Here is a 72,089-nt window from a genome sequence, read left to right as displayed (position 1 = left end):
AAGGAAGATAATAAAACCTAAACCCAATGAACAGTATAAAAAAAAATGCCTCCACCCAACACCCAAACGGCAAACGAACTACAGATCTGACAAGGGGGTTGCAAGGTAACTTCGACGTCCTCCCTAGGTGGACGATGAGTGACAAATATTACCCTAGATGGGTAACACAAAAGAATAAGAGCCCTAAGTCTCCAAAAATTTAAATAGGAGTCCTAAGTCTCCAAAAAATTTAAAACTTTAGGAGAGAAAAAAAATTAAATCTCTATGAGAATGACTCTGATACCATGTAGAAAGATAATATTTTGTTATATTTCACAATAGAAATTACAACCTATTTATACATGAGAGACCGTATCTAAACAGGAAGGAAAATCAAATTTATAATTATACAATCCCTAAGATTAAGTAACTAACTCATCTATCAATATTTATTTCTTATATTAATATATATACTTCCTATAACCTGTAACAAAACTAAACAAACAGAAACAACTAAACACAATGACCGAAAAAGCATTGTTCCACCACATCATCTAGAAAATTAAGAATCTGAGTAAAACAATACCAATTGACTATCAGTAACTCGTCGGTCGGACAGAAGCAAGTTAAAGCAAATCATCAATCCACCACCTTCAATACTGCCAAACTCACATGCAACAAAAAATAAAGAGAAAAAAAACTCATGGTAAAACTAAAGAAAATTAGCTCTAAATAACCCAAACATTCAGAAAGGAGATGACAGCAGAGCTCACAGCCATATCATTGTTTTCGGAAGCGGTAATCGCCAGACGTAGTGATGCAGTCCTAAAATGTAAACATCACACGGTAAGAACTTTCTAGAAAAAGAGAAACAGAGCCATCAATCCTTCAAAACAGCATGTGCAAAAAAAGAACTCTTATTATTGATTCATAGAGAACTAAAAAAATAAATAAAGAAAATAAAATCAAAATCCTGCTCATCACGGATGTTAATGAGAGAAAACAAAATTAAAACAAAACTCAAAGAATAAAAAAGAAAAATAAAACTAAAATTAAAAAAAATAGCTAACAAAAAAAAAATGAAAAAACTCTATTGGCAAAAGCATCGGTCCCTCTTCCTTTATCTCTTCTCCCCGTTCTCTCTTCTCTTTCTTCTCTTTCTTCTCTTTCTTCTCCTTTCCTTATTTACTTGAAACAGTTAAAGTATTACACATATTGAGAACGAGGAGGATTATATAATTTGTTTATTATAAACAGTTTTATTTTGTGTGGACTAATTGAATATTATTGGGGCAAATATATATAACTTTTTCCTTTGTACTTTATGGGAGATATTGAAAGACGGCAGCTTTGTAGATATAGCCATTAAAAAATGAATTTAAGTATATATATATTTTTTAAATCAAAATTAAAAATTGAAAGAGGCAAATATGAAATTTTTTCATATTTATTGAGATGTATTTACTACAATTTAGATATATTTATTATCAAATTAAATTAATAAGTTTATGAATTTAAATATATTAAAATATTTAATTTTTTATTTATTTTCTATAATTTAATAATGATAAATAAATAATATTAATTTTAATTTTGAAACAATTAATTGATCCAATTTAAATGCAGAAAAATGAGAAAAAATTTCAAAATTTTATAAAAATTAAAAAAATAAAATGCTAAATAAAATGAAGTCACATTCCTCCTAAATTATTTTTAATATAAATATATGGATATAGGTATAGATTTTTTTTAAAAAAAAAAATTGGTAATATGTTTATTTTAATATTTCAATAAATGCCTCGAAGGTTTCCTAGCAGAAAAGGAATTACACATACGAAGGACACGTATCAAACATCAAACAGTACCGACTTTCTTTGCTATACATGACCATTTCACCGGCATTTACGTCAAGCCGAAGGAGCATATAGCCGCCGAAAGAGATAACTAGCCAAAGAACAAGGCCGAGATTCACAAGTCTCCCTGCATAGCTGATCCCTTCGCCCGATAATTTCTATTGAAAGCAGGCCTACCATGGCTCAAAACCACCTAGCTATCATCGACTATCCCTACAAATCCAAGCCTTCCACTCTCTTGAACTCTCTTTTCATGTCGACGGTGAACACGGCCGGGAAAACTCTCGTCTCTGTTGCGTCAAACTTGAAGATGGAGCAATCGGAGAAGTGGAGACCCAGTGATCATTTGAGGTTTATGATGATGTTAATGACTTGGGTCACCGTCTGGTTTTTTAGGGTTTTGATGGATTACTTCCCTAGCGTTATGAGCTTCTCCCCAAACTATCGTCTTCTTCTTGGACGCCTCTCGTCCGTTGGATCATCCACTTTAGCACTTCCAGCTCCATCTTCATCGTCAACAGCATTATCAACTTCTGCTGCTTCCTTGGATTTGGTTCTGAAAGATGATTTTGATGGACCTTCTGTTCAGGGCCTTAGTAGGGCGCTCACTCATGTAAGCTCTCTCAGTTTGCTTTTAATTGATTTTTTTTTTTTTTCAATTGACATCAAGTATTGCATGGGAAAAAAAAATTATCATGAATTAGATATGAAAATATAATACTGTGTAAAAGATTTATTGAAATTCAATTGATTGAGAAATTAAAGTTAAAAATAATAGAAAAATGTATAAATTTTATTTTTTATATGGGAATTTTATTTACAGTGTTTATTAGAAAATAAATTATAAATAAAATTAACCAATAGTTTAGCTAGTTTTTCATGTTTTACTTCATTAAGTATTTAAAAATATAAAAGACGAAAGGTGGTTTTTTTAACATATTGTAATTTTTTTTATAATAAAGTTGTTTATTTTGTTAATATATCAAAAGCTTTCTGAAAGCTTTTGTATTAAAGGAGCTGAGCCATTGGTGGAGTTTCTCTATTTATAGTGTCCAGTGGAGTTGCTTTTATTTGGCTTAGTGATAAGGCTAATATGGGCACCGCCTCCGTACTTTGGGAGGAGTTGGAGATAAGAAGATAACAATGAATGAGGCACCTGTTGGCACGGAGCTGTGTAATAATAATTTTTTTAAAAAATATTAATTGAAGTCAATTGTCTATTTTAGTTGGGGAAATTTTTTTTCTATTTTATTATTTTAAAATTAAAAATAAAATTTATTTTTAAGTAATTTTTATAAATGTTCTTAAAAAAATGTAATTTTAAAAATTGTAATATTTGGAAAAAAAAAAAAAAGGCAGCTGGACTAGCAGCCTTAACACGCTGTTAACATGCAAATAAGTTCAGAATATTTGGTGAGCTTTTAGTGGGTTGGTTTTAAAATTAAATTGAATGGAGTAAATTAAAAATTAAAATTTTAGTATTTATTAAAATTGAATCGAATTAATTTTAATTAGAAATTAAATTGAATTAAATCAGTTTGATTCAATTCGATTCGATTTGATTTTATTAGTTTAAATTTTTAATAATTTTTTTATTTTTTACATTTTATTTTATTTTAAAATTTAATTAAAATATTTTAATTTTAATATAATTTAATTTATCTGTATTATAAAAAATAATATATCATTATTACTAATAAGTTCGATTCGATTTTTTTAATTTTTTTAAATTAAAATTAAATCGAATCGAAATAATAAAAAATTTTAAAATTAAAAATTAAATTAAAATAAATAAAAAATTAAATTAAATTTTAAATTAATTTAATTTGATGGATACCATTCCGACTTAACAAACATGTAAATGCATCTAAAATTTCTTTGACTAAATTAATTATTTAGCTTTTATTTTGTAACAGAATATAATTTAATTATAAAATAAATAAACAAGTAAATATTTTATTAAAAACTGATAAAAATAATTTTAAAATTCAATAAAATTAGTGTAATAATTAGATTAAATTCATAAAAAAATACTTGGTGAAACTTTAAAATTAAATGGAAGTAGCTTTGGAATTGTAAAAATCTTGATTTGGAAAAAAAAAAAAAAAAAATCCTTATGTTTCATTTTGTTTTTATGCCACAGATCCTTGGATTGCTGAACCAGATACCAGCCACTTCAAGAAAATACCAATTTGCAATGGCAATGGCTGACCAGATCATGGAAGGGAACGCCAGAGATGGCCGCGTGGAACTCCTGGAAGTCAATCAGCAGGCTCTGTCTTCAGCATTCGCGTGTACGTTAAGCCTTCTGCACCGATCCCTCAAACACCCTCATGGGTCAGCTGATTCAGGCGATTGGTTATCACGCGTCCTAAGGGCAATGCCAATGGGGTCCTACGTATCACCGTACGTGAAGGGGTTGAATTCCTGCATAACAAGTGTCACACAGACGCTGCGTAGAGGTGCGTTGTCGGTGCTATTAGACAAGTGGCGAGAATTCATCGGAGAAGGCAGCGGCCGCGTCGTCGTTTATGAGGGAGCTGACGATGTAGTAGCGGAGAAATTGGCACAGGAACTGTTTTGGATAACCAATAAAATAAGGGCATATGGGGCAGTGGACGAAGCTATGGTGCAATGGAGTTATGCGTCTGCTCTCGCTTCACTTGCTTTCTCCGCTAATCCCAGGGTCCAAGGCTACATTGTTAAGATCTCAGGTCTGTACTCTCTCAGCAAAATTTCAATTATTATAGGGATATTTTCAATGCTCTTAGATTTTGAGTTCGAGTCTTAATTATAACTAAAATTGAAAACGAAACATATTGTTGAGAAGAATGATATTAGGTCTTGGGTTTTGCGAAATGCAGCTATATTAATCGGAGATCTCTCATGCAACAATGTAGAAGTATCAGAGCAAGTGAAGTTCAGATTGTTAGTGCTGTGGATTCCACTGTTTTGCTATGCAAACAATGGATTATCCTATCCTTTCTTGAGCAGCTTTGAAAAGGTAGAAGTAGAGAGAGCATTAAATGAAGTCATTTCTACCTTACCTGCAATGGATCAAGAAGTAATCCTCGTAAATTGGCTGCAAGACTTCACTTTGTGTGCCTCTGATTGGCCAAATCTCCAAGTTTCTTATGATCGGTGGTGCAGATGTACTCGTGAGCTTGCCCAATGAATCTTTACGAGTTTGTTCTTTGATGGATAACAAGCATCTATTTATGGTTTTGGTTTTTAGGACAGTATCCACATGTTATGTATGCACAATTACATTTTCTGTATCCATAATTACATTTTCCATTCTGCGAGTTTCCAAAGAGATGGAAAAAGCTTGTGTTGCAACTCAATCACCGTAAAAGTTGATCTCGTGATTTACATGTAAAAATAGGGACGGATTTAAGGGGCTAGTTAAATTTTAATTTCTTAGTATTAATAAATATTTTAGCTTTTAAGGCTAAATTTTGTGTTAGCTCTTCCTAAGTGTAAGTGATATGTCTGTCACTATGTGTAAGTCAGTCCAGATTGATCTCCCACTGCATGGAAATGAGACACTTAGCTGAAGAAGTTTAATTGGCAAAGAGGAATAGTTGTAGATCATCTCCTGTGTGCAACTCGTTATCATTGGAGTACCAATTATTCAAGGATAGGGTTTTACCAGCACTTGACTTCATCTTCATTTTGTACAAACTTCTTGATTACTTCCTCCAAAAGGTACTCGGTACTTTCTGCATATGCCATTAATCGTCGCCTCTTCTCTGTGACTCTTTTATAATTGGCATAACCATCAACTCGTAAAGCACAATGGCATAAGTCCTTAAGAGTTCATTTCTCTCTCTCTTCATGGAATTCCTTCAAATTCTTTTATGGACATTCTTTGAGTGTTGTTTCCCATCAACATGATCCAAATTTCAAAGTCTAGATGGAGCCAAAGTTACTTCTTAGTATCTTGCTTTGACATTGCTATTGTAAACATCAATTGGCTTGTTGTTTGCCCACGCAATCCTCATGATACTTCCATTCCACAACAACATCAATTGGTGTAAATTAGATGAAGGAAAGTAGAGATTAGAGATAGAGTGAATCCAATCCCTAACCATGGAGTAAGGCAAAAAAGCATGATTTTGTTGCCGACTGTTTCCAATTTCTTTGGATTTTTGGTTTATGAAATTAAACATTTTTTCATCTAATTGTATCAATTAATTATTCCTTAAACTTCAAAAGGCATCACACCGAGTGTCAAACCATTGTTTATGCACTCCATACTAATCTTCTATTTACATGTGCCTTAATATATTAGTAGCTTGATGTATGAAGTTAATTGTACGTTACGCTTTTTTATTATCACTCTTTTGATGTTACTGTTATCGGTTATCATGCAATGATTATACTTACATAATTTTTTTATAAAAAGAAAAGTTTATTAAAGATTTAGGAAAAAATTAGTATGACATACACCGATTTAGACTCAAAACCAAAAATAAGATTAAACCTCCATTTTACACTAAAAAAATTAAAGAATAGCTACCAATTCGTTTGGTCACTATTTGCAACTATTCTTCTGCAATGCGAATAAAATGATATTTGTATTTAAAAAAATGCATAGCGACCAAATATTGATCGCTGGATAGTCGCTAATCAATAACTAAAGTTTAGATGGTCGTTAATGATAGTGAGATAAAGTGGCGACTAATAACAATGATGAATTTAACGACCAATTTGTTATGCTTTTATGGTGAAAATATAGCATAATAAGTTGCGACAATTTAACGACTATTTTGTAATAATATTAGCGACAAAACAACAACTAATATATGGTCGCTAAAAAATTTTTTCTTTCCCTCCATATGCTTGAGTAAAACTATGTCGTTGTTGTGGATAATGATGAAATAACGACCAAATGTTAGCAACCAATTGTGGGATCGCTAAATTACAACTTAAGTTTTTTAATTTTAATTTCAATTTTTAATTAAATATTAATTTAATTTTAAATAAATTATTTTTATTTTCTTGAAATAAACGACGTGATTTTCAAATTTTAGGAAAAAATCAACCCTAAGTCGACATTATTTTCTTCCTTTCCATTTTTTTTGTTGAGAAGAAGCTGTTCTCACTGCTGTCACATCTAGTCACTGTCTCAGTCTTACTAAGACACATGAAGTCTTTCATTTTTTCTAGCTGCTTAGGGATGTGGAACTCGCCAAAAAGTTAAGGTTCTAATTGCAGGTATGGACCAGATATTGTTCTTAAATCTTTAAATTTCTTAAAAATGTCTAGATATTTTTCTTGTATATGCCTCTTAGGGGAAGAAGCACCGGCAACAACAGTAGCAATAGCTCACCACATTGGAAGCCATACATCATCATTTTAACTACTTTGTAAGCCAATGTTATTATATTTTGCTTATATTAATTATGTTTATCTTTTAAATTTTTCTAGATTGGGTTAGATTACAAATGATTTTGTTTCTCTCTTTTCTATTTTCTTTTTGATTGTGTTGTATTGATTTCCTGCATTTTTTATAGATTTCCCTTTTGGGCTATGTTTGATTGAAAATTTAGCTGGTTACCTTTCCGATCTTAAGGACCTCATGGATCTCATGGAAGCGATTAATATTCTAAGTCTTATTGAGAAAAAAAATGAAATATATTAATAGTTTGATACTGCTCATAATGTTATACAGTAATGATTTAGATACAGTTTGGTCAATTTGTGTTGAATTTCATGTAGGATACTTGTTTAATGTTTTCAATGTTTGACTTTGTTGTAAGTTGTACCAATATTTTTGTTAGCTATTTTAAGATTTTGATTTTTTTTTGTTTTCATTAAATACTTCTAAAATTATATTAGCTCGGTTTTGGATATCATATGTGTATATCCTTCCATGATTAAACTATTATACTCCAAATCTATCATTGTCTTCTTTCTTTTCTCCATTTCCTCTGTTGATCTCCTGTAGCTTAAGTAAAAAATCTTCCATAAATGCTGCCACTTTCTACTATTCACAGCATCCAACCTTATAATGCTTCATGTATTTCCTTTCATTCCCTATATCTTTTTATTGTTTCAATTTCACGTTTTTGGTTTCATTTGGTCTTATCAAGAAAAAGGAAACTGTGAAATTAATATATCAAACTTGTGCATCTTGTCAATGGCTAAGACACGAAAATTTAAAAGATGTTTGCAACTAATATTTTCTTCAAAAGAAGCATAATCCTACTTAAATTCAACTAATAGCAACAAAAGTTCATAAGATTTAATAGAAATGGGATGTAGTTGATTTTTATAGATGTTGAAAGTTTCTACCACTGCACTTGACAAATTGAGGTTAGTTATGCCTTATGCATCATTATGTTCAATTACTCCAAGTTGGCAGTTCATTGATCTCACTTTACATTTCAAGTATATTTTAGCTTTCTATGATTTGTAATTTTTTTTATTTAAGAACTTATTCATAATTTACTTGAATTTCATAGAGGTTTAATTTTATTTTTATACTGATTATTTTTTTTTTTTGCATAAATTTGATTAATTGAGTTTTAAGTGATTCTAAAAAAAGTTACAATATAATTTAGGCTTGTAACTTAATTTGGCTGTAAGTAGACATTAGCCAAGTTTAGGATGCAAATTAATTTAATAAATAATTTAGAGGTATATAAAATATAATAATTTAAATTAATCTGTTGGTTAATGGGTGCAAGTGATGCTTATATGTGCTTACCTCTATTCTATTATCTAAGTCCAAATGTTAAATTGGAGCATTATTATTTTTCTATAAATTTTATTTTCTTCCCTATTCAAAACCTATATCCCCTTATATTTCTTTGTCCTTATCTTGCCACTAATCTTTCTATGTAATATATCTTTCTCTGACCTTCTACTGTATCATTCATCTCTTACCTCTTCAACTTCTCTTCTACTTGTTCCATTCTCTTCTTTCTCTTTTTACATTTTTGTTCTTTATTAGATATCTTGTGATGGAAATATTCTTAAGTTCTTGAACTGTATTATGAATGAACAAGCTACATGTACATATTTCTACAATCAAGCATATATCTATACAATTGATGACTTTAGATATATCAACTTATGATCACTAAAATATTCTTTTGTATTATTAAAGTTAATTAAAATTAATTACAATATGATACTAAGATAAGGTAGAGCTACATAATCTACGGCTAATGCACGTGTTTTAACATAAGCTAAACTGTCTATGGAATTTAATTTGTTTAAATAATATTACTCTCTCCGTCCCATAATTTTTGTCCACTTTGCTTTTTCACACATGTTAAGAAATGCAATTTCTTTTATTAACTTTTTAATTATATTCATCTTAAATATATTAAGTTTAATAAATATTAAGAGATGTTTTGGGAGATTTCTTGAAAATAAGATAAAATTAAATATGGTTATAATAGTCAATTTATATGTTATTATATTTTAAAAAAGAAAAATGGATAATAATTTTGCGACAACCACAAAAGAAAAGATAGAAAAAAAACTATAGGACGGAGGGAGTATTATTAACATTGAATGTTTTATTGCTACATTTTTTAAGTTTCTTCTCTCATTTTTCTCACTTTAATTTATATATCTTTACTATAAATATCTTGTATAGGAAAGTGAATGTTGATTGACAATGGATGTATAATAGGCTCAAGGATGGGTTGTTGAATATTGAATTTTTAACGGTTTGGAGGAGTTCATACAATTTGCTTTAACATATCATGAATGTATGGATGGTATGAATATAAGATGTCATTGTAGTATGAAAAAGTGTTCGAATTGCAAATTTCTGCCTGTGGACGATATACGATATTATGTGATGAAAAATGGTTTTGTTCCTGATTACTATAGGGAATAATGGAGGAACCACCAAAGTCCAATTGTTTGAAACCATCATGGAATATGATTTCCAAATTGAGGCTAATGGTCGATAGCATGAAATGGTACTTGACAGGTTTGGTTTGCCGCTTCAAATTGAATACATGAAGGAGGCACCAAATAATGACGCATAAAAGTTGTATGAAACGTTAAAAGTAGCAAATGAAGAGTTATGGCCATGCTCCAATAAGCACACAAAATTGTCTGTTGTGGCACGTTTGATAAACATGAAAGCGAAACATCATTTTTATGTAAAATATTTCGATCAAATTTTAGAATTTGTGAAAGAAGTTCTACATGAAGATAATGTGCTTTTAGATAATTTCTACAGAAAAAAAAAATTTGATTGAGAGCTTGGGTCTTCCAATGCAAAAGATTGATTGTTAAAGATTTAATTATATGATATATTGGTCTAGTGAGAGTGAATTACGAGAATTCAAGTTTCACCAGCTTTCTAAATTTATACGCACGGTAAACAGCTTGACAAAGCAAGTTGTTAAGAAACCATATAAAAATATGTATTACTTTCCTCTCACTCCAAGTTTACAACGGCTTTATGCAACCTATATGAGATGACATGCCAAGCATGAATATAAGGAGGGCATTATGCATCATCCCTCTGATTCTCCTGCATGAAAACACTTTAATGCATGTTATCCATCATTTAGTTCAAAGATAAAGAATGTGATGTTTGGATTTAATACTGATAAATTCCAGCCATTTGGACAATTGGGCTAATAATACTCATCCTGGCCTATCATTCTAACACCTTATAATCTTTCACCATGGTTGTGCATGAAATCATAATATATGTTCTTCACTATTATAGTTTCGAGTTTGAATAATCCAAAGTTTAAAATTAATATATTCTTGCAATCCTTAATCAAAGAATTAAAACAATTATGAAATGTTTCAAGTCCGAATAATCCAAAGTTTAAAATTAATATATTCTTGCAATCCTTAATCAAAGAATTAAAACAATTATGAAATGTAAAGACTGAGACATATAATGTGGAGAATAAGTAAAATTTTCTCATGCGCCCAGCTTTGCTATGGACCATTAGTGACTTTTCTGCTTTTGCCATGCTTTTTATTGGACTACTGTAGGCAGACTTGTATGTCCATATTATATGGAGAACATAGATACATTTACTTTGCCAAGAGGTGGCAAACAATTTTGGTTTGATAATTGTCGCAAATTTTAGACCACAACCATTCATGGCGAAAGAATAAAATCATAGTTTAGAAAAAAATATAGTAGTAACTAAACATGCACCTCCGATAAAGATTGAAAAGGAAATTTTGTATGAGATAGAGAGTCTTAGATTAATGAGAGTGACAGAGCTAGGTGAAGATGTTGTCAATATTATTATCAATAAGACATGTGGATGGAGAAAAAGCAACATATTTTGGAATTTACCTTACTGGAATACATTACTTATTAGACACCACTTTGATGTAATGCATATTAAAATTAATCTTTTTAATAACTTGTTCAATACCATTATGAATATTAAGAGTAAAACAAAAGATAATACAAAAGCAAGAGATGATATGAGTGAAATATATCGTCGGCCTGAGTTAGAGATTAATGCAGAAACTGATAAGTATTCGAAAGCAATATATGCATTGGAAAAATAGGCAAAATAAATTATTTTGCGAATGGATGAAGAGACTAAAATTTCCTGATAGTTTTGTGTCTAATATGGCTCAGTGTGTTGACATTAATAAGTACAAATTATTTGGGATAAAGAGTCACAATTATCATATTTTCATGCAAATATCGTTGCCTATCACTTCTTGTGAATTATTACCAATTAGAGTATGGGAAGCGATTACCGAGCTTAGTATTTTCTTTAAAAAACTAACGAGTACAGTCTTAAGGGAAGAAGATATGCAAAGACTGCAAAGACTTCCTAACAAATGAAAAGAAGAAAAAAAAAAAGAGTACTTATATATCAGTTGAAGTTTGGGATAAATAGAAATTAGATTGGAGCACTCCAAAGTATGTAGCAAAGTAAATGGAGTACTCAAAGTGCCGCCTAATAGAGAATTGAGGAAAAGGAGCTGGTCCTTCTACACATGCAGGTAGGTCCATCACACATAAGGAGCATGCTAGGCACATACAAAATATTAACACATACAAAGTTCATCTAACAACAGCTGAATTTTTTCTCCATACCATACAAAGAAGAGTGATCGCAATAAATTTATTAATAAACGAGCTAAAATTATTTATGTAAGTTTCTATATAAACATGTTATCTTTCTAAGCAATAAAACCTATTTATTTAATATTATTTTGTGATTTTCAGTTATGTGATCAATTTTCGATTATATGCGTTTAATTAGTACTTAAAGTTGTTTTGCCCTTTAAGGTTATATACTACTGCACTTTATGATTTTATTTTCATAATTAGACTTGAATTGTTACTCTTAGGATTTAGATAATGAATGTTTAGTCTAAATGTTATATATTGATATTTTTAGAAAATTATTAAGTGTTCATTTAATGTTTGTTAAGAGGTAACCCTGCTACTGTAAAAATTTACACTGCACCTTGGGATTTTGCTATTACGGTATCATGTAAGTATTGTAATTATTATATCTTGCAAGTATTGTAATTATTGTGTCTTGTAGGTATTAGCATTTTTTCTCATATTAATATTCAAATTGAACTATTATTATGTAATTTTCTAAGAAAATTATATAAAGCTAAAAGAACAATATACAAGCTAGTATGTGGGATCAGATGTGGAATGAGATGGAAGAACTATTAATGAGAATCAGTTGTTATGCAGTGGGAGGGTGGCAAGAAAGTCGAGTTTATGGATTAGGCAGTGCGGCCTCTTCTGCCTTCTCCCAGTCAAGATTAAACGGGATATCAAAAAATATATTATCATTCCAATCACCAAAATGGAAGAAGAAAATTAACAAAAAATTTGATGAAAAGTATAATAGTTTGTAGAAACTATTGGAGTATCCAAATCGGATAATAGCTGAAATGTGTAAAGAACTAAATGTAACAAAGATGGGGACAATAGACTTTCTCATTAATGCCATCATCATCTAATTTCTATCCAGCTCATGGATTCACTGGTGATTTACATATCGATTAGGAGGAGACCCGCTTCTCACTGATTTGATATATTTTATTATATGAATTTATTATTTAACTATTTTAGTTTTTAGTACTTCTTAAATGTTTAAACTTCTTGACACTATTTAGATCTATTATTATGTTATTATTTATTATTAATGGAGGTATGGATTGATACATTGTACAAGTTAATGGAGGTATGAATCGATATATTTTATCCTTTATTATTACATATTTATAATATGCTTTACAGGTTAATGGAGGTATTGATTGATATATGACAAATAATAAAGCATATTATAAATATATAAAGCTGAATTAATAATTAATCTGTAATACTATATTAATAATTATTCTATAATACTATATAATTATTAGCATGCTATAAACAGGCTAAAGTGATTTTGATATGAACACAAATAAACTCAACCTTAATCTTTTTATTTTTTATGTCATGTCATATTCGTATTATGTTTGGGTCACGTCTAAAATTACTACCCTTACTATAGTTGAATTCTCAAGCCCATTAGCTTATTTGGAGAAAGGTAAAAGTAAGAACCTAATCTATTTGTTCCACACAAATTACTATAGTTAGTCCATCAGTCCTGAGCAAAAGCTTCCTTCTTCAAATCCTCCTAGCCGACCCTTCAATGGAGAGTGAAGACTTTCTCACAAAAGCTAAGTAGTATGACCAATTAAATGTTTGAATCAAGAACTCTAAAGAATTAGAATAACAACTTCTAGCATCTCTATTGTTCTTTGAGAAATAACAACGGAGAAGGAAAAGATGATGAAAAAACTCTCAAACTTTTCTTTACAATAGGCGACATGCAAAGGATGAAAAAATGGAGAAGAAGAAAACCTCTAAAGTCCATTTGGCCCTTTTCAATGATATAAGAGATTGTTGTGACACTTGTCACCAACACTCTTTTCTATTCAATATGTTGAAAGTTAGGGCGCAAAAGAAGTAGTAGAACCGTCATTTTAAAATACATTTTTCTAGTTAAATTAGATTTCAATATTTAAACAACTTAGTCTCTATTTCTAGAAAATAATTTATATTAAAAAAATATTTTTAATGAGATAATTTATTTTCTATTATTTAATATTAATTTTAAAAATAAAATTTATTAAAAAATTTATATATAAAGACCTTAATAAAAATGTCAAAGCGCGGAAGATGACTTTTTCCTTTTAAAAGAGTTCAAAAAAGTAAGTTATTTTCTTTAAAATAGTTTAATTTTTCATTTGACCAGAAAAATATTTTTCTTTCACTAAATTTTTTGAGTGTTTCAAACGTAAAAAGAAATAGAAAATATTTTTCTAAAAATGATTTTCCATGAAATAAATGGAGTTTTAGCTTTTTATATTCTTAACATCAACATATAAAGAATAAAACATACGGACAAAAATATCACATATTGTTAATCAATTGATCTTAGCACATTTGCATTTTGGTAAAAATGTAGAAGGAGAGGAAGAATTTAAACTAAGTTAAAGGTTTTGATACCTTGTAGCATAGAATAGATTTTCTAGCTTGAAAGGGTGATACTTCCAATTTCAAGCCCTCTAACTTATCCGCACAAACTACTTTCAAGAAAGATCACCATAAAATCTTCTTTCTTTGCTATCTTAACCAAGGGCCAAAAGAAAATTCGGGCAAAGATGAGTACAAGGTCTCTAAACACTTAAGATTTCTTGTGTTCTTGATTAGTAACTTTTAATAACTCAAGAACTTAAGTTTTTCAATAATAGAGGTAAGATTTGGCTATAGTGGAAGAAAAGAAACTTGAGAGGGAGATGAAAGAAATCTCTCAAACTTGTACGGGGATTTCTAACTTGGGGGTTTCAACCCCTAAAATGAGTATTTTGTAATTGGTGATAGATGGAATCTCCACCAATATTGAAGTGGATGTAATTAGAGTTTCAACTCTTAAATTAAAACACTAATTTAATTTGTGGCCCATTAACTCATCTTATGAATTAATAAAAATTTTTTCATAATTAATTACTCAATTTTTGAATTTAATTCCAAGTAATGCTTGTAATACCCGGCTAGACTCCGGTATCGGAATTCCTACCGTCCGGTGGAATCTCGGATGTCGGAAGCCTCGAGTAGGGTAGAAACATGTTTTCATAAAATGTTTTAAGGTATTTCATGGTTTTAAGTAAAATGGAAATGAGTTTTTGCATGAAAACAACCTTGAAGGAAAACTCAGGTTCGGCCGCCGAATCTCAAGTTCGGCCGCCGAACATGCACGCCTTCGGGAGCGCCTTTAGGCCCCCGAAAGCATAAGTGAGGAAAGTCCAGGTTCGGCCGCCGAACCTCAAGTTCGGCCGCCGAACCTCAAGTTCGGCCGCCGAACATGGCATGCATGCGGAGGCACGTTCGGCCCCCGAACGTGGCCTGGCCAGCCACTATAAAAGGGTCCCTTAGCCGAAAACGGGCGAGCTTTTTTCCCATTTCCGGCCAAGGTGAGTTCTTCGCCACCCCTCACCGATCTTGAGTCTTTTCCTCCAGATCTTTCAAGTTTCTCACTAGTTTTCATCTTGTTTTGAAGATTTCCGAGTTTTGAGCGAGTTTTGGAGCTTTGAGGTTCAAGAACTCAAATATCTTCCAACCCCAAGTTAGATCGCCTCCGCCCTCGATCTTCAAGAGGTAAGAGTCGATCTCTAGCTTACATTATGTTTTAAAGAAGTTTTATGCAAGTTCATGGGGTAGAAAATGCATGTTGAGCTTTTGGATCTTTGATGTGATTTTTGAACAATGTGGCTTGCAAATGTATGTTGAATGTGTTATAGATGGGGTTTTAGTTAGTTGATGCCCCTAGGAACTTGTATGCTTGTGTATGAGTGTTGTAGAATAGGTTTATGCATGTTTGGATGAGATTGGAGGCATAAATGCATAGGGGAGCTGAGTTTCTGCCATTCTGGGCAAAACCAGGTTCGGCAGCCGAAGGAACTTTCGGCCGCCGAACATGCTTGTGGAGGTAGCCTTCGGCTGCCGAAGCTTGCCCCCGAAAGGAGACTTTCGTCTCTGTCTGGCACTTTCGGCCGCCGAAGGTGCCGCCGAACATGCATGAGTTTCGCCTCTGTCTGGGAGTTTCGGCCGCCGAAGGTGCCGCCGAACCTGCCTGACTTTCGGCTCTGGAGGGACTTTCGGCCGCCGAACCTGCCGCCGAAAGTGCCCTGTTCAGCCATTTCTTGCATATTTTTTCTATGATTATTCCATGATGTTTTAGGGGGTTTTTGGGGAATAGCTTAGAGTTATGTTCATGTATGTTTGGTCCCTCATTTGAGTCCACCTGTGTAGGTTCGGATCCGAGGAACCGAGGACCCCAGCAGTGAGTCTGTTGCCCCAGTGTCTGGTCAGAGCTATCCAGAGGTGAGTGGAATAACTTATTATGTTTTAAAGCAAAGAATGTACTTTTTAGCATGCTTCATGCATCATGAATGCCACGTGATGAATTAGGTTGCTTGCATTAGAATTCACGAATATGTTGCATTGCATATGTTAAATGTTGATGTGGATGAATGTTGGATGATCCATAGCCCTCGATCTATGATATGACGATGTGATATGTACGGTACGGAAAGTAAGACCAGTGGGACCCATTCTACGTTCGCTGGCACTATGTAAGGGAAAGACCAGGACCCATTCTACGTTCTGGCACAGTTGGACCATGTTATGTTATGATATGTAAGGGAAAGACCAGGACCCATTCTACGTTCTGGCACAGTTGGACCATGTTATGTTATGATATGTAAGGGAAAGACCAGGACCCATTCTACGTTCTGGCACAGTTGGACCATTTAGAGGGCTATTGGTGACAAGTTCATCCTTGATGTGATTAGCTGTGATGTGATGCATTTCATGTTATCATATATTTTAAATGTTTCATTATTCTGCTCACTGGGCTCTAGTAGCTCACCCCTCTCCCAATTTCCCCAGGATTGCAGGTACAGGGTAGACCAGGAGGTTTACAAGAGTAATGAAGTCTGGTATATGTAATAGATAGTGTGGACATGATAAATGTATTAATGTTATGTAAAAGTATAGTTTCAGTCATGTAATGATATTAAGGATTGGATATTTGTGCTTGACATTGTGTATGAGGAATCCCTTTTATTACATGATCAAAAATGTTTTTAATGTTCATGTAAGCCAACTCATCTCATGTTTTAGCGCCCATTGGGGCACTTATGGGATCCCACAGAGGGGTCATGATTATGATTATGGCTATGTACAGTGCATGTTCAGGTTGAGTTGGATGTATGAAAGAAAAGTTTTAAATTTTTATGTATGTTGTTGATCATGTATGGGATTAAACAGGTTTTCAGGATGAATGTCAGGCTTGCTATGGGTCTTGGCGGCCTTAAGCCGACCCGGATCCTAGCGCTGGTAGCGGTCCAATTTTCGGATCGTTACAGAATGGTATCAGAGCCCTAGGTTCATAGGATCGGACCTAGAGTGTCGGGCTCATAGATGTTCTAGAAGGTCAAGCACAATAGGAAAGATCATGTCCACTAGGATAGGATGTGGAGTCCTGTCTTGTATGATGATGTGTAATGCCATGATTATATACATGTGCATTGATGCTATGATATGAATGATGTATATGTGATGAGGGTTCATGTGTGCCCACATGAACCATATGATGCTAATGTTTGTATGATGTGTACTGTTTTTCAGAAAACAGGATGAGAGGAACCCGTCGATCGGCAAGATTGACTGGAGTACCACCTGAGGATGAGGGCACGAGCGCCCGTCCTCCTACATTGCCTAGGGCAATGTCTTGTAGAGCAAACAGAGAAAGAGTGTCAAGGGACCCTAGAAGGTCTTTTGATGCTAGCAGAAGGGGGACAGATAGAGGAGGAAGTTCTTCAGATGTGAGGGAGGTTATGGAAGAGGATCAGAGGAGGGATGGAAACCTGGATGTGAGCATGGAGGAAGAAGGGACCGGGGAGTCTCAGGGAGGCGTTCAGGCCTCGGGGTATGGTTTTCCACCCCATTATCCACCCTTCCCACAGGGTTCAGGGTATCCGATGGGAGGTACATCGGATTACTCCAGCTTTAACCCCTACCCTACCTACATGCCTTATCCATCTTTCTATCCACCTTACACACAGTACCCAGCTTATCCACCCTCACCCTTCTATCCAAACCCGACAAACCCCACCTCGGGGAATGCTGCACCCCCACCTCCACCACCTACAGAACCAGCAGCCCCAGTTACTCAAACTCCCAGACCTAGCTCAGCCGGAGGGAGCAAAGTAAAGATGACAGATTACCTTAAGCTAGATGCTCCCAAGTACAAGTCAGGGGATGACCCCTTTGAGTATCTGAGAGTAGTGAAGACAATAACTGATGAGCTAGGGGCGGATGATAGCAGGGCCATTCAGATGGCAGGGTTCACCTTAAAGTGCAAGAAGGCACGGGAATGGTTCAAGTGTTATGTGGACCCGAGACTAGACGACATGACATGGGAGGAATTTGCGAATGAGTTCGCTGGATGGGCTTTTCCAGACAGTTCCAGAGAACTGAAAATGATTGAGTTTGAGCAACTGAGGCAGTCAGAGCACATGGGTGTAGAGGAGTTCACGGATAGATTCTTGGAGCTATTGCCTTTTTCAGGGCAAGCTCTAGATACAGATACGAAGAAAGCCAAGAGATATGTTATGAAGCTGCATTCTAGGTACTCCTCGTTGATTCAATCAGCTGAGAGAGAAAGTTTCCACACTGTGGTGGATATGGCTCGAAGGATGGAGGCGAGTGCTATAGTTGAGGGGTCAGTGAAGCAGTCAGTGACCCAGTCTTCAGGGGTTAAGACCCCAGGCAGAGAAGGGTCAGGTCTCTCTTCTCAGAGCTCAAGTAAGAAGAGGTGGGATAACACCACCAAGAAGCCGAAGAAGAATAAGTTTTGGAACAAGTTGAAATCCGGTCTGGGATTTGGTGGTGGCTCGAGCTCAGGTTCAGATGGTACAGAATGCCAGAGATGTGGAAGACCGCACAGGGGAGTGTGTCGAGCTGGGACTAATACATGTTTCAGATGTGGACAGGAGGGACACATAGCTCGGGAGTGTCCTAGAGCACCTTTTATGGGTCAGCCCCAGCAAACAGCTTCTGGTAGTGTGGCACAGCCAGCAGCTCCAGCCACAACTCAGGGCAGTGGCAGAGGTAGAGGGAGAGGGGCAGCCTCTTCTTCTGGTTCCCGAGGTGAAGGTCCATCAGCTCCAGCCAGGATCTTCACCATGACTCAGCAGGAGGCTAACACATCCAACACCGTGGTGTCAGGTAATCTCGTCATTGGGTGTTCTGATGTGTATATGCTTTAATGGACCCAGGTGCATCTCATTCATTTATTGCTCCGAGAGCCGTTGAGAGGTTGGGTCTGATAGTCTCTGGGTTAGAGTGTCCCCTATGGGTCAGTGGACCCAAGTGTGACCCGTCAGTGGCAGTGTCAGTCTGCCAGTACAGTCCAGTTTTTATTGAGGGAAGATGCCTCTCCGCCGACCTTGTGGTTCTAGATTTGACAGACTTTGACGTCATTCTAGGGATGGATTGGCTATCTACCCATGGTGCTACCTTGGACTGCAGGGACAAGGTAGTCAGGTTCAGAGATCAGAATGGGTCAGAGGTCATCTTCAGAGGAGACAAGAGGGGCACACCTAGAGGTCTGATATCAGCTCTCTAGGCTCGTAGGTTGCTTAGGAAGGGATGTCAGGGGTACTTAGCTCATGTGAGAGAGCTTAGTAGTCAGGTCAGGGAGCCAGCCTCAGTGCCAGTTGTCAGAGAGTTTCAGGATGTCTTTCCAGACGAGCTTCCAGGTTTACCACCTGCTAGGGAGATAGAGTTCGAGATAGAGTTGGTGCCTGAAACTAGACCGATCTCTATCCCTCCCTACAGGATGGCCCCAGCCGAGTTGAAGGAGTTGAAAGAACAGTTGCAAGAGCTGGTAGAGAAGGGCTTCATCCGACAGGGTACCTCACCTTGGGGTGCTCCGGTCTTGTTTGTGAGGAAGAAGGATGGATCCCTTAGACTTTGTATCGACTACAGGCAGTTGAACAAAGTCACTACCAAAAATAGGTACCCTTTGCCAAGGATCGATGATCTATTCGACCAGCTAGCAGGAGCGGGTTGTTTCTCCAAAATAGATCTGAGATCGGGGTACCATCAGCTAAGGATAAGGGATGAAGATGTGCCGAAGACAGCTTTCAGGACCAGATATGGGCATTTTGAGTTCCTTGTGATGCCGTTCGGGTTAACTAACGCCCCTGCAGCATTCATGGATCTCATGAACAGAGTATTTAGCCAGTACCTGGATCACTTCGTTATTGTCTTCATAGATGATATCTTGGTGTATTCCAGGAATGCAGAGGAGCATGCCCATCATCTGCGGTTGGTCTTGCAGACTTTGAGGGAACATGGCTTGTATGCCAAGTTCTCTAAATGTGAATTCTGGCTGAGGAGCATTTCGTTCTTGGGGCATGTAGTGTCAGAGAATGGTATAGAGGTAGACCCCAAGAAGACAGAAACTGTGGCTAACTGGCCTAGACCCAATTCAGTGACAGAGATTAGAAGTTTCTTGGGTTTGGCAGGTTACTACAGGAGGTTCGTTCAGGACTTCTCAAAGATTGCAGCTCCTCTGACCAGACTAACCAGGAAGAATCAGAAGTTTGTGTGGACCGACCAGTGCGAAGAGAGTTTTGAAGAGCTTAAGAAGAGGTTGACTTCAGCACCAGTTTTAGCTCTGCCATCTAGTGATGAGGACTTTACAGTCTTTTGTGATGCGTCCCGTGTGGGACTGGGTTGTGTACTAATGCAGAATGAGAGGGTGATCGCTTATGCATCTAGGCAGCTGAAGAAGCATGAGTTGAATTACCCCACGCATGACCTTGAGATGGCAGCAGTAATCTTTGCACTCAAGATGTGGAGGCACTACCTCTATGGGGTAAAATGTGAGATCTTCACAGATCATAAAAGCCTACAGTACATCCTGAGTCAAAGAGACTTGAACTTGAGACAGAGAAGATGGGTGGAGCTGCTGAGTGACTATGATTGCAAGATTCAGTACCATCCGGGTAAGGCGAATGTTGTGGCAGACGCCTTAAGCCGGAAATCACTCGGTAGTTTATCCCACATATCGGCAGAGAGGAGGCCAGTGGTGAAGGAGTTTTACAAGCTCATTGAGGAAGGTCTACAGATGGAGTTGTCTGGTACAGGTGCCTTGGTGGCCCAGATGAGAGTGACACCCGTGTTTCTGGAGCAGGTGGCTCAGAAACAGCATGAGGACCCGGAGTTAGTGAAGATTGCCAGGACTGTTCAGTCAGGCAATGATAGTAAGTTCAGATTCGACAGCAAGGGGATCCTCCGCTATGGGAGCAGACTATGTGTACCAGATGACATAGGGCTAAAGGGAGACATTATGAGAGAGGCTCATAGTGCAAGATACAGCATTCACCCCGGAGCCACCAAGATGTATCAAGATCTAAAGAAGGTTTATTGGTGGCCAGCTATGAAGAAAGAAGTGGCACAGTTCGTGTCAGCCTGCGAAGTGTGTCAGAGGGTGAAGCTGGAACATCAGAAGCCGTCTGGAATGCTTAACCCGCTACCTATTCCAGAATGGAAATGTGAAAATATAGCTATGGACTTCGTAGTGGGGTTACCGGCGACGTCCAACAGAGTGGACTCCATATGGGTGATTGTGGACAGACTCACCAAATCTGCTCACTTCATTCCTGTCAGGAGTGGCTATTCTGTAGACAAGTTGGCGCAGGTGTATGTTGACGAGATCGTCAGGCTGCATGGGGTTCCTGTTTCGATAGTGTCAGATAGAGGGCCCCAGTTCACCTTCAGATTTTGGCGGAGTCTGCAGAATGCCATGGGTACTAGGTTGGATTTCAGTACTGCCTTCCACCCACAGACGGACGGACAGTCAGAAAGGACCATCCAGACTATCGAGGATATGCTCAGAATGTGTGTGCTGGACTTTGGCGGTTCTTGGAGGCAGCATCTACCTTTGGTGGAGTTTGCCTACAATAACAGCCATCATGCTAGCATCGGGATGGCTCCATATGAAGCTTTATATGGAAGGAAGTGCAGATCACCTGTTTGCTGGGAAGAAGTTGGAGAAAAGGCCTTGGCAGGGCCTGAGCTAGTAGAGATTACTAGCAGGATAGTACCCATAATCAGAGAAAGGATCAAGACTGCTGCAAGCAGACAGAAGAGCTATGCAGACGTCCGCAGAAGACAGTTAGAGTTTCAGGAGGGGGATCTGGTATTGCTCAAGGTGTCTCCTATGAAAGGAGTGGTTCGCTTTGGGAAGAAAGGTAAACTAGCCCCACGATACATCGGACCCTTTGAAATCTTGCAAAAGATTGGGAATGTGTCGTACAAGCTGGATTTACCTGCTTCAATGGAAAGAATCCATTCGGTTTTCCATGTTTCAATGTTGAGGAAGTTTGTGTCAAATCCGAGCAAGGTTCTTAGTGAGCCTGATGTGGAGGTCCAAGAGGATCTCACCTATGTTGAACAGCCAGTACGGATCATAGACACCCAGATCAGAAAGCTAAGAAACAAGGAAATCCCGATGGTGAAAGTCCTGTGGAACCACCATAATTTGGAGGAATGCACTTGGGAGACACGGGAGTCTATGCTCCAACAGTACCCTCATCTCTTTTAAGGTTAGATTTCTATGTGTTTATGTACTATGTATGTATGTATGTTATATTTTATGCCATGCTATGTGCTAGTTGAGGAACATTCGGGGACGAATGTTCTTAAGGGGGGAGAATGTAATACCCAGCTAGACTCCGGTATCGGAATTCCTACCGTCCGGTGGAATCTCGGATGTCGGAAGCCTCTAGTAGGGTAGAAACATGTTTTCATAAAATGTTTTAAGGTATTTCATGGTTTTAAGTAAAATGGAAATGAGTTTTTGCATGAAAACAACCTTGAAGGAAAACTCAGGTTCGGCCGCCGAATCTCAAGTTCGGCCGCCGAACATGCACGCCTTCGGGAGCGCCTTTAGGCCCCCGAAAGCATAAGTGAGGAAAGTCCAGGTTCGGCCGCCGAACCTCAAGTTCGGCCGCCGAACATGGCATGCATGCGGAGGCACGTTCGGCCCCCGAACGTGGCCTGGCCAGCCACTATAAAAGGGTCCCTTAGCCGAAAACGGGCGAGCTTTTTTCCCATTTCCGGCCAAGGTGAGTTCTCCGCCACCCCTCACCGATCTTGAGTCTTTTCCTCCAGATCTTTCAAGTTTCTCACTAGTTTTCATCTTGTTTTGAAGATTTCCGAGTTTTGAGCGAGTTTTGGAGCTTTGAGGTTCAAGAACTCAAATCTCTTCCAACCCCAAGTTAGATCGCCTCCGCCCTCGATCTTCAAGAGGTAAGAGTCGATCTCTAGCTTACATTATGTTTTAAAGAAGTTTTATGCAAGTTCATGGGGTAGAAAATGCATGTTGAGCTTTTGGGTCTTTGATGTGATTTTTGAACAATGTGGCTTGCAAATGTATGTTGAATGTGTTATAGATGGGGTTTTAGTTAGTTGATGCCCCTAGGAACTTGTATGCTTGTGTATGAGTGTTGTAGAATAGGTTTATGCATGTTTGGATGAGATTGGAGGCATAAATGCATAGGGGAGCTGAGTTTCTGCCATTCTGTGCGAAACCAGGTTCGGCAGCCGAAGGAACTTTCGGCCGCCGAACATGCTTGTGGAGGCAGCCTTCGGCTGCCGAAGCTTGCCCCCGAAAGGAGACTTTCGTCTCTGTCTGGCACTTTCGGCCGCCGAAGGTGCCGCCGAACATGCATGAGTTTCGCCTCTGTCTGGGAGTTTTGGCCGCCGAAGGTGCCGCCGAACCTGCCTGACTTTCGGCTCTGGAGGGACTTTCGGCCGCCGAACCTGCCGCCGAAAGTACCCTGTTCAGCCATTTCTTGCATATTTTTTCTATGATTATTCCATGATGTTTTAGGGGGGTTTTTGGGGAATAGCTTAGAGTTATGTTCATGTATGTTTGGTCCCTCATTTGAGTCCACCTGTGTAGGTTCGGACCCGAGGAACCGAGGACCCCAGCAGTGAGTCTGTTGCCCCAGTGTCTGGTCAGAGCTATCCAGAGGTGAGTGGAATAACTTATTATGTTTTAAAGCAAAGAATGTACTTTTTAGCATGCTTCATGCATCATGAATGCCACGTGATGAATTAGGTTGCTTGCATTAGAATTCACGAATATGTTGCATTGCATATGTTAAATGTTGATGTGGATGAATGTTGGATGATCCATAGCCCTCGATCTATGATATGACGATGTGATATGTACGGTACGGAAAGTAAGACCAGTGGGACCCATTCTACGTTCGCTGGCACTATGTAAGGGAAAGACCAAGACCCATTCTACGTTCTGGCACAGTTGGACCATGTTATGTTATGATATGTAAGGGAAAGACCAGGACCCATTCTACGTTCTGGCACAGTTGGACCATGTAGAGGGCTATTGGTGACAAGTTCATCCTTGATGTGATTAGCTATGATGTGATGCATTTCATGTTATCATATATTTTAAATGTTTTATTATTCTGCTCACTGGGCTCTAGTAGCTCACCCCTCTCCCAATTTCCCCAGGATTGCAGGTACAGGGTAGACCAGGAGGTTTACAAGAGTAATGAAGTCTGGTATATGTAATAGATAGTGTGGACATGATAAATGTATTAATGTTATGTAAAAGTATAGTTTCAGTCATATAATGATATTAAGGATTAGATATTTGTGCTTGACATTGTGTATGAGGAATCCCTTTTATTACATGATCAAAAATGTTTTTAATGTTCATGTAAGCCAACTCATCTCATGTTTTAGCGCCCATTGGGGCACTTATGGGATCCCACAAAGGGGTCATGATTATGATTATGGCTATGTACAGTGCATGTTCAGGTTGAGTTGGATGTATGAAAGAAAAGTTTTAAATTTTTATGTATGTTGTTGATCATATATGGGATTAAACAGGTTTTCAGGATGAATGTCAGGCTTGCTAAGGGTCTTGGCGGCCTTAAGCCGACCCGGATCCTAGCGCCGGTAGCGGTCCGATTTTCGGGTCGTTACAATGCTGGTGACTTTGTAATTTAATTGCCAAACTAAAATGATTAATTAAATTAATTGATCAAATTCTTTAATTAATTAACTAAATTAATAATTTTGCTAAAGAGGTAGTTCTATTGTGTCTAACTCCTTAGATGGCACAACTAATTGGTAAAAAAAAAGGAAAAAAAGCTAAATTTGCTACTGAATTATAAATTATAAATAAAAAAATATTAAATTTTATTTTTCGATCTAAAAATGCTCCTAGCATATTATTATAAGGCCAAATATGCTCAAATAAGGCCAAATAAATTAAATGAAACATAGCTAATGCTTTCAAATTTTGATAAGTGGTGGCTTTGTTTAACTTTTTAATAATAGTTTAAGAGAAACACAATTTAGTATTTTTAATCTCTACTACATAGTTTAAAGAAAAATTTAACCTTTTATATTGTAATAAAAATATCATCACCTTTATATTTATTGAAACACCCTTTCTATTTATACTATGAGTGAAATTCTAATTCACCCTTATTTTTCATAGTCCTAGTTAACATTGAATGTAGTATGCGATGACTATTCAATTAGTAATAAATACATTGTCTCATTCTTAGAACCTTAATCACACTTACCATATGCTCAAATCTCTTCATTAAGAAATCCCAATTAGAGGAGTCATAATAAAATTTAAACCCTTAATGCTACTAATCATTTGGCAATTAATGTCTTAATTTAAATTCTAGATTACAAAAATTACCATTAGTAATAAATACATTGTCTCATTCTTAGAACCTTAATCACACTTACCATATGCTCAAATCTCTTCATTAAGAAATCCCAATTAGAGGAGTCATAATAAAATTTAAACCCTTAATGCTACTAATCATTTGGCAATTAATGTCTTAATTTAAATTCTAGATTACAAAAATTACCTCAGAAACACCTTTATTTTTAAGTTTACCATCTTAACCATAGGAGTTTATCCCCGTTTACTTAGAGTAACAAATTTCCTCTTGATTGATCACTCATCTTCATATACAACCAATTAAGCCAACATATATCTGTAAATTCATACATTATACAAGTAGTCAAGTAGTATTAAAATCATACTAAATATACCTGAGATAACTATGGCATCTCATATCTACTTATTATATACATAAGTATAATCTAAACTTTCAAACATTAGCAAAAGGAAACTCCATGCCTCTATTGTCTATCATGTAATATCTATTATATCTGTCTAGACATTATATATATATCATATAGCATGAGACTCACCATTTTACTTCTATTAGCATCTCATGCTAATAAAAGAGGTGATAGTATACCTAAGGTATCCTCAGTTATGAAATTTTTTAATATTATGTGAACTAGTTAGTTTCATCGCTCATATTTTCAATTTCTTAAAAGTAGAATCACTATCGGCTAATAGACTATATATATATTTTTAGATAATTAAAATAAAATATTTTAATTAATATATATATATATATATATATATGGGAACAAGGATACAATGTACAACAAATATATTAGGGCATATATCTAACAATCTCCCACTTGCACTAGAGCCATTCACTATAGTCCTTAAGACCCATTTTCTCAAGATGATGATTTAGCTGCTGCTGACTCATAGCCTTTATCAGTGGATCAACCAAGATGTCAGTTGACAAAGCTACATCGCCCATTCAAACTATTTATCTAATAATGTGATAATGTCTTTCTATGTGTTTGACTTCTGGTGAGACCAAGGTTTCTTTATTTGAGCTATGGTACCATTATTGTCATAGTAGAGAGCAAGCAATGAAATAATGGAGAGAACTGCATTTGGTTTTGTTACGATCTTATTTATCCAAACAATCTCTTTTACAACTTTCGATGCAACAATATACTCAACCACAATAATGGAGTCTGCATTGAAACTCTTCCAGCAAACAACTCTTCTATTACATATAAAAACAAAACTTAAGATTGACTTTCTATCATCTATATTTGACTTGAAAGTTAGAACCAATAAAGCAATCTAGTTCTAAATCACCTCCTCCATATATTAAGACCATATTTTTAGTTCTCCTCAAGTACTTAAAGAAACTATTGATAGTTGTCTAGTGTTTCAAATCTAGTTTGGATTGAAAGTTGCTAGTCACATTAACAACAAATGTAATATCCAACCTAGTATGTAACATGTATTAAGTATACATGTACTTCGCTTATTCTAACTCATAGCCAAACATGTGGGCCTATGTTCAATCCCAATTTGTCCCAAACATTAAGGGCTGGTTTTTATTTGTTTTTCTTTATATATTAAGATTAGGTTTAAGACTTATTTAAGGATTTTAAAAGTCCAATTCGTGTAGAATTCATTTTGGGCTAGATACTTCTTAACTAGTTAGAATTTTATCTTGCTTTGTCTATTAGGCTTAGGATTAGGTAATCCAATTAGGGTTAGAATGTGGTCAAGGGTATAAATACCTTCTTTTATCCTTGTAAATGGTAAAATTTTCTTTGATTAATATTATTGAGAGTTCTTCACTCAAGAATACAAATTCTTACTGGTTTTATCTTAGGGATTGATTTAACTTATCAAGTATAAACTTGTGATGTTTATTTATTTTTTGTTACTTTATTCATAATCTTTGTTACCAATCCCTTACTGATTTGGGGTTGAAGGTTTTGTTAGATTGATTGAATCTAAGTTTGGGAACATCTATAAAAACGGAGGTGATTCTTGCTTTGTTCTTGAATTATTGCCGCATCATAATCCAACCATAAGATGAACTATAAATACTATTAATTTTTTAATAACAAGAAATCAATATAGCTTTAGAAGGATTGTGCTTCTTGTGTTTCACACATTTAATGTACTATAGGGAATTCACCTTCTAATGCCTATCCCTATAGCAATGAAGCATTTTCCCTTGTCATCAGGAATAATTTCAACTTTTTCTTCTTTTAAATTGGGTTTGGGCTATATGAGTAGAAGGACTAGGGACAAAATTTTTCTACTTCTTGTTACTTTTCTTTTTTCTTTTACTTGAAGAATCAATAAGAGTAACTTCCTTTCCTTTGTAACTTGGCATATTCTTTTGTACTACCACAAGATTAAGTAATTAAACTAGCATACACTCCATTTTATTCATGTTAAAGTTCATGTTCAAGTTCCTAAAACTTTCAAGTAAGGGTTGCGGGATCAAATCTAGTAGCATCCATTATGAAATCAAGGCCATCAAGATGGTCAATAAGCTTAATCATCTTATGCTTATATGGACCTATATCCTCTACCTCAGGTAACTTCATCCTGAGCAGTTGCTTGGATATCTCATATCTAGCAACCTTGTTATGCTCACCATACAACTTTTTAAGGTGAAATAGTACTGTGGAGGCAAACTCCATGTTCTCATGTTACTTTTGGATTTCATCATCCACAAAGGCAAACATATAGCACCTATCTTGAAGATCATCATCCTCAAAGTCTTATGTTCCTTCTCTAATGCCCCTTTTAGTTGAGGAGCTAAGAGCATCTTAGTCAAGTAATTTGCGCTTTCTATACCAGTGCAAAAATTTTGGTTATTAAGATTACATGATTTTAGTATGTAGTTGAGGACGTTGGTAGGTTTAGGTGTCATTTTACAATTATAAAAAAAAAACTACAAAAAAAAAGGATTCAATTAGATTGTTGTGATTTTATAATCCATTTTATCAATATGATTATGTTCTTTTAATAATATAATACATATATGCACTATTAAACTTTACTAAAAAATTTTCGGTGGCACTTTGTACTTTGAAATCATTTCATGATATACCTGAACTATTTAAAATTGGAATTAAGATAACCTTCCAATCCTAATCAATTAGTGTGAATCTTCTAAAATATTATTAGACCAATTTAATCTAGAGATGATATTCTATGAGCATAAAAAATATAGGATGAGTTTCAATTTTAAAATTTACAAATTTTATATTATGTTATTGTTAAGTTATCAACTATTAATGGAATTTGGGGCTTTTGGATATATATCAGCGCATTTATAGTTCACTCTACCTTATACTAAGATTGCAATATCATTTTAATTACACTTTTAAATAGCTCAAGTATGTCCTTTCCATATGTAAGTAATAGACAAGGGAGTAACAACGAGAGGTCTGACTCTACATCAACTAGGACATCATCATAACCCGTTAATTTCAAGTATTGTAATAAGTTATTTATATTTAGCATGTACATAAATAGTTTACTAGAAGTCTTTAAATAAGTTTTGAAAAATAATGAAAATGTATATTAATATGTTTATTACTTTTATTAATATGTTATGTGAATGGATTAAATAGTGTGAATTTGAGTAAATATTGATAATCTAGAACTGTTTTCCATAGGAATATTTATTGATAAAAAGGGATACTCTTGCAGTTTCTTCATTTAAAATTTATACTGTGAATTAATATATTTTTAATATATTAAATAACAACTCATAATATAAAAGCTAACCCAAGTCCACATATGTAATTGCACCTAGCATAATATGTAGCATTCTTACTCAACTATTCTATAGGCATATAAGGAGTATTACATTTAGTGGTATGAGAGTCAGATTTTGATCTTGGAACCTATGGGTTATGGGATTCAAAGTTTAGGATGACATATAAATTTTTTGGTAAAGTTGAGGGGTGTAAGTATGTATTTAGCCTATATTATATTGAAGATTAACATATTAAATGTCTAGACTTATATAAATAATAACAAATAAATACAATGTTATAATTTGAGCTATACATAATGACTATTTTGTTAACAGAATAAAACTTTAGGGACTAAATTGTTATGGTAGAGACTACATTGTAGATTTTGTTAAATCTTAGAGACTGTTTTGAATACCCTAAAAAATAGAAATAGCATCACTTATTGCTTACTGTATTCTAAATTTTCATAAAATGATACAATTACTCTCTTTCCACTTTGTCAACTTATAAAAATTAAAATGTAGTTAGTAATATATATAATTTATTTTTATTTTTTTAATAAATTATGGATAATATAATAATTTTGTATTCGATTATTATGATTTTTATCAATTCAATTATTCAATGTGATATAATTTTAGTTCAAGTATTCAATGGTTAATTTCAACTAGTACATGTAGGTGTGTGTTCCTGTCGCCTTAATATTGGTTCCAACTCGATTAAATCTCATTGTACTTGCATGGGATACTTTAGAGCTTTCTTACCTGCTGGATTAGCCCAATTGAACTTAACTTGGCCTACCACATGTTGTGCAACTATCGTTATTATACTTAACATGTTGTTCGCACTACTTATCTAGTGAATCTCGCTTGCTAGTACGCCGGGTCAATTATGTTGCATTGCTCTTAGTTGAACCTTACCAGGTGCTAGACTTAGCCCACAGTATTGCCTGTTTTCCTCCTTGCTGGTACTCATTACCCATCAACCTTGGTTGACTGATCTCTTCTTACTGATTAGTGTACCACTTAGATTTAGCTCGTTGGCAGTTGGCACCCTCATTGGTTGCCTATTTTGCTTAGTTGCTCAAATGATCTTCACATCCTTTTAGCCTTTACTTTTTGAAAGTTTGGAGAATTGGCACTTGACGTTCTCTTCCACTCATCTCGATGATGATGAGAGGATAAATATGCATGGGAAAGTTCGCTTAAGTTGCCACAAAATTTAGGTCACAATATAACTCATTGAACCAAATTGTTATTAAATCAATTCACTCAATAGATCATTTTAAAAATTAATCAAATTTAATATTATTTCTAAATTTTCAGGTATTTTAAATGTATTTTAAATTTTTATAAAAAATTTCATAAAAAATTAAAATTAAAGCAAAAAAGTATAAATAAAATAATCAAACCAATTCAACTAAATTTCAATTCAATTTTTCAATTTAAACAGAAAATTATACACTCGGGCATTTTTGAAAATCCAAAGACCCAAATATTATTTTCCTAACTCCAAGATGAGATATTATTTATCCAAAATAAAAATATATTAAATAGAACGACCTGTGTAATTATAAGATAAATTATTAAAGGTTTTTATATTTTGTTAAAATTAATTATTCTCTCTATTTTTAAGATTAATTAAAATTTTTTTATATTTTATAAATTAAACTTTTTAATCTTATTAAATATATAAAAAATACTAGCCGATAACCGGGTCTATCATAAGTCCGAATCTAACAGGAAGTAATAGCTGATCTATTTATTTTGTAGCCCTACCCACATGCACGCTAAAAGAATTAAATGGTAGCCTGACGTAAAGAAAGTCCTAATACATCCGTACGTACGAAATTTGTGTCAATGTGGCAAGAAAGATTAGATTATAAAACCGTATTTTTTTCTCCAAGCATACTTATATAACCATTATAAATTTTATTTTTTGAATATCAGAATATCACAAATTATTTAATTTAATTTTTAATTAAAGATATTAAATAATATATACGAATAGTTATAATTATAAGGATTAGATTATGTAAATATATAAAGTTAAAAAAAAGTTAATTATTATATTATTTGATATAAAGACTAAAGACTTATGTTTTAAAAAATTAGGATTAAAAATTAATCTTGACAAACTAAAGGGATCAGGTAACAATTAACCCTTTACACTAACCTAAATTGCAATTTTCGGGTCGATTTACCGGTTGACCCGTATCGATGTGGAAAACTAGTTACCGAATGTTGCGTTCTGCTCCGAGCATATATCAACACCTGAGATCTTGTTCTACGTTGTGACAGTGAGAAAGACTGCAAAGATCAAAGCGAGAAATCAACCCAAATGGCTAGACAAGCCACTAAAATCATTAAATCTGTGGCCTCTACGATTCACCCTCACATTCCCGCTGTATCTCCTTTTGCTCCATCTTCTTCTTCTTCTGCATATTCTCTGTTGCAGTCCCGCTCTCTGGCCGCTGCTTCTTCGCCGTCGCCGGCTGTCTTTGTTGACAAGAATACCCGGGTCATTTGCCAAGGAATCACTGGCAAGAACGGCACTTTTCACACTGAACAAGCCATTGAATATGGCACCAAAATGGTATATGAAAATTTTTATATGCATTATACTTTTTTTGGGTTCTCTTTTTAATTGCTTGCAATGGTGTTGCTTGTTGGGTCGCTTTTGTGGCTGACGATTCTTTGTTGTTCTGCAATGATATTAGATGGACATAATCGTTCATAGATGCTTCATTTTTATTTGCTTTATCAAATTCTGATAAACACTAAGTCTATGCAGTATGATTTTTCAAATGGAAATGGAATGGTGTGAAGAGTCCGTTTACTTGTTTGGTATGCAAGGACTTTAAATTCTTCATGATTCTTTATGTGGGAGACTGAGGCTTGATTGCTCTGATTTTCTCTGCAACAAAGAAAAGGGAAAATTACTACTTAGTCAGTGTAGAGAACTCACCACTTAATCCCTCCGTTTTAAAAAATATATTAAAACATATTTGATATTTTAAAAAGTTTACTGGGTAGTTTCTCATTAGTTTTAGGCGAAAAGTATTGTAAAAAAAGGTCTAAAATGCCTCTAAAGGCTAATTAGTAAACTTTTTAAAAATCTAAGGGATCAATTAATATATTTTATAAAATTATAGGGACTAATAGTAAAATACTTAAAAGTTAAAATTAATAAAGAGACTAACTAGTAGATTTTTAAAATGTTAGGATATTTTACTATATTTTTTAAAATTGAAAGATCAACTAATGAGTTTTTTCATATTATAGAGACTAAGTAGTACTAAGTAGTAATTTTTCATAAAAAATAACTAATAGAAAATATAGTTGCACCGAAGTTGTGAACAAAAGAGATATTTTTATGTGGAAATTTAAATTTGTTAAGAAGTGAGATCATGTATTTATGTAGATAGGTTGTTACTTTACTCTTTTATGTGGAGGATCAGATAGACAAGGTTTAGAATTCACAGTTCTATTGCAAAAAGATAGAGGTGAGGTAAATATATTGTAAAAGACAGGAAAGCAAGTTTACGATGTTAAATCTGGGTCATGCCTAACCCATTCCAAAACTAGCTCAAAGGTATGGCTCATATAAGGGACACATCACCCCTTTTCCAAACCGATCCCAAACTGATGTGGGATTCAACACACCCCTCACGTCCACAAGGACCACATTGGAGTGTGACACATTTATGGGAGGTTCAATATCGCTGCGAGACACTGGTACCATGATAAATTTGGGTCAAGTCTAACTCATTCAAAAGTTAGCTCAAGGGAAAGATTGCCTATGACACATATAAGGGCACATCACTCTTTTCCAAACTGACGTGAGATTCAACAACTGTTAAATGAATGTTGCATTTTGCTTACTTAGAATGGTTCAACAAGACTGGTAAAACCGTTGAAGAGTGGAAGTTAGAAATTTCTAATTCTCCTTCCTTTGGATGACTTTTAATTCTTTTGTTACAATAAGGTGTTGATTTCATATATTATATCCCTAATCCATTACAAGCAATTTCATTTGGTTCGCTCCTTTTGAAAGTTGTGGGTGCATGTCAACCTCAAGTTTGAATCTCAATTAGTTACGCGATGATAATGGATTATGGGTGCAAAATAATCAAGGTGAAATGCATGGGAAAAAATCTCTTTATGAATGATAATCAGTTCAATTGTCTGCTGTGAAGTTTTCAAAGTAAGGGTTTCAGTTTATATCATGTCTCACCACATGGGAGAAGGTAGAAAATTACCACATTAATGTGGCCACCTTCAAGATGCTGCTTTGCCTCTTCCTCCGGAATTGTTTCTTTATTATTTATAAGCATTCTGTTGCTGTTTTTATGATTAGTATCTCCATAACTTTTTCCCCAATCTCACTGATCCTACTACAACTGCTTTGAACAATATTCTATTTTGTTGCCTTCTACTTTTTCAGTATTACCTCTGCATTAGTGATATCTATCTGCACATTCTCAAATTAATATTATGATTTCACATATGTAAATTTTCGTCCTAGCACTATGGATGCATTCAGTTCTTGGAAAGTTGCAACAACTACATATCCTTGAAGCAAATTTTCTGGGATATCAATAGGCTTTTGTTAATGATCATGTTAGCTCAATACCACAATCAAGGAATTTCCCCTTTTTCTTTATTTTTTTCTTATTATTTTTTTAAAAAAAATTTTATTGCTTAAATAGGTTGGTGGAGTGACACCTAAGAAGGGTGGGACAGAACACTTGGGACTTCCTGTTTTCAACACTGTTGCAGAAGCAAAAGCTGAAACAAAGGCCAATGCGTCAGTGATATATGTTCCTCCACCTTTTGCTGCTGCTGCTATTATGGAAGCCATGGAAGCGGAATTGGATCTGGTTGTTTGCATCACAGAAGGAATCCCTCAACATGACATGGTAACTGAAATTTATAATTTCCTAATCATCTTAATATCTGTAGTTTCTAAAGCCAAGTGTGGAGAGCCCAATTCTTACATAGCATTTGGTTCAATCTCATGAATTAAAATCTTGTGGAATTTTATTGAATTCCGGATAGAATTAATTTTGTTATAAATTCAATTATTTATTTTGATACAACTTGAAATGTCTAATTCAATTAAATTTCATACATTTCATGCTTGGTTTAATTTCACATTTGAAATTCATTTCTCTCATTAACTAACCTCAAGAGTAAAATTAAAAAATTATGTCTACTGTATCAAAAAATTGTCTGTGTAAAAATTGCTAACAATTGACAAACATATGGATTCACTTACAATATATTAATAAATATACTGATAAAATAAGAGATTCATGTAATAACAGAAATATTATAGAGTAAATATCTTTTTATGTAAAGTAGAAAGTGAGCAAGGATGAAAAACGAAATTAATAATAACCTGAAACAATAACAAGTTAATATATTTTCTTAATTAATTAATAGTATGTCAGTAGTCTCCCTTCAAACCAGGGATTACTGAGAAAGAAGGAAATTATATAGAGAAGGGAAGAGAGAAGAGAATAAGAGAATATAGGGAGTGAAGAAGATCGAAGAAATATAGAGAGAATGGCTGTTTGGCTATATCTTTCATGTATGCACTTTACATGTGTTTTGCCCCTTTTTATAGCAAACTCTAACTAACATTTGATTCCTTCCTACTCACACACACATCATACAATTATTTCTTTTCTCTCCAAAGCCACTCTTTCTCAACTCCTCTAGAATCTTCCTTCTTTTTCCATCTCTTTCTCCTATATGTGACATAGTACTTGTAGAAAATTTATGTATATAAGGGTATTTTAGTGCAAAAATATTATTATGCAAGTTTTGTAGAATTTATTTTAAATATCATCAAATTTGCTAGAAATTGGTTTTAGTCATAAACAATTCTGTAGATTTAGCTTTGTAAAATTGAATTCTAATCTTTATTCAAATCAAACTCACAAAAAAGGAATTCAATTGAATTCCACAAAATTTAAGATGGAAACACGCTCTTATTTTATTTTTAGTTAGTAATTTTTGGCTTTTGAATATAACTAGCTATAATTCTGGCTTTTATTTTTCTCTCCATATTTCTGTTGCATTCTTGGGCGAGCCTTTGTCACCATACTGATTAATAACCCAACTTTTTCAAAGGTACATTATGAACAGTGTTCAAATACCAAATTGTTAGTGCAAACTGATTTTTTGTTTTACATCGCTTCTTTGTACATTGTTTTCTAGTTTGCAGATCAATCCAAATCTTTAAAGTTTAAACTTAGTCCTAAATAGTTTAACTTGCTAGCAGTTGCACATGCTTCATGGTCTTTTTAGTCCAATTGGAAACTTATAATGTGACTATGATTAGTTAAACACCTGACATGAAGAAAAATTTGTATCTTAACTATAGGTGTGTGCTATGATCTTCAATCAACTTTATTTGGTTGAAGTTTCTTTTCTTTTCTAATTTTGGATAAGTTCTCAGTTCTAGTACCTTCAAAGGCATGTCAACTATCTGTCTCCACTTTGCTAATCTTAGTTGTCCATTCATATATTAAAATTGACATTTGAGTTCATATTGGGATCTAGGTTCGTGTGAAGGCTGCACTAAACAAGCAATCAAAAACTAGACTTATTGGTCCAAACTGTCCTGGCATTATCAAACCTGGAGAATGCAAGATTGGAATTATGCCAGGATACATTCACAAGCCAGGACGTATAGGAATTGTTTCTCGATCTGGCACATTGACTTATGAGGCGGTAAGTAGAGAAACTCTTGACATTTCTTCTATTTATCTCATCTATTTTATGAGCCTCATATACATAGTTTTATGGCCTTGATAAAGTTCCTTGAAGTTGTTAAGTAATTCTTGCCAAGTATGGTTAAGCTATTATACTTGCATATGTTTCACGTATGTATCACATGCCTTTTGAATTTGATATCTTTTAATAAACTTGATTAATCGTACATGTCTTTTGATTTGATGTCTTTTAAGAAATGTGATTGCACATTTGCATTATAGCTTAGCCTAACTTGTTAGACATAAAATTTGACCTGAAATTATATGTTGCCAATTTCTGCGGCAAATATTTTATGGATTGCTCAGGTGTTATGCTGACAATAGCGAATTGAATTGTCAGGTGATTTACACTTTTGTATTCAGGTGTATGCTTTTATAAGTTGCATCATCCAGTGATTTCTAGCATTGGTGGAGGGATTAACCAAATGGAGTGATTAAATATCATGCACAGGTGGAGGGATTAACAAATTCAAGTGTAATATATAGTAGTATAGTATTCGCATATTATAAGAAAAACCCTTCCTTAAAAAGTTGGAAACTCCTCCCATGCCAGGTGCTGGCCTGATTTGGTGAAGCCCAATGATAGAGAATGGGCTGGCCTAGGCCATTGAGGGTCTACTCTAGAAGGATTAAGGTCACAATGGATGGCAATAGAACCATGGATAGTGGGACAGTAGGACTGCAGCTGATAGAGACAATACACAGGGAATATTAGGTGGCAAAGAATTAGTTGTGGTAGCTGGAGAGCTAGAGTACTATATAATGATTAGCTAATAATAAGGGAGGCATGTTTTGGGAAATATTCTTTGTAAGGGGCAGAATTCTCTGCTCGGGATTGAGTCCTGGGGCTGTGCTATTCTGGACAGCTTTATTTTTCTTTTATTGAGTTCCTATAGAGGAAAAGTCTGTTGATACGTTGGTTATTTTCGAAATACAATCTTTTTCCATTTCTAAAGTCTGTTGATACGTTGCAATTTTTCTTTTTCTTTTTTCTTTTTAATTTTTTTCCTTGGGGCAGGTGGATTCATATCCTCCATCTTCATATCTTCATCCTTTCCTTTGAAAAAATTTCTTATCATTTCTAAAAAAGTGAAAGAGAATTCAATCCACTTAAAATATTAATTTCATTAACTTTCTTAGTTGGTAAAGATTAGACCTTTGTTTACCAATTTTCAGCTAATTATTGAGATTATTTTTATCTGGCTACATGCCTTGCAATATTACTGTTTATCTTAATGCTGATATAGGTTCAGTTTATGGTGCATTAAAATATATAGAAACTTTAGGTACTGTTGAAACAATAGCTTGCATGATCTCATTGTACACCAATCCAATACATCATATATGTGATGCCATCACCTCACAGCCATAATTCTAAGTTTGTTGTAAATTCCCAGTAATCGATGGTAAGATAGCCAAAGTAGGGCATGTAAACAAATTATTCACAAATGATATGTTGGTCCTATGACATTGATAATCTGCCTAATGCCCATGGTGCAACTTGCTGATCATAAACAGATTTTGTAAATTTTGTGAATGACTTCATTTCTTATGATACATTAGGTCTTTCAAACAACTGCTGTTGGTCTAGGGCAATCTACTTGTGTAGGTATTGGTGGTGATCCTTTCAATGGTACAAATTTTGTTGACTGCCTGGAGAAGTTTCTTGTAGATCCTCAGACTGAAGGTAAACTTCTAATTGAGAAGTGATTGATCTTGCTTTCTCAGTTCATATTTGCCATTTTCATATTTTGAAGAGTAATGCCAAAAGCATGCTTTGTGTTGGATGCATGAATCATTTTTCAGTTAATGATGAAAAGGGCCATAGATAATCAAGTGTTGCAAGAAAGACCTTTTGAAACTCCAATCTTTTTAAGAAAGACTCTTCAGGTTGTTTGGGCAGTTCTGTTTTCCTAAATGTATGGTATACCGTTCCAAATGCAGGTGTTTGGGTTTTTCTGTTTTCCTCAATATGGTAATTCCAAATTTAGGTTCTCTCCTGATTCAAGGGAAAGGATTAAATATTTGGTCTTGCTTGCTTGTTTAATTAGTTAAATCAACCAAACTCCCAATTCTTTCAATAAAAGCCAAAATCTCCTGCTGTATAGGGTTGCATTTGGTGCAAGGAAAATACAACATAGGACAAAACAAGAAAGTTATGAAATGGAAAATAGAGTTTAGTGCTCACATGTGCCAGTTTTCTAGATGGCGAATTGAAAAGCTAGCTTCTAGTTTTTCAAATTTAATTATGATTTGGAAAACAACTTATGTTGTTTTCACCATTTTCCAATATAACAAAATTCTTATTTTCCAACTGTATTCTAAATGGAAAATAATAATTGCTTTTGATAAATAAAATTGTACTATAATTTTCCATAACTAATATTGAATAATTATTTTAAAAAGTTATATATTTACAATGACAAAAAGATTAATCATATTATAATAAAATAAATGAATAATACATAAAAAAGTAAAGGGATATTGGCATTAAAAAGCCAAACATTTACGGATTTTGGCGTTTTAATCCAATCCTTTTATTCTTGACACAATAAGCCAAGATCTAAAACTTTTTTGCAATTCTATTCAAATTTGAATTCTAAAAAGGAAGCGGGTGCTAATAGCTGACGTGGTATATTTATGAAATTTTTTATTACTTTCGAGTGGGACCAACAAGACACCTAAGATTACCATGGTTACACAAAAGTAACTGTTGTTAATTTATCAATTATTTTAATTTAAAGGCAAATTAATAAAATTAAGATAGAGAAAAAGGAAGTCATTAATTAAAAATTAAGCTCACAGAATCCCTAATTCCCAAATTGAGAACTCTTAGCTGAGCTAGAGAAAGAGAAAGCCATTAGTGTGTTAAACATGGGAGAAAGGAAACAAGCAATCCTATCATCAGTTTATTCAATGTATAGACACAAAATCAAACTCCAGTAATCATTCATGATGGGTTCTATGATATCTGCAAGCTGGGTATGCTAATTTAGTGTTGAGAGCATTCAGTTGGAAAGAAGAGGACGAATGACAATTCTGGGACTTCCAGGATCTGCGGCATGAGATTGAGTTGGTGCTTCTGTATGAATGGGATTGATAGGAACCTGCAGAAAGTGTATTGGGCCCAATTGCTTCTTCGGTTTAGAGTTGAATTTGAGTCTCTACTGTTGGAAGAATACCCATGTGCTTCTCCCTTGAATGATAAATAGATGTATTCTGTTCCAAGAACGAATATAAAAAAAAAAAAGGTGAGATGGGTTTGTAATTATGGGTGTTGGGCGAGGTTAGAGCTGTAGGTGGAGAGGTTGGTGGTGCAGCAATGGCCAAGGAGCTGAGGCTTTTGGAGAACTCTCTGTTGAGCATTAAATACGTTGGACAGGAGTGGATGGATTGAGTGGGGGGGCTCAAGGTGTGTGAGGTCTTGTGAGCTGGTTCTGGATTTATGAAAATGAAGTTGCTACAGGAAGGCTTGAGCTAGGAATTGAATGTGAGATTGGAAGGATTTCTTAAGTGATGGATCCAATGACTAGAGGAGTTGGAAATGGGTTTTGGGGTGAAAGATGAGTGTTTTGAGATTTTTATTTCCTTAAATCACACAATCCTTGGTTATTTTCTTAACCAAAGGGTTAATTGACAAGTGGTGGTACCCTAGGTGTCGTACGGGTCCCATCTAAAAGTAATAAAAAATTCTATTACACGTCACCTCAGTTGTTGACACACGCTCTGCTATTAGGAATTTTGATAGAATCGCAAAATGGTTTTTGATTCCGGTTTATTATGCCAAGAATAAAAGAATTGGATTAAAACGATAAAACCTGCAAAGGTTCGGCTTTTTAATGCCAATATCCCAAAAGTAAAATAAGTTTTTAATTTATATATTAAAATGAGTTTTAATTATTAAAGAAAAAGATATGAATAGTTCTTTTAATTTTTTTGAATTAGAAAATATTTTGCTATTAGTAATGGGTGAATGTATTTTGCATGTTTTCCTCGTTTTTCATACAAAGTATGAAAACAAAAATTTTCTTAGAACATGAAATGAAAAGTAAAATTGTTTTCCACAAGCAAACATGGCCATGTCACCATACTCATCCTGTTTTATGTTTGATCATGTATGATAAGACAATTATTTAAAATAATAAAGAAAATTTACTGTTTAGTCCTTAGATTTTTTTTCACGAATAGTAATTTAGAAATTAGATAATTGGTTCTCCGATTTTGCTTGTCATAGGTAATTAGGTCCTTTCATCCATTTTGCATTAGTATTTTAAGATAAATTACTATTTAGTACTGATATATTGAATTATTTATAGTTTCATTCCCTTAGTTTTGCAATTACTTATGATTTCATCCTTTAATTTTAAACCCCTTATATCATCTCTTGTGGAGGAGAGAGATATATGGAGAGGGAGAGTGTCAAGGAGAGAGGGAGAAACGAAGAGATGGATATGATGGATGAAATTGTAATTAATTACAAAATTGAGGAATGAAATTTTAAGTAGTAAAATTGATATTTTAATTATATTGATGAAACTCAGGGACTAAGTAGTAAAATTTTCAAATAATTATGGATATATGATAAATAATAAATATTACCTTAAATACCTTTTTTTATTTATAATATTGGTATTTTAATTATCTTGGAATATTTCTTAACCATAAATTTTATTGCTCTTTTACCTTTGGAATGAACGATCTATCCACTGAGGGAAAGGGGCAAAAAGAGAGAGGGTTGAATGTGACGAAATCCATATCTTATTCAATTAGTGCACCAGTTATAGGATGGGATAATTTGCCCTCTGTAGTCCAATCTAGTCGATTGAAGCAAACACACCTTGGAAATTATTCTTTATATGCCTGTCTTTCTCCATTAGAGTTCGAATTAGTATCTTCTGTAACACACCACAACTGTGTAAGCTCTCACTTGTTTCCAATTTCTATCACTAGTTAGGTTAGGCTAGGTCTGAGGCATGTATACCTCATTGCTTTTTTCATGGAATGTGTGCAAAGCTGCAACCTAATTTGTCCCTAGGTTCTTAGATATCCCAATGTCAGTTTGCACACTTTATAAGAAAAGTTCGATTTTGCTCGCATTCCGTGCAAACCTCATTTTTTTTAAGATAAAAAAATAAACAAAATAGGAGTTTTCAACTTGAAACAAGAGATCCAATGACATGTATGATCTCTAGAAAACCAATGATAACTGTGAGGTTTTTATGGGCTTCAATTTTGAATCACCTAGAGAATCATTCCGGGTTGACCAAAAAGATAAAGGTTATCCTATATATGCCAACTATCTCAGGAGGCACATAGATTGTATGATTTTGAACTTTTGATGTTAGTAACTCTTGAATTTTAGATTATTGTCAATGTATGTTTTGAGCGCTGCTCAACTATTTTTGGCTTTAGTTTTCCAAGGTTATTCTGCATATAAGAAAAATATTTGGTTGGACTCTTTTAAAGACCTAATAATTTTTCACACATTTACATCATTTTGGTTTTCTAGTTCCCTGGTATTTTCCCTCTGAATCCTCTTTTCAAATGTGTATGGTATATGATGTTGATCCTAATGCAGATGTGGGACCAGTAATGTGAATTGCATTGCAGGTATCATTCTTATTGGTGAAATAGGAGGTACTGCAGAGGAGGATGCCGCTGCTTTGATTAAGGTAACTAGATTTGTTTTCTCATGTTCTAAGGAATGTGCATGCTTTTGCATTTTCTTGTACACTGTTCTAATCGAGTAATCTCTAACAATCCACTCACGTTGTTAATATGCATCACTTGGGTTAATTGCACTGCCCCTATCTTTAACTGTGAGGGTTTTCAACTTCTGTCCTTAAATTTCAACAACTGCCATGAAAATCTTTTAACTTTATTTTTGTTGCACAAAAAACCTTGTGTCCAGATTCCCATGGTTTCTCTTGGCCAGAATGCTGATTTGGCGTGTTGATTATGTTAGTTTAATATTATGAAACTTTTTCTTTCCCTCCACATAGTCTCTTTTCTTTCTCCAAAAAAAATTCTCTCTCGTCCTCTTCCCCATTCTTTCCCTATTCAATATCCTCATTCTTTTCATAATTCAATTAATTCCAAACACAAAATCACAACTACGGAGTAAGCAAAACACTTTTAAACAAAATCATAAGCTGATCCATCAACATAGCATAACTTCACAATATAATAACTTCCAGAATTCGATTCAATTTTCTTTTCTTAGTATCAGCAATTTCTTCTTTTGTTTCTTCTTGTAGAAAATTTTGCATTTTTTTTTGCCATTTGGGGTTTCTTCCCATTTCTTGAACACTGAAACCTTTAGAAGCCTCTCTCATTCACACTGCTATCTCTTTCATTCAAAGGCATGCCTACTTCTTCCACACTCTTCCATTTGTTCACTTCTTCTTGCCTACAAATGCAAAAGATTCCAGCAGAGTCCCAATGCTGGGCCCAACTCCCTTGAGTGAAATTCCCTTGACAAGATCATGTACTTCAGTTGCCCTGGTGGTTTCCTTGATGTACAACGACAAGGAAGCTCTGAGAAATTTGAGGGCGTGTACTGGCTGGGAGAGAGACTACATCATGCTTAGCAGCGTTGAAGGGAAGGATAAAATTCCAATAGTTAGGAAGTGAAAAAAAGAAAAGAGCTAAAAAGATGCAACAAAGACAACAGAAGAAAGAGATCTCCAATCAAAGATCCAAAATGATACTGCTGCCAACAAAGAAAACAAAGATAATGAAATGCATTCCTAATGAAATTGTTAAGCTAAGATAAAACTTCTTTTACATGATACTCGTCTAACATGCACAAGCGACTCATCCAGCACAAATAGATATCCATGTGACAGGCCAATATTCTCATACCTTTGGCAAGCTCTCCAATTAAGCATTTGTAATTTCTATCCCAGTCAACGCACTGCTGTGGCGATCTTAACGATCTGTAGGAATAGATAAAGTTCTACGACATAAAAGTGACAAGTTATAGTAATAGATAAAGTTAATACAATATAAAAGTGCAAAAAAGGATGGGTTGCACTTTAGTCAATAATACACCACCACTTTTTGTAATGAGTTATTTTTTTGAGTAAAAATGCTAAACTGTTTAGATTTAGCGGGATATGCATCTTCAATCTTATATGCCAGAGCCAGAAGTTTTATGTAAACTCTCACATCTGCCGATGATGCCCTTGTGCTCTTTTACAGAGAACAATAGTTGAGATTGATCTGATCTAAAAATACTGACCATATTCAACACAATTTTCTTTTTGCTGTATGGATCCTTTCAAACTAAAGGTTCACCTCTGTACTTTTCTGGGATGTCCAATTTAGCTAATTTTGAACTTTTTTCCCAAATTAGTTCAGATGTTTCATTTTAAGTTCAATTTAGCCCGAAAGTTAAATTTGCAAAATCAGCAAGCTAATTTTTCTTTATTTTTGAGCTATATTTATTGAATTCTTAATTTAACCTAAACATCAAGAAGCTCAACTTTTTTTTTACTAAATTGAGTTTGAATTGAAACTCCTGGGCTTGTTTAGACAAAACATTGAAAATGAGCTAAATAGAACATTCTCAATAAGTATAGGGGTGAATTGAACATTAAGCTGATCATTTCACGCATTTAGTTCTTCCTCTTAACTCCAAGCCATTACCAGTCTTGTGCTTGTGTATAAAATATAGATCAACACCTGTGCAACATTTGTCTATTTGTTTCTCTATAGATGATTCTTTCTCTTGCAAAATTCTGGCTCCCTTGATAACATATTGTATTATGCTCAATTCATTAACTAACAGTGCGGTTTCTTAAACTTTGTTCATCTTAAACCCCCCTTTTTTTAATCTAATAGAATCTCATTCTCCTATTTCTGAAATTCAACAACTACTTTGGTTCAACAAACAGGAAAGTGGAACTCAAAAGCCTATTGTGGCATTTATAGCTGGACTTACTGCCCCACCAGGGCGTCGCATGGGTCATGCTGGAGGTATTATATTATCATCTAATTTTATTGATTTAATTCTTGATACTTACGCTTATTTATTTCTTCAGGCACCCAAAAAGAAATAGTTGATATTAGTTGGGATATTGGTTGTTCCATAAATTTATTTAATAAAATCTGCAACAGTACGAGTGGAAGAAGTAACTGCAATTGGAGACCTACTTTTTTTTTCTGGTTTTGCTTGTATGCGTAAGAATTAATAACTTACTAAAAATCTATAAATTATTTATGTAGATAATCGCATCACAAGACAATAATTATGAGTTGTACATCCAACCTGTAGGAATGCAACAATTAGATGCTTGCAAAAAATAGTGTACCCAAATCTTTTTAAGAATTTGAATATTGTTATGAATTCCACTTGTGCTAGTGCTAAAACCATATTTTATCAAGAGAAAATTATTATTTAGTACTTATAATATGGAGAAACTCACTAGTTAGTCTATTGGTTTTGAAAAATGCATTAAAACGTTTCTGACGTTGGACATTTTAGATTTTTTTGCAATACTTAACGGTTAAAACTAATGAGAGACTAACTAGTAAGAGACTTTTTAAAACTTCAGATGCGTTTTAATGCATTTTTGAAAATCGAGGGATCAACTAGTGAATTTCTCTATACCATAGGGATTAAATAGTAACTTTTCCTTTTATTAAAATTGCGACTTAAGCTCAAGGCTTTCTAGGCTTAAACCCCTAACACCTAAGTTCCTAGACATGCATCTTGTTCCAGGCTTCAACCCCTAACCCCTAACGCCTAAGTGCCTGCACCTAGACCACAGGATCTCCAATAACTTTCTATTCTTTAAATACGCCATTGTAAAATTTATAAATAAAATTATAAAAAATATATTTATACTTGTTAAAAATTGATATAAACAGTACTCGGTATAAAACATCAACTCATCTCAAATCTGGTAATATACTTTTCGAACTTATCAGGGTCTGATTGAATTGGACAACTAAAAAAGTCCTGACCTATTTCCATTCCTAGACCTGCATTGCTATTCATTTATGTTACAATCTTATCTTGAACCAATGTTCGGTATTAGATGGTATATCATCATGATGTGTTGCTTTAATATTTGCAGCTATTGTATCTGGGGGAAAGGGTACTGCCCAAGACAAAATCAAAACTCTGAAGGAAGCTGGAGTGACGGTGGTGGAATCTCCAGCAAAGATTGGTGCTGCCATGCTTGATATATTCAAAGAGAGAGGTCTTGTGAATTAATTTTTTGTTTCCTTGTACTCACTTTACTGTGAGTGCTTTCATACAAACTTATAATATATCAATTTCCTTGGACTGCTCGATGGGCAAGCTCCCAGGTGCTGAAGAGAATTTCAAGCCATAGATTTTCCCGGTGATTTTTTTTTCCTGGATGGAATCTTAGTTTTTGCAGTGCAAACTGCTAACAGAAACAATAGGAACTGATGATTTGGTATTAGTTTGTAATAAAATGATACGGAATGTCCTCAACCTTTTGGAAATCTTCTTGTTAAGATCTGCAAAGATTATAATCCTTGTTTATTCATCTTCTGCTCCAGTCGTTCTGGTTGAATACTCAATTGAACCCTTTAATCTTTTTTCAATTAGGCAATTTTACTGTAGTTTTTGGTTAAATTGGTTTCTTACATTTCTCTTTTAAGTTGTTGCTTTCTAATATTTCCCTATCATCCACACTAAAGTATTAAAGTGTTGTGCAGACTAGGGGTGTTCATTTAACGATTTAAATCGAAAAATCGAATCGAATTGATTTGATTTTTTAATTAATCAGTTTGATTTCGATTTTGATTTTAAAAAAATTTTAACTTTTTAATTCGGTTTGATTAATTCAGTGAAAAAGATCGAATTAACTGAACCGGACTGATTTTCTAATGTAATGTTATTTTTAGCTCCATATATATACATACATATACAACCCTAACTCATCTCCTTCGTTTCTGCCGTCAATTCCAAATTTACTTTTAATCTACACTCTCATCTCCTCCTATCTACTCCTCTTCTTCTTCGATCTATTATTATTATTTTTCTTCTTCTTCAATCTACTCCTCATTCTTCTTCTCCTGCGACTTTCCGGAATCAACAAGCTATCAATACTCAATAGGTACAATCTGACTGTCGACTAGCCAATCAAACCACCCAGCTCCAACATTTGGCAACATCCTGCAATTTTCCGAATCAACAAGTTATTAATAGGTACAATATATTTCATCTCCATAGTTTAGGGTATATTTATTAAGAAAAAAAATTTAGGATATAATTATTAAAATAAATAAATTTTAGAGTTTTTTCAATAATTTTAATTTGAATATTATATTAAAATATTAATTTATGGTATTGACTAAAAAGTTTACATGGCAAAGGTTTTAACTAACATAGCACTCCGAGGCTTAGCCTGGTCGAAAGTGTATCCTAGTAAACTTGAGAGGTTTAAGGTTCTACTCTCCAACCCCTATTTCTAAAAAAAAAAAAAAAGTTTTAACTAACATAATAAATTAACTATAGAGTAGAAATAAAATTCATATTCATAGTTTAGGATATATGTTAGTTGAAAATTTTTATTTAGAATAGAATCGTTAAAAAGGAAAAGTTTGGATTTTTTTAGTCTTTTAATCCCTTTTATATATATCTATATATATATATATATATACACACTTTAATTTGTTTAATCTTTACATCCCTAAGTCCCAATATGTAGTGGAGAGACTACAAATCTGGAAGAACTCATCCTATTGTAGGTAATAAAATGATTAAAATTTTCAAATCATAAATATATTCTAGCATCCCAAGTTGATAGATTAAAGGATTTGTAAAAGGTTTATAACGATATATTCTAAATTACTAAATAACTTTGAGTTAATCATTTTAGGTTAAGTATAAAATGAATCTAAAATTATTTAGGCTAATTTCAACTTAGTTATTATGATTGGTATTAAAGTCAGCATGAGTTAGAAAAATTATATAGAACTAATAGATATATAAGAAAAGTGCTAACTGTGGGATAAGGTGGAGTTGTCCAAAACACTAGGGAACCACGGTACTTGAGAATTCATTCTTGAATTGTCGATAATACCCAATATAGTATAACAAAGTTGCGATATGACATTATAAAAATGAGTGAGGAGATTATAACATTCCACATTGATAGATTATAAAATTTGTAAAGTGTTTATAATAGTTGGCTTAAAACTACTAAATAATACAACTTTTAATCAAGTCTTCTTTGAGCAAGCAATATTGGATTAGTCCATGTTTGTCGCATTCCAAAAGCCTGAGATAAGAATAGAGGCACCATTAGATCTAAGTTGAGCTTTTTTACTATTGGGATAAATAGCTTTAAAGGAGGTGTTATCTTATTCTAAACTACTCATAAGAGGTGCTAGCTTAAACCTTATCCATTTGGTATATAATTTATCTATAGATAAAACGTTTAAAGTTGTATTTAGTTGTACTTTTTGTACTGCATATAGAGTTAAATATGTTGAGATAGAGTTATAATAAAAATGATATGTAATAATATTTTAATATTTTCAAGCTCTAATAAGCAAACCATAGAAAAATCAAATAAGAAATGGTTGTATCTTAAAATAGAGGTAATTCTGTCAATTTTTTTTTTATTCAAAATTACTCGCATTTACCTTAATTACATTATAAAATTTACATAAGCTATTTAATAACTCGACAAATAAGCATATTAAATATATGATATAGTTTTAAAATGATTAAAAAGTATAGCTTGTGATATTTCCTACTCGGTTTATACCTGAATAAGGTAAGGGATATTGCAATGTAAATATAAATCCCTTAATCAAAGAAGGCTTACCTCCATTCTAACTATTTTTAGGGATGCGCAATTTTATGAATTTTAGGATTCATGATGTGTATTGAGTATAATCTATGTAATGTTTTTTTTATAATATTATTAATGGGCGTCGAATTCGTCAAGTATAACTGATTTCTCTTTTCAATTCAATAATTTTTGTAGATGAGGTGAATGAGTGTCGATTTTACAGAGATTTTAAATTTATTTATTTTAAATAGTCATACGAGAAAAAGAGAAGAAAAAAAATATTAAAACAAAAAAAGATAAAAGAAGGAAAATTGGAGATTTTAGTCTAAGAATACTTAAGAGAGAAGAAAATATGTGTGATGAAATAATAAAATAAATAATTAATTAAAAGTTCAGCCGGAGATAATTCAAATTAAGAGGTTTTATTAATTGTTCATTGAATTAAAAGGTAATTCACTTAATTTTTCATTGTTTGGTTAAAATATTCAAACATGTCAATCCTATTAATTTTTCCTAAAATTAAAATAATTTGTAAAGTGTTAAATTAAATTTTAATTAATTAACAACTCCAACTAGCATTGTAGATTTAATTAATTAATTACATTAAGAACAAAAATCTAAACTTGATTAGTAATTGCAAGTGAATTATTTAAACCAAATCACTCAATTTCTTAATATAAATAGATATGTTAATTGCTACTTGTATTAACCCAATTAAATAATTACGTATTTACTTGAGTTAATTAATAATATATCATCTAATTAGGATATTCAATAGTCATCTTGAATATCTAAAAAGATAACAATGGATGTAGTATTTTTAGAAAGGAGAAAAAGAATGAAAATAAAAATTAACATGAATATAAAATAAGATTAGATCTCACAACTTTGTAAAAATCTCAACTAAATTAGGTTTCAACTGAAAAAGAAAAGTTAACTACTAAGAGCCATTATAAAAAAATAAAAAAAAAAAAGAAAAAAGGAAAAAATTTGACGCAATTTAAAATGCTGAAGAAATCGAAAGATAAAGAGAAAAGAAAAAGGGAAGATATGTGCTGAAGAAGAGATGAATTAAGAGATGTCTTCCTACTTCTAATAGGTCTCTTATATAACCTTTTTCTCAACCAAAAAATTAAAAGAAATATTCAAATTTTAAAAGAAAAAAATCAACAAATCCTTTTGTTATTATCCTAATTCTTGTTCTAATTGTATTTATAACTATTTGAAATAATTTCATTTTTGTACAGCTGACTCGCGGTTGTCGAAACCGGTCAAAAATAACCTCTACGGTTATTAACAATTTTACAACTGCAGATAGTGGTAAAGGATCGAATCCACAGAGAATTGAATACTTATCTTATTTTCCCAACAAGATCAAGAGATTCAACTGAAAGTACAACTGAAAGCAAGTAACTGAGAGCAGAATAAAAGTAAAGTGCAATAAAGTAAAAAGGGGGTTTTGAGAATGATTTGACTAACGACTATTGAAAGCAATTAAAACAGCAAGTAATTAAGATAAAATATGAAATCAATATGAGAAAGGTCTAGTTGAAGATATGGATCCACCTTGGTTGCTTGGATTGATCATTGAAACTCATGTTCTCTTGATTGGTTCAATAGATTGGTTATAGGGATGGAAAATGCTTTTCACCACCATGTCTCTCCTTATGATTAAATAAATTAGGGAACGTCCTCTAATCAATTACTAATTAATAAATTGCCAAGGAACGTCCTTGGACCTTAGGCATCAAAACAATTGTCAATTGCATGAAGAAAGAGAGAGATCCAACCCTAGCTACTCAAATGCATGAGATGTTGTTAGATCATACAATTCCTTAGTTTTTACACCAAGTGTTCTTAGGTCAGAATATTTCTAGCAATTACGGACTAAAAAATATCCCAACTAACAATCAATCAACTTTGCAATCAAGAATCAAGAATCAAGTGGCCAATTTGATCAAAACAACAAAGCAATCTTAGATTCAAGCACACAATTGTATGAATATTGAACTAATCAAAGACAAATAGTTTATGTTCAGATCTCACAACCCATAAAACAACATTAGTTTCAACCAATCTTCAACTAGAATTAAGGGTTTCAGCCACTCATGGCTGAACCAAAACAGAAAATAGAAGAGAAGGGAGGGAGGAGGTGAACCGGCGGTGGCAAAGGTGGAGATGGAGCGGCGGCCGAACCTTGGAGAAGTTGGGAGATTGAATTCTGCCCTTCTTGTCTTCTTAAAGTGTTTAAATATGTCTTGAGAGGCTGCCTAGGGTTTCTTGGCTGTCCATGCATCTTTTAGAGGATGCCTAAAGTGCTCTTGGTCCAATATGTGCCTTTTATGTGCATGTGTGAAGGCAAAAACGTGGAGCATGTATCAAATTGCAAGGGATGGACTCTTTGGTCTTTTAATTGCTGTCCAAGGTCTTCAAGATGCTGCCCAAGTGTGTTCAAGTTGCTGCCCAAGGTGCCTCTTCACATTCCCTTGCCGCCCATTCATAATTAAGGAAGGTGGAGCCTCCTTTTGCGATTTGAATTTTGAATGTGCAAGGCATGAAGTGGGAAACATGTGATCTTTGGATTTGGCTTCCTTAATAAGCTTGATATTGAAATCTAAAATCTGAATATGAATCTTGGGATTTGAATTTCAAAATACTTTCCTCATTTGGCTCTCCATATATGGCAGCTTGGAATATGGCTTCTTGGATAAGGAAAAGGTTTCTTGGAGATTTGAAATTTGAATTTCAAATTGCCTTGGCTGAATGTTCTTTCCATATTCACCACTTTCCTTATTTAGAACTTTCCATATTTAGCTTGACTTGATTTCAACTTGGCAGGCTTGCTCCCTTTTGCTCCAAATAAGGCAGTTTTAGGGGGATTTTCTCCAAAATGTCCCTTTTCACTATTTTCTGCAAAACAATGTCAAGAGCACTAAATTAAGCAGAAATCATGTAAATAATCATCAATAATATCAAGAGAAAATGGACTAAAATATATTCTATCAACAGCCGTCAAAACTGAATCTTTAATGTCTGTCCGTCAAGTTTGGACTACACAAAACTTTTCAATCCAAAACAGCCTCCGTTGATTCCTTTTCACACTTTTAATTTTAACTCTGTCCAAAATTAAAATCTAAGTAAAAGATATTTTCACTATCAAGAATGACAAAATTATAGAAATTAATATAAAAAAATTAGTGAGTTTGACAACTCATCAATTATCTAGACATAATTGTTTCTCTGAATGATAAAAATATTGTTGAAAGTATTTTATTTTACAAATCAAAACTCACAATTATAAAATGTTCCATTTCCCGCTACTTTAACTTCTAATTTTATTATATAGTTATGATGAGAGTTATGCCTTAAAAACTCCATTCACGGCTCGAAAAGAACTCTCTTCCGCCAGCTGACTCATAAGAGTTAATGCTTATCCTAAAGACAACTAAATGGAAAGGCATCCCTTTTCCAAAAGTATGAATCTTACGAGGAACTACAAAGACTCCACCACGTCAGGCACTTCCTAAGCCCAAACACCCAACTTCGACACATTATTCAATTTATCAATGAAAAAATTCAATCTGGTCTTCACTAGAAAATTCACAAGCTCACACTATTCTATGATATTTGTTCCTCAGGAGATACCATTAGAAATAGCAATTTGGATGGGCGAGTCATGTTCTTGTCTGCAACGAATTTGACATAAACATGATTAAGAGTAGATACGAATACGAATTTGACATAAACATAATTAAGAGTCGATACGAATACGATATAATTAATGAATTGTATTAAAAATATTAACACTTTTTGTTACATGGATTACACGACATAGTACGATTAATTCATGTCATTTCAGGTTTACACAACACGATACAATCCATCTAATATGATTTGACTCGAATAAATCCATTTAATAGGATTTGACACATTTAACATGGTTTAATAAAACTTATTTGGCACAGATGATACAATTCAATATTTTTAATATTTATTAAATAATATATTATGTGAAATTTATATATTAATTTTAATCTACACAAATTTAATAATAAATAAAAATATAAAACTTAATTATTTGATATTAAAAACAAGTGATATTTTAATATTTAACTAATTAACATTTTAACAAAACTAATAAAATATATAATATTTACCTTATTATATAAACATATAATTAAATAAATCTTGATAAATAAAATAAAAACCAAGTACTATAAAACAATAAATATACTTAGGTTAACCAATCATGAGGCTGTCAGAATATCAGAAAAAAACAGTAGAAATCGAGAGCAACACAACTGAACAGAGGAAAAGATTACTCTTTCTTCACATTCTCTAAAACTCTAAAATACACAGCAATATATAGAGGGAAAAAAAACTTAGCGGAAATATGTTGTAACAGATTTACTCAATATCTGCACTAACAGCAATTACTCCTACAAAATAGGTACTAACTATTGATCAAGCAATAATAAAATAAATAAAACAAAATTAAAAAAATAAATTTAACTACTACAATCACCCCCTTAAACTTGTTTAACACCAATTCTATCTCTCAGCTCATTGAACCTCTGCCGTGCTAACGGTTTTGTTAACAAATCAGCAACTTGTTCTTCAGTCTTTACATATTCAAGCTGTATATCTCCACATTGAACACAATCACGAATAAAATGAATTCTTGTGTCAATATGCTTACTTCTTTCATGAAAGACCGGATTATTGGCTAGTGATATGGCTGATTTGTTGTCAACCTTCAACACTGGTTTGACTTTATCATCACCTCTCAATTCTGCAATTATTTTTTTGAGCCATAACTCTTGACAAGCTCCACCTGTTGCTGCTATGTACTCAGCTTCACAAGAAGATAACGCAACTATTCTTTGCTTGTGAGAGACCCATGTGATTGGGCTTTCTCCAATAAAGAATATAATCCCTGAAGTACTCTTCCTGTCATCCGTATCTCCTGCAAGATCACTATCACTGAAGCCTACAAGTTCTTCTTTTTCTTGATTCTTTTTATAGACAATTCCCATTCCAATAGTGCCTCTCACATACCTTAGTATCTGTTTCACAGCATTCATATGTGTCACCGTTGGTGTGTCCATGTATCTGCTGACAACACCAACGGAGCACGCAAGATCTGGACGTGTGTTTACCAAGTACCTCAAGCTGCCAATAATTCTTCTATACTCAGTGGCATCAACAAACGGTTCACCATCTTGTCTTTTTAGTTTACACTTCGGCTCCATTGGAACACGGCTGCTGTTGCAATTAAGCATCCCAGTTTTTTCAAGAATCTTGCTTGCATAACTTGCTTGACAAAGAGATATATAATCTGGAGTTTGTTTTACCTCAATCCCAAGATAATAACTCAGCAGCCCCAAGTCACTCATCTCGAACATCCTCATCATTTCTTGTTTAAAACTTTCAATATTTTTTCCATTTGAGCCGGTGAGAATTAAGTCGTCGACATAAACTCCCACAACAGTAACGTCATCCCCTTCCTTCTTCATATAAAGAGCATGCTCAAAAGGACACCTTTGAAAACCAAATGACTTTAAGCTATGATCTAACTTGGTGTTCCAGGCCCTGGGTGCCTGTTTTAAACCATACAATGCCTTGTGTAACCGTAGCACTTTCTGTGGATTTGTTTTGTCAACAAAACCATCTGGTTGACTAACATATACCTCTTCATCTAACTCGCCGTTTAATAACGCAGTCTTCACATCCAGATGGTGAACTCTCCACTGTTTTTGAGCTGCATAAGCAAGAATAGTTCTAACAGTTTCTATTCTGGCTATAGGAGCAAAGACTTCCTTATAATCAATGCCATATTTCTGCACATAGCCCTTTGCCACCAAACGGGCTTTGTGTTTAAGAATCTTGCCGTTTGGATCTTTCTTCAATTTGAAGACCCACTTGAGTCCTACTGCTCTTTGGTTCTTCGGCAAATCAGAGAGTTCCCAGGTTCCATTCTTTTGAATTGAATCAATTTCAGACTCCATCGCATGTTTCCAGTTTTCGTCACCAACTGCTTCTTCATATCGTGTTGGTTCCTCCATTGATAAGAAACACAACCCGACTTCTTCATCAACTTCTCTGGTCTCATTGTAAATTTCTTGCAATGATCGAAATTTCCGTGGTGGAGTTGAACTGGAATCTGAATCTGTACCTGTAGTATTCGAAGAAGATGACTGAATTAGAGGGTAATTAATTTCTGAATTTGGTATACCTAAAGAAGAGGATGGCATAGATAGAGTGCGAAGCGCATCCACTGCTTCGGATATACCATCACCCCCCAATTCTTTTACTTTTACTGAAAATGTTTCAGTATAATCAGACTCTTCTTTCTTCTTGCTGTTCTGCCATGGCCAGCTTGCTCCTTCTTCAAAAACTACATCTCTGCTTATGAGAATTTTCCCCTTACTAGGATCAAACACCTTGTACGCCTTTGAACCTTCTTCGTAACCTAGCAAAACTCCCTTTAAGCTCCTGTCTTCAAGCTTCGTTTGATGAGATGACATGACCTTGATATGAACAAGACATCCAAATACACGCAGATGTTGTATATTTGGTATCTTATCATACCAAGCTTGGTAGGGTGTCATTCCTTCAACACTCTTGGTTGGGCACCTGTTCAATAAAAACACAGAGGTTTTTACTGCCTCACCCCACAAATTTTCTGGCACATTTTTGCTTTTCATAATGCTTCGTGTCATCCCCATAACAGTTTGATTTCTTCTTTCTACGACTCCGTTCTGCTGTGGGGAATATGGCGCTGTCAATTGCCTTTTAATTCCTTCTTCATCAAAAAATTTTTTGAATTCAGCTGAGAGAAACTCTCCCCTCGATTTGTTCTAAAACACTTCAGTTTCTTTTCAGTCTCAATTTCAGCTGTCTTCTTAAATTTCTTGAATGCTTCGAAAGCCACATGTTTGCTTTTCAACAAGAAAACCCACATGTATCGTGAATAATCGTCAACTAGAAGCAAAAAGAATTTATTACCTCCTGGAGTTGTTGGTGTAATAGGACCGCAGAGATCTCCATACACCAATTCAAGTTTTTCTTTTGCTCTAAACTTCGCAGCATGTGGAAAGGCTTTCCGATGTTGTTTCCCCACAGTACAACCATCACAGACTTGATTTGGGAACGAGATGTCTGGTAAACCTTGTACCATTTTCTCTTTGGACAGCTTCTTCAACGCTTGAAAATTTAAGTGACCATATCTCGCGTGCCATAGCCAACTCGACTCTGTTATGCTTGTCATCAAGCATACTTTTTCGGCAATCTGTAGATCTGCAATAAACAGTCTGTTTTGTTGTCTTCTCACCTTGATTATGAGTCTATTTGAGTTATCATAGACCCTCAAGACTTCACTTTCAATGAGTATTCGACCTCCACTTTCATCAATTTGGCCAAGGCTAATAATATTACTCTTCAATTTTGGTATATAATATACATTGGTTAGGGTCAGATGTTCACCATTTTTGCATTGAAATATAACTGACCCAATCCCTTGTATATCAATTACAGAACCATCACCAAACTTAACCTTGCCACAAATAGAATAATCAATTTCAACAAAACAGTGTTTATCACCTGTCATATGATTGGTAGCTCCAGTGTCGAGGTACCAACCTACTCCTTTCATGAGACACCCACTCGTGGCAGCAACATATGCTTCTCCTTGAACCCCATTCAATTCGACAGCTTCAATCATCATCAAAGAGGGTTCTTCAAAGTAAATCTGACCATTCAGCTCACAAGTTTCAATCATCAATAGGGACTCTTCTCCATCATCTCTCTCGGTCAGATTTGCTTGCTCCTCTCTCTCCTTCGATGAGCATTCTGATGCGAAGTGTCCCATTTTTCCACAACTGTAACATTTGATTTTTGATTTGTCGAATTTCTTCTTTTGCGATTTCGACTCATCATCACCGCCTCGGCTTGACTCACCACTGTGTCTTCCTCTGCCACGACCGCGTCCTCCGCGTCCTCTGCCTCTACCACCTCTTGTATCAGTAGTCTTGTTCTTTTTAGCCTCCTCCCTAGCTTTCCACTCAGCTCTTGTAAGAAGAACTGTTTCATCAGATCTCCCACCACAGCAAAGCAATCTTTCTTCATGAGCTTTGAGTGAACCTATCACCTCCTCAACTGATTTGGTGGTTAGGTCACTGAATTCTTCAATTGTGGCTGCGATCTGTAGAAACTTTGGTGAAACTGATCTCAACAGTTTCTTCACCACTTTTACTCCCTCCATAGTGTTGCCAAGGCTTCTCAGCTTTTTGACAATAATCGTGAGTTTCCCTGAGAAATCATCAACATTCTCAGAGTCGCTCATTCTCAACGCATCGAACTCACTCCACAATGACTGAGTTCTCACTTCTTTAACCTTGTCTGCCCCTAGGTTCATTGTTCTCAGCATACTCCATGCTTCCTTTGCGGTCTTCTTTGCACCCAATTGAAGCAAGGTATCTTCCCCTATACCTTGGTAAATGGCAACCAATGCCATTTTGTCTCTGCGACTATCAATTGGGCCAGGAGACTCAACTGCGTCCCACACTCCTTGAGCCATCATAAAGACCTCCATCTTTGTAACCCATGTTGCGTAATTACTCTTTGTCAGCATAGGATATTTTAACGAAACTGAACTTTCTTTCTCAGGGAACAAGATACCTCTAGCTATAGTAGAACTCTCTTCATTTGAGACTTCCTCACTTTCTTTTAACTCTCTCTCTTTCTGTTCTCTCTCTCTGAACATTCTAGCTCTCTCAATTTCAAGATAAGACATCTTAAGGCCTTGATCTTAAGGCTCTGATACCAAGTGTTAGAATATCAGAAAAAAACAGTAGAAATCGAGAGCAACACAACTGAACAGAGAAAAAGATTACTCTTTCTTCACATTCTCTAAAACTCTAAAATACACAGCAATATATAGAGGGAAAAAAAATTTAGCGGAAATCTGTTGTAACAGATTTGCTCAATATCTGCACTAACAGTAATTTGATGAGTTGCAAAACTCACAATTTTTTTTCCTCATTTAATTCCTTGATTTTACTGTAATTTTTATGTAAATATTTAATTTTAATTTGAATTTAATTTTGTACAGGGTTGTTAGCAAAAGTTGAAAAAAGGAAGAAAAAAAGGCAAAATTAAAGGATTTTTATACTGGGAGGCGATGGGGAGATAAGATAGATTTTGCCACCTAAGCAAAGATAGTATCAGCTTCGAGTGGAGTCAATTTGAATCAAACTCAATCGGATGAGGATAGAGATAAGATGAAGATAGAGATAAGATAGGGATAATAGTTTTTATTTTAAGTTTTATCTTTTTGTGCCTATATAAAGGCTCCTAGCATTCAACCTAGAAAAAACACGTTCTACCTCTCACTCTCATTTCCTCTCTTGCTGTTCTCCACCTTCTTCTCCATCTTCTTTTCTTTTTCTTTTTCTTTTACTTAGTTGTTATAATTTTATTATGGCTATGAGTGGCTAAACATTTATTTTTCAGTTGAAGGTTAAATTAAATTGAGGTTTGTTCAAGTTGTGAGGTTATGTACTTTAATTCTCTTCATCTTATTTTCTATTTTCTATTAATTTCTGAATTCGAGGAATACCACCTCCATTGTTGTTTTCTTGAGAATTCAAGAGGCCTATTGAATCTCTTGGGAAGACAACATATTGCTAATTAATCTAATTAAATCCGTAATTGTTTAATTGGGTTAATAACAAGTGGCAATTAATATATTAGTTTATATTAAGAAATTAGTTGATTTGATTTAAATAAAACGCGTGTTTTTATTAATCAAGTTTGAGTTCTTCTCTCTTAAAGCCGTTGACTAATTAAATCTACACGCTTGTTGGGGTTATTAGTTGACTAGGAATTAATTTAAGTGCGAAGCGGATTAATTTATTCATAAGGAAGAATTGGTGGGATTCGCGTGTTTGACCACTATAACCAAACAATAGATAATAAAATGAATTATTTTTTTTAATCAATGATCAACTGCAAAATAACTCAATTTGATTACCTTCAGCTGAAAGTTTTAATTAATTAGTTGTTTCTAAATTTTCAATTACATTATTTATTTATTTTCTCTTAAGTTTATTTTTATTGGCTTGCCCAAGGCACAACCATTTTCATAAAAAAGAAAAATCTCTTTTTCTCACTTTTTCATTAAACTATTTCTCTATTTCAATTTGGTCATTTAAATTAAGCAGATTTGAGGTCTCTGTGGGATCGATACTCACTCACCCTATCTTCAAGTTCTTAACAATCAAGAGAAGGGAAGTAAATTTTAAATTGACGGATTCGGCACCCGTCAAATTTTGGCGCCGTTGCCGGGGACCTCTAACAATTTGTTTTTGTTTTTATGACCAGATCTGAGAATAGCAGGATTCAGTTTGATCCAGAAATTGAGAAGACTGCAAAAAGGTTGAGAAAAGCAACCAAGTTGCAAAAAAAGGCCAATTCGGGAGCCTCTCAACCATCTGCCCAATCCCCTTTGCGCACCGAAGAGACCTCATCTTCAACACTAACTGAGCCACTAATTGATACAAACCAAAGAGACAATATGGCTGCAGCTGCTGCCACTGAAGAGCAACCCCTTTGCATCACATACCCAATACTGAATGGTCCATTGGAATTACGAACAGGTATGATTCATATGTTACCAAAATTCCAAGGCTTGGAGAATGAAGACCCTCATCGTCATCTAAAGGAGTTTTATGTGGTCTGTTCAAGTATGAGACCACAAGGTATAACTGACGAACAAATAAGGTTGGTAGCTTTCCCTTTCACTTTAATTGAATCTGCTAAGGATTGGCTCTACTATTTGCCCCCAGGTTCAATCACCACTTGGGCGCAAATTAGAGACTTATTCTTAGAAAGATTTTTCACAGCGACCAAAGCATCATCAATAAGAAAGGAAATAAGTGGAATTAAACAAAGAAAAAATGAAACTTTACATAAATATTGGGAAAGGTATAAGAAATTAATTGCAAGTTGTCCAAAACATGGAATCACTCCAAAACAACTTAATCTTCACTTTTACGAAGGACTTTTGCCATTAGAACAAAGAATAATAGATGCTGCTAGTGGAGGAGCCATTGCAGAAATGGAACCTGAAAAAGGTAAAACTTTAATCTCCAAATTAGCTGCCAACTCTAGACAGTATGGCCAAGAAGAGGACATTTCAAGAAATGCCAATGAAGTAAGTATTGCATCTTTAGATTCTAAAATTTCACAACTAACAGCTGCAATTCAACAATTGGCTACAGGGAATAATGCAAGAACTTGTGGCATTTGCAAACAAGCAGATCATCCCACAGATATGTGTCCTATCCTTCAAGAAGGAGAGCAACAGGTAAACGCCATTGGAGGGTTCAATGGACAACAATTCAATGGACAACAAAGGAAGTATGACCCATTTTCAAGCACTTACAATCCGGGGTGGAGAGATCATCCAAACCTTAGCTATGGGAATAGACCGCAGAACTACCAACCAAGAACCAACTATCAAGCTGCAAAATCAGGTATGTCTCTAGAAGACATTGTTCAATCCCTTGCTAATAGCACTCTTGCTTTTCAACAGGAAACAAAGTCAAGCATTCAGAATTTGGAGAATCAAATGAGCCAACTTGCTACATCAGTGAGCAAACTAGAATCTCAAGGGAAACTACCCTCTCAAACCATACCAAATCCAAAACAGAACGTAAGCGCAATTATGCTGCGAAGTGGGAAGGAGTTAGAATTTGCCAGCCCGAAGAAGCTTGCCCAAGGCAGTAAGGCAGACCAGAAGACAGAAGCAGAAATAGAGATTCTAGAAGAGAAAGAACCCCAGAAATCTGAGGAAGAACAATCTCCAATACAGGTAATACATCCACCTTTTCCCGAAAGATTTTCTCAATCAAAAAGAGAAAAGGAAGAGAAAGACATCTTGGAGATTTTTCGCAAAGTCCAGGTAAACATACCCCTTCTTGAAACCATAAAGCAAATACCCAGGTACGCGAAATTTTTAAAAGACCTTTGCACTAATAAAAGAAAATTGTATGGGTACGAAAATATTAAAGTAAGAGAAAATGTATCAGCTGTACTCCAAAGAAAAATTGCACAAAAATGTAAAGACAAAGGCATGTTTGCGATATCATGTAAAGTTGGAAACCTTGAAATCAAGAAGGCAATGTGTGATTTAGGAGCTTCCATAAATGTTATGCCTCTGTCAGTTTATTTGTCTTTGGATGCAGGTCCTTTGAAACAAACAGGAGTTACACTCCAACTCGCCGATAGATCAATAGTTTATCCTAAGGGCGTGTTGGAAGATGTTTTGGTTCAAGTGGGAAGATTAATTTTTCCAGCTGACTTTTTTGTCTTGGATATGGAAGATAACAATTCATCCCACTCTACAGATTTATTGCTAGGAAGACCATTCCTCAGCACAGCTAGAACGAAGATCGACGTACATGAAGGCACACTTTCAATGGAGTTTGATGGAGAAGAGCTAAAGTTTAATGTTTATGATGCAATGAAACATTCTGATGATAATTTTTCTCTTTGCAGCATAGATATAATTGATCCTCTCGCTCAAGAAGCCTTTGAACTAAGCAAGAAAAACAAGTTGGAGGTAGTTTTAATCGAAAACTTGACAATGGGCTGCCTTGACAATAGGACATCGCAATTCAGTGAAGAAATCATAGAAATAAACCACTCATTGGACACTTTGAATCATAAGGCACCAGAACTTGAGTTAAAATTACTTTCAGCTCATTTGAAATATTTATTTTTGGAAAGTAATAACACATTTTCAATCATAATCTCCTCCAAGTTGAATCCTTTAAAAGCAATGAAGTTAATTTGGGTGTTGAATGAATATGAAGAGGGAAGTGGATGAAACATAACATGCCACTGTCCAGCCTAGGACAATAAACAAGGGCGCTACTTGGGAGGCAACCCAGGGTTACAGGCTTGCGCAAGCCTGTAGAGTCACAAGTAAGTTTTCCTTTTAGGTTTTAGTTTTAAATTAATTTATTTGTTATTTTTGGAGCAGATTGGATTTTCTAGGCAATTCGGGACTTTAGGAAACCTTTTTGAAGATCGTCAGCGCCGCCTCCGCTGCCATCCACTTCCTCGCCGGATGCAACCACACACCAGCGTTTGCAGACGTGATGAGTTATGATGATGAGGAGATGAAACATGAGATTTTGAAGCAACTCCAAGACCGAAAAATGAAACCCACCACCAACTTGAGTTCTATGGACTTACTCCTCAGGGAAGTTTTTTTTAACTTACTTTTATTTTATTTTGTGGACTTCCCCGTTTGATTGAATTTTTTCCACATTGAGGACAATGTAAGGAGTAAGTGTGGGGGGAGATGTGGTATGGAAATTGAAGTTTTTTTTTTTGTGATTGATGATTGATGAACATTCTGAAATTTTTGGAAATTTTTGAGAATTTTTATTTCTTTTTCTGCCATTTTTCTTTGAGTTTTTGGTGTTTGAGGTAGAGGCTTGCCCAAGCCTATAAAAACTTTTGTTATTTTGATTCTCAGCACTTGCACTTTAAATTGTTTCTCATTTTTAATTTTTAGAATTTCCAATATTAAGCATCATTTTATTCAAAAAAATAAAAAATAAAAAATAAAAAATTTTTACAGCCCCATTCTTACCATGAGAAATTGATATGTCCTCTATCGTAGAATCTAAGTTTTTATGTCATTTGCATGCTAGCTTAAATAGAATAAATTTATCATTGTTCATTTTATTAGTTTTATTTTTAAGGCTTGTTTTGAAATATCATGAAGTATGGTCCTTATTTAAATAGTTGGGTAAAAAAATGCATATTCTTTTAAATGAGTTGCTGCCCTTTATTGAGAATGAATTAAAGGATATTTTCTAGACTATATATTTATGTGGAAATTAAGGGGTGTCGCAAAAAAAAAATAATAAAAAAAAAGAAAAAAGAAAAATAAAAATAAAAAATAAATGCACTCCTATGACTCATTCCTCTAGTTGCTTGATCAATTGGTTACCAACCCGATGGCCCAAGTAGTGCGGTACTTGGTGACCCCTTAAGGTAATTCTGTATGGAGAAATCGGTGTTTGGGAGAGTATCACCCCTTTTGGGCCGTTTAAAAAACTCGCCCATACCTTTTTATTGGGTAATTATGAGTGGAGCTAGTAGCCACCTGAGCTGAATAACCTGGGGCAAGTGGCTCAGTAACCATTTGTTTCACGTTCACTTTATCGGTTTCAGGCAAGATATAGTAGGAAGTGTAAAAAATAAATAATAAACCCCCAAATCTTTAAATTTTATTGGTCTAGTCAAGAGTTCTAAGATTCTATTCTTTTAAAAGGGCAGTTTAATATTATATGGCATTCTAATATTTTATGTGCTTGAAATAGAATTGAGGACCAACTTTATGAGTTGAGAAACATGTTTTAAATATGAAACTTATTGAAGTGAACTTTGGTGAGTTAAGCTATTTCTGCTATCATCCTATTGCATGACAATTTGGTTCTTTGCTTTGGACAAATTAAATTTCAGATTGGTTGAGGACAGGGCTGTATTTCATTGTTTCATTTCAATTTTTGTGCTTGAGGATAAGCAAAGGTGCAAGTGTGGGGGAATCTGATGAGTTGCAAAACTCACAATTTTTTTTCCTCATTTAATTTCTTGATTTTACTGTAATTTTTATGTAAATATTTAATTTTAATTTGAATTTAATTTTGTACAGGGTTGTTAGCAAAAGTTGAAAAAAGGAAGAAAAAAAAGCGAAATTAAAGGATTTTTATATTGGGAGGCGATGGGGAGATAAGATAGATTTTGCCACCTAAGCAAAGATAGTATCAGCTTCGAGTGGAGTTAATTTGAATCAAACTCAATCGGATGAGGATAGAGATAAGATGAAGATAGAGATAAGATGAAGATAGAGATAAGATAGGGATAATAGTTTTTATTTTAAGTTTTATCTTTTTGTGCCTATATAAAGGCTCCTAGCATTCAACCTAGAAAAAACACGTTCTACCTCTCACTCTCATTTCCTCTCTTACTGTTCTCCACCTTCTTCTCCATCTTCTTTTCTTTTTCTTTTACTTAGTTGTTATAATTTTATTATGGCCATGAGTGGCTAAACATTTATTTTTCAGTTGAAGGTTAAATTAAATTGAGGTTTATTCAAGTTGTGAGGTTATGTACTTTAATTCTCTTCATCTTATTTTCTATTTTCTATTAATTTCTGAATTCGAGGAACACCACCTCCATTGTTGTTTTCTTGAGAATTCAAGGGGCCCATTGAATCTCTTGGGAAGACAACATATTGCTAATTAATCTAATTAAATCCGTAATTGTTTAATTGGGTTAATAACAAGTGGCAATTAATATATTAGTTTATATTAAGAAATTAGTGGATTTAATTTTAATAAAACGCGTGTTTTTATTAATCAAGTTTGGTTCTTCTCTCTTAAAGCAGTTGACTAATTAAATCTACACGCTTGTTGGGGTTGTTAGTTGACTAGGAATTAATTTAAGCGCTGTAATACCCGGCTAGAATCCGGCACCGGAATTCCTGTTGTCTGGTGGAATCTAGGGTGTTGGAGTTCTATTGAAGGGTAGGTCTTATGTTTTACTACGTGTTATGATGTGTTTTAATGCTTTTCAGTTAAATAAAATTGAGTTTTGAGTTGAAATGACCCAAGGCAGATGAGCCAAGTTCGGCCGCCGAAGGTAAGTTCGGCCGCCGAAAGTGCCCAATGTTCGGCTTCCGAAGATTAAGTTCGGCCCCCGAATGTTGCATGGTCTTGCATGCGATTCGGCAGCCGAAGCTGAGTTGGCCATCCAGTTTTTGGGCATCCTTAGTCAGCATTTTGGACAGGTGTTATGTCCAACTTGTTGCCAGAAGCTTGGCCACGTCTCCCCTGGTTTATTTGCTGAGTTTGAGCAGCTCATGCAGAGTGTTTTGATAGTTCACAAGGTTTTGAATGTTTTGAAGCAAAAAGCTAAGTTTGTGAGAGTTTGAGAGTTTGAGGAGAGTTGGTCCGTTGTCCTTAGTTCAGAGTGTTCATCTTCTTGTTACAGGAGGTAAGTAATGCTCTTGAACCTGTTTATGTGTTTTCTGAAGGTTTTATGGAAGTTAAGGGAGAGAGATGCATGTTTAAGTGAGAAGTAGTGGTTTTGATGATTTATGCATGTATACATGTTTTTGTGTTATGTTTGATTTGTTGTTTGGGGTTATTAGATAGTTTTGGACCCCTGTGATCATATACTTGAGTATATGTGTGTTGAGGAGTTGGAGTATATATGTTTTGAGTGGTTGAAGGGAAGGAGAAGATGGTTTGCCGTTGAAGCTGAGTTCTGGATGAACTCAGGTTCGGCAGCCGAAGGTTCATTCGGCCGCCGAACCTCCTGCATGGTGGCTTGGTTGCCACAGCTTGCCCCCGAGTGTTTTTGCATGTTCGGCTCTGTTTGGGGGATTCGGCCGCCGAAGGTGCTTGAGTTTCGTCTCTGGAGAGGACATTCGGCCGCCGAATCTGCCGCTGAAAGTGTTCTGTCCAGCTTTTCTTTTGCATGCTTTGCATGAGTTTAAGAGAGTTAGTCATAAGCTTGTTTGGTTCCTCATTTGAGTCCATCTGTATAGGTACAGACCAGAGGAACCAGAGAGAGCAGCAGTGAGTTCTGCTCCAGAGTTTCCGAACCTGCAGAGTCAGTCAGTCCAGAGAGCCAGAGGTGAGTGGAACTAAACTTAGTGCTTTTAATGAAACAATGGAATGTTTTAGCATACCTCATGCATCATGATTATGCCAATAGGTTGACTGCATTAGTATTCACGAATATGTTGCATTGCATTGCTAATTGTTGGTGTGAGTAAATGCTGAATGATCCAATAGGCTCTGAGTTAAGACCAGGAGCCTTTGACTACGCCCTGGCAGGTATAGTAAAGACCAGAAGCCTTTGACTACGCCCTGGAAATGGTAAGTACAGAGGTGTTATACACATATACATATATGACAGGAAGACCAGGTGCTCGATTCTACGCCCTGGCACGGAAGTTACTGAGGCTATGTGGTGACAGGTTTACTCTTGATGTGGCTTGTTTGTGTTATGACGCATTCCATGAGATCATGTTTTCCTGAGATGTTTTACTGTTCTACTCACTGGGCTATAGAGCTCATCCCACTCCCTTAACCCCAGTTTTGCAGGTTCAGTGTACAGTGTACAGGGACAGTTCAGCAAAGTACAGGAAGAGTAAAGAGATTTGTAATAGCTTAGAGTGGACATGTAATATTAACATAGTTGTGTATACAGTTAGAAATGTGCTTGACCTAGTGATGTATATTTTGTACATGATCTGTATATGTATATATGTTTTCCTGTATGTGAAAACCAGGCTTAACAGGTATGAGTTAACCCATCTAGAGCAAGCTCTAGTCAGGGATACAGAGTACAGAGTACATGAGTACAGAGTACAGAGCTAGTGCATGCACAGGTTAAGCCTTGGGTCAGAAAAGAGTTGTCATTTTCACAGAAAATGTATGATCATGTATGAGGATTACAGGTACACAGAGAGTAGAGCAGGCTTGCTACGGGTTCTGGCGGCCTTAAGCCGACCTGAATCCTAGCGCCGGTGACGGTCCAATTTGGGGTCGTTACAGATTGGTATCAGAGCCCTAGGTTCATATGATCGGACCTATAAAGAGAGTGTTGGGCTCATAGAGACTAGAGTTGGTCAAGCACAATAGGAAATCATGTCCACTAGGATAGGATATGGAGTCCTGTCTCTTTGATGCTATGTAATGCTATGCATATGTGTTATCTTTGAGATATATGTTTATGTGCTGATATGCTATAGTGTGTGTTGTTTTCCAGAGTTAAGATGCGAGGAACTCGTCGATCAGCTCGATTGACTGGAGTCCCATCAGATAGTGAGGAATTAGCTGCTCGTCCTCCTGCATTGCCGAGGGCAAGGTCACAAAGATCTAGCAGGGAAGGCATGTCAATAGACCCTAGAAGGTCTGTAGACGAGAGCAGAAGAGGGATAGTGAGAGGAGGTGGCTCAGAAGAAGAGAGGGAGGCCATGGAGACTGATCCGTCTATGGATGAAGGTATGGGCGACTCCGAGGGAGGCGTTCAGGCCTCAGGTTTTGGCTATCCATCCTTGTTTCAGGAGCCAGAGTATCCGATGGAGGGTATGTCGGAGTACTCTCGATTTGACCCATATCCTACATACATGCCATATATGCCATATCCTCACTATTACCCATCATATCCACCATATCCTATGTATCCACCCTCCCCTATTCATCCAAGTGCAGCACACCCAGAAATAACTGAACCAGCACCTCCACCACCACAAACAGAACCAGTAGCCCCTGTTGCCCAAACTTTTCCATCTAGTTCATCTGGAAGTAAGGTGAAGATGACTGAGTACCTTAAATTGGATGCTCCTAAGTTTAATACAGGAGATGATCCATTGGAGTACCTGAGAACTGTGAAAATGATTACTGATGAGTTGGGTGCAGATGATAGTAGAGCCATAGAGATGGCGGGATTTACACTGAAATGTAAGAAGGCTCGGGAATGGTTCAAGAATTATATAGAGCCCAGAATGAACAGTATGTCGTGGGGAGAGTTCGCCAATGAATTTGCAGGGTGGGCTTTTCCTGATAGCTCCAAGGAGATGAAGATAATAGAATTTGAACAGTTGAGACAAACAGATGAGATGAGTGTTGATGAGTTCACGGATAAGTTCCTGGATCTGCTTCAGTACGTGGGTCAAGCCTATGATACTGATCAGAAGAAGGCAAGGAGATATACCATGAGACTTCATCCCAGGTATTCTTCTTTGATCCTACCAGCAGAAAAGGAGAGTTTTCACTCTATTATAGATGCAGCCAGAAAGATGGAAGCTAGTGCCAATATTCAGAAACAATCAAGGGCACAGGCTTTGGGTTCTAAGGCCCCTAGTTCAGGTTCTACAGGCAGTAAGAGATGGGATAGAGCGAAAGGAACAAGGAAAGGGTTCTGGAGTAAAGTTAAGTCTGGTCTGGGAATGGGTAGTGGCTCAAGCTCTGGCACAGCTATTCCAGCATGTAGGAGATGTGGGAGACCACACAGAGGAACTTGTCAGTTGGGATCTACAGCTTGTTTTAGATGCGGACAGGAAGGTCATATTGCTCGAGAGTGTCCTCAGGTGACTTTTATGGCACCTTCCCAGCAGATGAGTTCAGGCAGCGTAGCACAACCCGTAGGGCAGCCAGCGGCTTCAGCTATACCTCAGAGTAGTGGTAGAGGTAGAGGGAAAGGGGCAGCCTCTACTTCAGTAGCAGGTTCCCGAGGTGGAAATCCTGTAGCCCCAGCACGGATTTTCACTATGACTCAGGAGGAGGCAAATACATCGAACACAGTGGTGTCAGGTAATCTCATCATTGGGTGTTCAGATGTGTATGCTTTGATGGACCCCGGTGCTTCTCATTCCTTTATTGCTTTGAGAGCCATAGAGAGATTGGGTTTGATCAGTTCTGAGTTAGAGTATCCTCTCTGGGTCAGTGGACCCAAATGCGACCCATCAGTGGCAGTGTCAGTCTGTCGTTTCAGTCCAGTGTTCATAGAGGGTAGATACCTTCCAGCTGACCTTGTGGTTCTAGATTTGACGGATTTTGATGTCATTCTAGGGATGGATTGGTTATCTACATATGGTGCTACCTTGGACTGCAGAGACAAGGTAGTGAGTCTCAGAGACCAGGATGGCTCAGAGTGTGTCTTCAGAGGAGATAGGAGGGGTACACCCAGAGGTCTGATCTCAGCCCTTCAGGCTCGTCGTTTGCTTAGGAGGGGTTGTCAGGGGTTTCTAGCTCATGTGAGAGAGCTAGACAGTCAGGTTAGGGAACCAGCTTCGATGCCAGTAGTGTGTAAGTTTCCAGATGTGTTCCCAGATGACTTATCAGGACTACCACCTGATAGGGACATAGAGTTTGAAATTGAATTGTTGCCTGATACCAGACCCATCTCTATTCCTCCCTACAGGATGGCACCAGCAGAGTTAAAAGAGTTGAAAGAACAGTTGCAGGACTTGGTAGATAAGGGTTTCATCCGCCCTAGTACCTCACCTTGGGGTGCTCCAGTACTTTTTGTTAAAAAGAAGGATGGATCCCTTAGACTTTGCATTGACTACAGACAGTTAAACAAAGTTACTACCAAGAATAGATACCCTCTGCCTAGGATTGATGATCTTTTCGACCAGCTAGCTAGAGCAGGTTGTTTCTCGAAAATAGATCTGAGATCCGGGTATCATCAGTTGAAAGTCAGAGAGACAGATGTACCTAAGACAGCTTTCAGGACCAGATATGGGCACTATGAGTTCTTAGTAATGCCGTTCGGGTTGACTAATGCCCCTGCAGCATTCATGGATCTCATGAATAGAGTTTTCAGCGAGTTTCTGGATCACTTTGTGATTGTTTTTATTGATGACATCTTAGTGTATTTCAGAAATGCAGAGGAGCATGCCCATCATCTGCGGACAGTTTTGCAGACACTGAGAGAGCATGGTTTGTATGCCAAGTTCTCTAAGTGTGAGTTTTGGTTAAGAAGCATTTTCTTCTTGGGACACGTGGTGTCAGCGGATGGGATTGAGGTAGACCCCAAGAAGATAGAGGCGGTAGCTAACTGGCCCAGACCCACTACAGTGACTGAGATTAAAAGCTTTCTGGGACTGGCAGGTTACTACAGGAGGTTCGTTCAGGACTTCTCGAAGATAGCTGCTCCTATGACCAAATTGACTCAGAAGAACCAGAAGTTTATCTGGTCAGACCAGTGTGAAGAGAGCTTTGAGGAGCTCAAGAGGAGATTGACAACAGCACCAGTGTTAGCTCTGCCTGTGAGTAATGAGGATTTCACAGTGTTCTGTGATGCGTCTCGAGTGGGATTGGGTTGTGTTTTGATGCAGAGTGATAGGGTGATAGCTTATGCTTCTCGACAGTTGAAGAAGCACGAGTTAAATTACCCTACCCATGACCTAGAGATGGCAGCAGTTATCTTTGCACTTAAGATGTGGCGGCATTACCTCTACGGGGTTAAATGCGAGATCTTCACCGATCACAAGAGTTTACAGTACATCTTAAGTCAGAGAGAGCTGAATTTGCGACAGAGAAGGTGGGTCGAATTGCTCAGTGATTATGATTGTAAAATCCAGTATCATCCGGGTAAGGCGAATGTTGTCGCAGACGCCCTAAGCCGGAAGTCACTAGGCAGTTTAGCCCATATAGCAGCAAAGCGGAGACCAGTTGTGATGGAGCTTTATAAGCTCTTAGATGAGGGATTACAGCTAGAGTTGTCCGATACAGGTGCGTTGATAGCACAGATGAGAGTGACACCTGTGTTTCTGGAGCAGATAGCGCAGAGACAGCATGAGGACCCTGAGTTGATGAAAATTGCCAGGACTGTTCAGTCAGGCAGTAGTGTAGAGTTCAGATTTGACAGTAAAGGGATCCTTCGCTATGGGAGTCGACTTTGTGTACCAGATAGGGGCAGTGTGAAGGAAGACATTATGAGGGAAGCTCATAATGCGAGGTATAGTGTTCACCCAGGAGCCACCAAGATGTACCAGGATCTGAAAAGGGTCTATTGGTGGCCAGCCATGAAGAAAGAAGTGGCGCAGTTCGTGACAGCCTGTGAGGTTTGCCAGAGGGTGAAACTAGAGCATCTGAAACCAGCCGGAATGCTTAACCCATTACCGATTCCAGAGTGGAAATGGGAGAACATAGCCATGGATTTTGTAGTGGGTTTACCAGTAGCGTCCAACAGGATAGACTCTATATGGGTGATTGTGGACAGACTCACGAAATCTGCTCATTTTCTTCCAGTACGGAGTAACTATTCTGTGGATAAGTTAGCACAGGTCTATCTGGATGAAATAGTGAGATTGCATGGAGTCCCAGTGTCTATAGTTTCAGACAGAGGACCTCAGTTCACCTCTAGATTTTGGCGAAGTCTGCAGAGTGCTATGGGCACGAGATTAGAGTTCAGTACTGCTTTCCACCCACAGACTGATGGACAGTCAGAGAGGATCATCCAGACCATAGAGGATATGCTCAGAATGTGTGTGTTAGACTTTGGCGGTTCTTGGAGGCAGCATCTACCTTTGGTGGAGTTTGCCTACAATAACAGTCATCATGCTAGCATTGGGATGGCTCCTTATGAGGCATTATATGGGAGGAAGTGCAGATCACCTGTTTGTTGGGAAGAGGTAGGAGAGAAAGCTCTTGCAGGGCCAGAGTTAGTAGAGATTACCAGTAGAACAGTGCCAGTAATCAGGGAAAGAATCAGAACAGCTCAGAGTAGACAGAAAAGTTATGCAGATGTTCGCAGGAAACTGTTAGAGTTTCAGGAGAGGGATTGGGTATTGCTGAAAGTATCTCCGATGAAAGGAGTGGTTCGTTTTGGAAGGAAGGGTAAGTTAGCTCCACGGTACATTGGACCCTTTGAGGTTTTGCAGAGGATCGGAAATGTATCATATAAGCTAGATTTACCAACTTCTATGGAGAGGATTCACCCGGTATTTCATGTTTCTATGCTACGGAAATTTGTGTCAGATCCGGGTCAGGTTGTTAGTGAACCTGATGTAGAGATTCTAGAGGATCTCACTTATACAGAGCAGCCAGTACGGATTCTGGACACACAGATCAGACAGCTAAGGAACAAGGAGATTCCGATGGTGAAAGTTTTGTGGAACCATCATAATTTGGAAGAGTGTACGTGGGAGACGCGGGAGTCTATGCTCCAGCAGTATCCACATCTGGTTTGAGGTTAGTTTCCTCCTTGTGTTTTGTTTTTGTTGTTTTAGGAACATCCGAGGATGAATGTTCTTAAGGAGGGGAGAATGTAATACTCGACTAGAATCCGGCACCGGAATTCCTGTTGTCTGGTGGAATCTAAGGTGTTGGAGTTCTATTGAAGGGTAGGTCTTATGTTTTACTACGTGTTATGATGTGTTTTAATGCTTTTCAGTTAAATAAAACTGAGTTTTGAGTTGAAATGACCCAAGGCAGATGAGCCAAGTTCGGCCGCCGAAGGTAAGTTCGGCCGCCGAAAGTGCCCAATGTTCGGCTTCCGAAGATTAAGTTCGGCCCCCGAATGTTGCATGGTCTTGCATGCGATTCGGCAGCCGAAGCTGAGTTGGCCATCCAGTTTTTGGGCATCCTTAGTCAGCATTTTGGATAGGTGTTATGTCCAACTTGTTGCCAGAAGCTTGGCCACGTCTCCCCTGGTTTATTTGCTGAGTTTGAGCAGCTCATGCAGAGTGTTTTGATAGTTCACAAGGTTTTGAATGTTTTGAAGCAAAAAGCTAAGTTTGTGAGAGTTTGAGAGTTTGAGGAGAGTTGGTCCGTTGTCCTTAGTTCAGAGTGTTCATCTTCTTGTTACAGGAGGTAAGTAATGCTCTTGAACCTGTTTATGTGTTTTCTGAAGGTTTTATGGAAGTTAAGGGAGAGAGATGCATGTTTAAGTGAGAAGTAGTGGTTTTGATGATTTATGCATGTATACATGTTTTTGTGTTATGTTTGATTTGTTGTTTGGGGTTATTAGATAGTTTTGGACCCCTGTGATCATATACTTGAGTATATGTGTGTTGAGGAGTTGGAGTATATATGTTTTGAGTGGTTGAAGGGAAGGAGAAGATGGTTTGCCGTTGAAGCTGAGTTCTGGATGAACTCAGGTTCGGCAGTCGAAGGTTCATTCGGCCACCGAACCTCCTGCATGGTGGCTTGGTTGCCACAGCTTGCCCCCGAGTGTTTTTGCATGTTCGGCTCTGTTTGGGGGATTCGGCCGCCGAAGGTGCCGCCGAAGGTGCTTGAGTTTCGTCTCTGGAGAGGACATTCGGCCGCCGAATCTGCCGCCGAAAGTGTTCTGTCCAGCTTTTCTTTTGCATGCTTTGCATGAGTTTAAGAGAGTTAGTCATAAGCTTGTTTGGTCCCTCATTTGAGTCCATCTGTATAGGTACAGACCAGAGGAACCAGAGAGAGCAGCAGTGAGTTCTGCTCCAGAGTTTCCGAACCTGCAGAGTCAGTCAGTCCAGAGAGCCAGAGGTGAGTGGAACTAAACTTAGTGCTTTTAATGAAACAATGGAATGTTTTAGCATACCTCATGCATCATGATTATGCCAATAGGTTGACTGCATTAGTATT

General features: G+C 35.6%; 2 protein-coding genes across 2 annotated transcripts; both read left to right on the top strand.

The window, feature by feature from the left end:
* Positions 1–1,870: 1,870 nt before the first annotated feature.
* Positions 1,871–5,249, top strand: LOC110626242. The gene is made up of 3 exons (XM_021772039.2): positions 1,871–2,445; positions 3,976–4,546; positions 4,697–5,249. Exons 1-3 carry the CDS (start codon positions 2,011–2,013, stop codon positions 5,005–5,007), a joined length of 1,317 nt encoding a protein of 438 aa, XP_021627731.1. The 5' UTR covers positions 1,871–2,010; the 3' UTR covers positions 5,008–5,249.
* A 26,304-nt stretch (positions 5,250–31,553) lies between these two features.
* LOC110626887 (succinate--CoA ligase [ADP-forming] subunit alpha, mitochondrial) lies at positions 31,554–45,657 on the top strand. Its single transcript, XM_021773054.2, has 7 exons — positions 31,554–31,944; positions 34,061–34,270; positions 35,922–36,092; positions 37,697–37,820; positions 41,744–41,805; positions 44,032–44,113; positions 45,217–45,657. Exons 1-7 carry the CDS (start codon positions 31,690–31,692, stop codon positions 45,354–45,356), a joined length of 1,044 nt encoding a protein of 347 aa, XP_021628746.1. The 5' UTR covers positions 31,554–31,689; the 3' UTR covers positions 45,357–45,657.
* Positions 45,658–72,089: the final 26,432 nt, after the last annotated feature.

This window comes from Manihot esculenta, chromosome 11 (genome assembly GCF_001659605.2).
Source record: "Manihot esculenta cultivar AM560-2 chromosome 11, M.esculenta_v8, whole genome shotgun sequence".
Lineage (NCBI taxonomy): Eukaryota > Viridiplantae > Streptophyta > Magnoliopsida > Malpighiales > Euphorbiaceae > Manihot > Manihot esculenta.
This window is presented reverse-complemented; position numbering and strand designations above follow the sequence as displayed.

Coding starts and splice junctions, on each gene's coding strand:
- LOC110626887 (XM_021773054.2), top strand. CDS start 31,690: ATGGCTAGACAAGCCACTAAAATCATTAAATCTGTGGCCTCTACGATT. Junction 36,093..37,696: donor GCACATTGACTTATGAGGCG/GTAAGTAGAGAA, acceptor ATGATACATTAG/GTCTTTCAAACAACTGCTGT. Junction 41,806..44,031: donor ATGCCGCTGCTTTGATTAAG/GTAACTAGATTT, acceptor TTCAACAAACAG/GAAAGTGGAACTCAAAAGCC.
- LOC110626242 (XM_021772039.2), top strand. CDS start 2,011: ATGGCTCAAAACCACCTAGCTATCATCGACTATCCCTACAAATCCAAG. Junction 2,446..3,975: donor TTAGTAGGGCGCTCACTCAT/GTAAGCTCTCTC, acceptor TTTATGCCACAG/ATCCTTGGATTGCTGAACCA. Junction 4,547..4,696: donor CTACATTGTTAAGATCTCAG/GTCTGTACTCTC, acceptor TGCGAAATGCAG/CTATATTAATCGGAGATCTC.